Raw genomic sequence first — 72,089 nt, 5'->3', positions numbered from 1 at the left:
TCATAGTCTAGAAAAAGTCCAGTTTATCATAGAAACAAAAAATAACATTCTATTTATTCACCCGCATATTTAGTATAATATGTTCTTGATGAGCCACCCATTCTTTGACTAGCTCTCTTTGCTTTCTCTCATTACTTTCTGAGGGTGGCCACTGTGGCACCAATTCTTCCTTAATGGTATGAATACATATGCACCACCACTTAAGATGAAATTATATGGAATACATTCAACCAAGACTAGTTCAACTTGAGTTTTGAATGGAAAGAATGACCTAGATGAGAAAATTTTGAAGGGTCCTTGAAGAGAACCAAAAGCACGTTTAATAATTGTACAAGCCACTAAGTGGCAAAGGTAAAAAAGTTCTATAGGGTTTGTCGGTGTCTGTGAGCCAAACTCTTTAAGATGGTATCTAACATTCATAAAGGGCATATAAAACCAAGTCTTTTTGCATACTTAGCATCAACAAAGTAATACTTCTCTAAAAACCAAAAATGATAGTTAAGAAAATTAAAATGATTATGTTATTTTTGTGTACGACATTATATGTTAACAAACTAAACTATATGGATACCTTTAGGGACTAACAGGCTATTTGGTCTCTCAAGTGCATTACATAAGATTAGAGTATCATGTGTTGAACCTTAACATCCAACAAGAACATATGTAAAACATAAGTCAAAGTAAATAGAGAGCACATTTTATGTGGGGTATGGTTTTTGCCCACAAAATGCTACAACTTTAAATGCAGGAACACAAGCATGGGTATAAGTCCCATCTAGAGCTCCAATTCATGAACATATTCATCATGAAGTTTGTTATGAGACATTAAATTTAAACATAAGTTTGAAATTTCTCATTACCTTAAAATAAGGATATATAGTAGACCTTGAAGCTATATACGTTAGATTTTGTGTGCTAGGTGGGTGCACATATTCATCACGCAACTGGCTGATTACTTATAGAGCATTATTGAAGTACCTGCTAACGCTCTCACCAGATCTATGAAAAATATGTGCAATGGTTTGATTGTGTTATTTATGTCCTATAATGCTTAGAAACATCAGTAGTTGCTCTTCGATGGTGATATGCAACATACCTCTCATAATAACTTTTTATCTCATTATTGAGCAAAGATTAAAGAATGAAGATTTGTTCATATGCACAATGTTGATACTAGTAGTGGCATTTCCATCTACCAATATGGAAAAATACTGTTCCCTAATTTTTGACCATCCACAAGAAGGTTCTATACAAATTTTGTATCTCTTACAATATAAAAGTAATGTGATGACATAGGCCACAGCAAGGATTATAATCTTAGCGGCATAAAAATCATCCTTTATATCATGCTCAACCATCTACCAATTACAAAAAAATACAAAATAAAAAATTAATTTAAGATATAATATAATTGACACACTTAACCTAAATATTAATTGACAAAACAGAATGACCTAGATTAACAATAACTCATAATATGACTAATTAAACGAAATCTTAAGAGCAAGCAATCCCATGCTCAATTTTTTTTAAACTAAATTAACATAAAAACATTCAATTTTTTATTTAACTAATGATGTTCTAAGTAGATAACTAAAACTAATGATCTCTATTAAATTTAGGAATTAAGATAAATATGTTATGGTTTAGATAAAAATTTAATTGCATAATTAGTTTTATTGTTATCTTTTATAGCCTAGTAGAAAAGCATCTTATTTCTTTAAAAATGGCAAGGAACATGCAAATGGAGAAAAGATATAAATGATCCTTGATGCTAGAAGATTGACCGGTCTCTATTTTGGGCAAGCTAGAGAGCCTTATATATGTATGCAAATGTCTTGTGCTCCAATGAATTTCTAATCAGGAATGGATAAATATCAAGTGGTTTCAATAAAATCATAGGAATTGTTTAAAGCCTAAAATAAATATCGTACTGATCTAAGTAAGGCCAAGCAATATTCTTTATCAGTTAACAACTACACAATCACACTATTTGTAAGATGTTTTTGGTTGACATTGAGTACTGATAATCATACTAACAATTAAACAAATCCATACAAGCCGCTATAGTTTGGTTTTTTGCTTTTTTTATTTTTTATTTTTGTTTGATGATGAAATTAGGATATTTTTCAACATTAGATCATACGTATTGTAGCATATTACACTACAAGAAAATAACAAATTACCTATGAAAATTTACTCAGGGACTTGTTCTGTGGGTATATGCACAGGGAATACACACGGAATAACAAGAAATTGATAAAATAAAATATATCAATTTTACCTAGGGAATAGATACCAAATTACATAGGAATTATCCATCCTTAGGTAATCTATGGGTAAATAACCCTGGTTGTTCCCGCTGGGAAATTATCCATGATGTACCCAAGGAAAATTTGAGTTGGAGAACTTTTCATCAGTAATTTGTGGGTAAATAACCCTGGTTGTTCCCGCTGGGAAATTATCCATGATGTACCCAAGGAAAATTTGAGTTGGAGAACTTTTCATCAGTAATCTGTGGGTACATATAGTATTCCCACGGATTACCCAGCAAAGTTGTTTATGGGTGTTATAGTCGTTGGTATATTTATGTAATTTAAAAGGGAATGTAACTTTGCAACATCCCCCACAAATTATCCAAGCATGTTATCCGTGGGTAACATATTTGTGGGTAATCTCTGGTTAATCAAACATGTGAACTTTTTGCCTAAATTTTATCCAAGGATTATCTAGGGAAATGTTAATAGGAAAATAGACCGTGGGTAATCCTTGGGTAAAAAAAAGCAAAATGTATTTAATATTTACCCACGTTTACCCAAAATCCATTTTCATGGGGAATTAATTTGAAAATAATACTTCAAATCCTCTTAATATATTAAATTTAATTTTACTTAATTTTTGTATTTATGTTTAGTAGAGCATGACTAAATTATAATAATATTATCAAAATTAAATTTGGAATTTATATTAAGAATCATAATTAAATTAAAAAAAATTAAACATTATAAAAAGTATAAAAAAATAATGTCATAATAATTTATTCTATAAATTATAACTACATCCTGGAGAATAAGATGCAAATGAACATCAATCGGATATATAAATTAATCAATTAATTTACAAACTTGTAGAAATTACTAAACTAATTATTTAATAAATCAATTTGTAACATATAATTTTGTATTTGATTATTTAATTTAAGATAGTAATTATTAAAAATAAATATATATAGATTAACATTCACTACTACAACTAATAAAAAAGAAATATTTGATTTTGATTATTTTTAAAATTACTTTTAACATTGGATTATAATATATTCTATGTATCTATATTAAATGAACATGTATGTTATTAAAAGATAATATTCATTATATAAATTAATGAAATTATAAATATTTAATATAAAAAATAGAAAATTAATTATTACGTTAAATTATATTGGTTTATTGTTAGTTTTTTAATAGTTTAATTAAATAATAAAAAATAATTAATAGGAGTATTACTTGTACTTTTCTGCAAAATCTCATGGGAGATTTATAAAACTTGAAACTATGTAAAATATAAATAGTACATATATGGGAAAAAAAACCAAGATATTTAGAAATGAAAAAACCTAGAGTTACCCGTTGGGTCCTAAATAGATACTAATGAAAATAAATCAACTCAATATATTATATAAATCAATTTGTAACATATAATTTTTATGTGATTATATAATTTAAAATAAATATTTTTCATGTGATATATAATGTTGTATATAGAGTTACTGTTGTGACATATAATCAAAAATAATTTTTATATAATTATATATAACTCAATATTTACCCTAGATCCATTTTTCCCATCCACTTTTCTTCACGCCATTTATAGGCCGCCTTCATCGAGTGTACCGCCTTTTCACCACCATTGCTCACCTCTTCATCTCCGTTGTTTGCCATCCTCCGTTGCTCGCCATCGGCATGGGATTGTTTGCTTTTGCCGTCTCTTCATCCACCGATTGTTAAAAGGTAACACTAACCCATATTTTTTTTTTTATTTCTTTTGATCATGTTAGCTTGTTGCAAATAAAATCTTGATATTGATTTTAGGGAGCTTGTTTTGTTGCTGATTTCTTAATTGCAAGGTGTTTGCCTTGCCTTTGTTTATAGATCTCTTATTTAGGTTTGCTTTCTATCTTTCTTTTAATTCTTTCAATTAAATTTGAGCATCAATATGTATTTCTTGTTTTTTTTTATTTGGTGATGAATGGATCGGGTGGATTTTGTTGTTTTTAATTGATTTGTAGATTAATCAAGTAGTTATTGCAAGCGCAAGGAGTTGGGAAAAAATGAATCAACTGTCAAATATCCCAAAGCTTATTATAGCTTGGGCAAACAATAAAGGAAGGTTGTGTACGATTGGGTGACAAAAGTTAAGTTTCTTGATGGTATGTCTCTAATATAGCAAGGTGTGTGGACATGCAAAAGTAGAAATTTTTGGAATGAAAAGCCATGATTTTCATGTATTTATGCAGCGGTTAATTCCAATTGCTTTTTGTGAATTATCGCCAATGCCATTGTGGAAAGCATTAACTGAGTTGAGCTTGGTTTTTAAAGACCTTACATGCACCATGATTAGAGTGGAAGACATGATTAGACTTCAAGAAGACATTCTTGTAATTTTGTTCAAATTGGAGAGAGTGTTTCCACCTAGTTTTTTTTTATTCTATGGAGTATCTTCCTATTCACTTACCCTATGAAGCAAGAGTTGGAAGGCTGATTCAATATCAATGGATGTATCCTTTCAAAAGATATATGAAAGTTTTAATTTGCCATTTAAATTTAGAGTAATTTTAATTTATAAATTAACAAAGTTATTTGTTCATGACTTAGATTCTTGCGACAATTGAAATTGAAAGTAATTAACAAAGTAAGAGTTGAAGATTCAATTTATAATGCATACTTGGTTGAAGAAGCATCAATATTTTGTTCTCATTATTTTGAGCCTCATATTAACACAAAAACAAGAAAGATGCCTTGTAATGATGATGGAGGTGAAATGGAATCACGTGAAGGAAAACTTTCTATATTCACTTATCCTTGTCTTTCATATGAGCGGGCAAAATCAAGATGGCTGTCTGATGAAGAATACCATGCTACAAGAACTTATGTTTTATTAAATTGCGATGAGATTCAACATTATATCAAGTTTCTCATTATTAATCCAAAAAGCATATAATTAATTTACACTTATTCTTATTAATGAGCATTTCTTGTTTGAAAAATATTTGTGGAAGAGTTAATGGCAAATGTACTTAATATGATCAATAAGCAAGTAGACATTAAGCTTGAGATTGAATTTGCCAACTGGTTTATGTCCTATGTAAGTGTTATCAATCATATACGCTCTCTGTTATTTTTGCTTTGCTTTGATATTAATTTTGGGTTTATTGAATAGGCACATGATCCAAATAATAATGTCACCAGCCAAATCATGAAGGATGTTGCTTTAGGGCCTTTGAAAAATGTGATTACTTATCCGATGTATTTTGTAAATGGGTTTAAATTCCACACAAGTGAACACACTGGAGGAAGATCGACTATTAATAGTGGAGTGTGAATCAAAGGTTCTAATTACAGTGAGCTATCAAGTGATTATTATGGCACTTTAAAGGAAATTATCCAATTAGAATATCCAACACTGCCAATTAAAAAAGTTGTGCTTTTTAAGAGTTATTGGTTTGATCTAACTCCAAATTTTGGGATGAAAATTCATAAACACTACAATCTTGTCGATATCAACGACAAAAGAAGGTTTAACAAGTACAAGCCTTTCATTTTTGCGAAACAGCCATCACAAGTATACTATGCACCATATCCAAGAATGAAGCGTGACAAGGTTGATTAGTGGGCTATATGTAGAGTCAAACCTAGATCAATTATCGATGCTCCTACAATTAATTCACCATTCCAAGATGATGAAGTAGAGGAGAATTTAATTGATATTATTGATGATACAATAACACCATTAAATGATTCAAATGGTGTTTTTGTAGATATAGATGATGTCCATGATGATGTTAATTTAGAATATGTTGCTAAACCTAATTTCGAAGCAACAGATGCGGAAGATGTTGAAGATGAAAACCTATCTAATGATAGTGATTATTAGTGATTTTTTATTTTAATGTACTAAAAATAGTTTAATATTATGGAGCACTTTTAGTTTATGTTGTGTGTAATTATTATGCACTTTATATTGTTTTCTTTGGAATTATTTATTTAGTGTTATAATTTTAATGATTATAACCTTTGAAGATACTTGTATTTTATCAAGAATTTGGTATGAAATTTTAATAGAGATGCCTAGAGGTAAGGGAAGAATCAGGCTATATAAAGGAGGAAGCTTAAGTGGCAGACATACTAATTCCACCGATTAAGAGAACATAATGAATCCAGTCCAAAACATCAGTCAAATAAATTATATTGCAAATGAGGCCACTAATTATAGTGATGTATCTCATGATGTTGCAAATGAGATTCCAAATACTATTATTTCATCACCAGCACCTACTATATCTCAAGCTAATAATGACCCATAAGATCCTACTTGTAGTGGAGACATACATTACATCAATATTATGAATGGATTGTAAGTATTCATAAATAAATACATGATTATATATTATCATATATTATTTCATTTGCATATTTAAAATTTTAATAGGTTAATACTCTTTAGCAAATGTTCACTGGTGATAACAAAGGTGTTTAAGCAGAAGATAGATACTAAGGGCTACACATGGAAAACAATTTCACAAACTACAAAAGACTTTTATTTTGAGGAGTTTAGGGTATTATTATTTTGAATTTAAATTAATTGTTTTCATTTTTCTCATAATTAAATAGTGATAATTTTTTTTTTCCAGAAGCATTGTATGTGGGATTCTTCCATGGAGACACAAGTAAAGGTGGCATGGGCTATGAAAACTTCACAACTATATAGTGACTTTCTGAGAAACATAAGAAATTATGAAGAAAACCCAAAATTTATGTCAAAAGATGATTGGAGGCATTGGAAAGTTGCTTGTGAGGCTCCTAACTATAAAATGAAAAGAGAAAAAAATTCAAAAAAAAATCGACGAAGTGTTGCAGGGCCATCATCTCATTCTTGAGGATCAATATCCCATGTTGAACAACAGAAGAGGTTTGCCAGTATTAATAGAATTTATTTAAGTATTTGATGGGTTTGTGCTTTGATGAGTGTGTTTCATATATATATATATATATATATATATATATATATTCATACCCTTTTCATGTATTTATCTTGTCTTTAAGTGTTTATTTATTGTGATTTGGCGCTACTATAGGTATTATTGTGTATTTGTGCAGGAAAATAGGTTCCTGTGCAAAAGAGCAAAATTCGGCTAGTAATCTAGCAAAAGAATCAGGATTTTGCTAAGTTTTAAGACTGACACAGCATCACACGGCCGTGCACTGTCCCCCTGAATATCCTAGCCTAGGAGCAAATAGCTGTAGCTGAGTTACTAGCATTCACTGTAGCAAAATTAATGTAGCATTCACTGTAGCACGAGTTTGGAGAAGGCGCACAGTTTGTGTGCTCCTAGCACGATCATGCTAAGGACATATCATGGGCATGTCTGTGCCAGAATTCTGTGATTCAATTGTTTAGACAATCCAGTGATGATCAGTGGGAGTGGCACGGCCGTGCGCATGGCGTGTCGTGCCTGTAAGCTACTTTTTAAGTCAGATCTAGGGCATTCTTTGGGGCATATCTTCTCTTCATCTTTCCTTCTTTCTTCTTGGGGGAGGCTGCCAAGGTCTTCCCCTTCACTTTTTTGGGGCCGAAGTGGAGCTATGGTGTGAGATCGCGAGTGGAGCGGAGCTAAGCCGGCGGAACTTCATTGAAGCATTGTCAGAGTGGTTGAGAAGCAAAGAGGGGAGTCTTTCATGGCTTCATTACCTTTTGTTTTCTTTAGTATTTATGGATTTGTAAAACTATGAGGGGCTAGCCACTCTTTGGTGCCCCGGATATATGAATTTGGATGTTTATGTGTTATGTTGATTTACTTGCTTTTAATGTCTACTAAGTTCTATTGGTTTCTTGTGTTTAATCATGTGTTTGCATAACTTGATGTGTAGATTTGCACAGTTTCTTAGGTAAAACTTGATGTGTGGATTGCCATAGTTATAGTTGCCTTATGTGATTGCAAAACTCAATGTGTATGAAACCTACAGTTACCTTAGCAAAACTTGGTGTATTTGAAAACCATAGATTCAACATTGCTCTTGAGCACACGCAAGAACCTTAGGATGTACTTGGTAGGTATTAGGAGCAAGTCCATTGTATGTTTCTCCAGGGGATTAGTCCAGGGCATTGCTCTATCTCTGTATATCTCACCTAGTTCCATTCTAGCCCTTCCCTGTAATCTTTCTTCCCTTTAGGATCTAGTTGTAACCCTTTTACCAACCATCATTGATTGGTTAGACATTAGAAGATCAATTAGTACTTTGAGTCTAGTCCCTGTGGTTTGACAACCCTATCCCTCACAGGGTACCACTGTATTACTTGTGTGCGACCTGTGCACTTGCAAAGAACACATCATGCTTGTTTCAAAATAAATAGAATTTGTTTGCATTCTGAATGGTCTTGTAATTGTACCTTATACATATGATTTATTTACATGTTATACTGATTTGTGGTTGTTGTAGCATATGTATAATTTGTTTACATGCTTAATAGAGGTGTACATGTTGAATACATTAACTAATATATTTTGTTTAAATCTAATTTTTATGTCTTGTACCCCATATATTTTAATGATAATTAAATTGGTATAGCTAAAGTTTATATTTTGTTTTTCTTATATGCATCTTCATTGGGTCGAATGCCTACACCACATGAGTTACTTCTTTCTACTCATACGAAGAAGCATGATGGGCAAACCTTTATTGATGAAAGGTATAAATCACTTAATGTAAGTTTCAGAGTCTTTTTAATCAATATAATGTATTTATTTTATTTTTTAATGATTTATTCATAGTAATAAACAAATTTTTTTGGTTATAATTATAGTGGTGAGTTTGAGAGAGAAATCTCAAGCAAATTCTGGATCTGAAAATGATGCTTCTCAGCCAATAAATAAGTTGGTACTTTATTACCAGCAGATGGTGGTAAGAAGAAGAAAAGGGTGTATGGCCTTGGATCTCAATCGTCTTCTTATTATTGTAGCGAGAATACAAATGGAAACAAATCAACTACAAGCTCTTTGGGACAAAAATCAAGAACATCAAAATGAGTTAACAATGGTATACAAAAGGCTTAAGGCACAAGATTATTATCTTTATATATAATTGAATTTGTGATTGGATTTATAGGTTTAGTGAAATAGCCATGGATTTCCGAGGAATATTTTATTTTTAGTATTAAAATTACCCAGGGAATACCCATCAATTAGATATTATTAACAAGAGATTTACCCAGGGAATACCCATATATTGCATATTTTTAAGAAGAGATTTACCCAAGGATTACCTAGGAAGTGCTTATTTTTAATAGGAGATTTACCTAGAGCTTACCCGAGGATTGCATTTTTTTTTTAACAGGAGATTTACCCAAGGATTACACAGGTTTTTTTTAGAGAAATGCACTAAGGGATTGCCTAGCTAACATAACAATATTTGGCTAAGGATTACCCACACATGATTTACTTGTTAGATTTTTTAAAAATGTACCTAGCGATTTCCCAATACCTATATGCGGCTAATTCCTAGCTTTTATTGTTATCAAATCCCAAGAATTATTTACCAAGGGATATAAAACCTTTACCCATGGTGTATCTGTGGGTAATATATGGTCTTTTATTAACCCCACAAATTATTTACCCAGGGTTTCATATGTAATGTTACCAGAATGTACAACAAGAATTATATTATCAGTATGTAAGAACCATTTTATCATTTAAAATCGACAGGATATACTATAACATGCTATACTATTAACCAATGTTGTGATCTTTTTTTAATGACTTGTTTTCAAATGTATACTAAAATGCTAACATGCATATTATCCTTTGCTTCATTTTAGGGTCGAAAAGATGCTGACATGGACAGTAAGCAAATTACATATGATACTAGAGATATTAGGCTGTATATGGGGTTAATTTTTGATGAGGTCACTTAACTTTGCTCGTATTCACTGTAGCAGTGGTACCGTAGCACATGCACTGTAGCACATGGGAAGTTTTCAAGACAGGAATCGAATCATGGCATACGGCCTCAATGCTGCCCGGTATAGAGCCCGGGATGATCACTATGCCACAAAGGAGTTTGTTTGATTGAAGGCATTTGTGGAATTTTCTTACTCCGAACAGTGTTAATGAGGAGCTCAATGAAGTCCTCATTGAGCCGGTATACCACTCGGGATTGGGCCATTTTGGGGGGTATATTAGGGCATCTTTGGGGGAGACTTGGTAGACTTCTTCTTGGCCTCTTGGGCCGCCGCCACCACACACTCTTGAGGCCTTCCGGCCATCTTCCGGCGATGATCCTTGTGGGAAACGAGCACCCATCATCGCCAAGAGGGAGAGGAGCATAGGAGAAGGAGTTGGATTGAAGATCTAGACCACCATTGCATCACCATTCGAAGCTTCATCGATTCAAGGAGATCAAGATCGTAGAGGGAGTTTTCTTGCTTCTTTATTGTCTTTCTTTTCCTTGTATGTTGTATAAGTATCCCTTGTCATGAGGGATTAACTTATTGTTGTGTTTGGATTTGGATGAACCCTAGGGCTAATCTTGTGTATGAACTTGGAATGTTATTCTTAATTGAGTTTGATGGTTGTTTGAGATTTAATCTTTCATGCTTTCATGTCTAGAATTACATGTATGGAGAGATCCGTAATTCTACTATGAGTTGTATGCATAGATGTGACCTACTCACGTATACTAGATCTAGGAAAGATTGAAAGGGGATACTTGTACCTACACTCCGAGAAATCGGGTGTTGGTAGCCCTCCATTGCTAGGTTTAAGCCGAAGGATAGTAGGTTTACTCCTATTAGAGATTTCCTAGAACTTAATACGATCATAGGTTTGTTAATCCGGAAGAAATTCCGATTGACATTCGTATGGGATCAGGGGTTAGTCACCGAGAGATTGGGGCTAATCTACTCACGAGATCTCTAGGTCTCAATTATCATCAATGCATCTTTAACTCATCCTAGTTTGGGACTTAATGACAACCCTAGGTGGATTCCTTGTCCAAACACTACCTTCTCATGCTTGATACTCCCTTGTTTATTTACATCTGTGTGCTAGTTACCCGGCCATAGATTAGTTAGTTTATTTTATTTTATTTCATTTGTTCTTCATACCAAGAATTGTACGCTAGATAATAGATGAAGAGAGAGTAATAATACTTCCTTGGCCTCGTGGAATACTACGACCCCTGTGTCACTCACAGGGTATTACTTGGTGATCCCGTACACTTGCGGGCAATCAATCAAAAATCTCCTCCAAATGATTATGAAAATTAGACAACCTACAATAATTTATGTACATCCAACAAAAAATTTACCTTCATTTAAGTTAAAAAATTTATACATATAATTCAGTTACATCCAGCAATGTTGTAAATGATACCATACCAACATGTAGACATTTACATCCAAAAATGAGAGAGTGACACATTCATAACATTTATTTTGGGGGCGTTTGGTTCGCAGTAATGATATATTACCATGGTAATGAGATTACTGTGATAATGTAATCGGGAATGTTATATGCCCAGGAATGTTGTGGTAATGTGAGATTATCATGTTTGGTTGAGAATTTATATTACTGGTAATCTTTTATTACCATGTTTTGTTAGTCATGGTAATCACCTCAGTATTATGTCAAATTTACCAAAATACCCTTACATTTAAAATTTTGAAAAATAAAATTTTAAGTATTTAGATAAATAAATAATTAAATTATAAGATTAAAAATTATTTTTGTACAAAATTTTAAAATACTTTTGTATTTACCAAAATACCCCTAAATATAAAATTTTGAAAAATATAATTTTAAGTATTTAGATAAATAAATAATTAAATTATAATATCAAAAATTATTTTTTTCACAATTTTTTAAAATACTTTTGTATTTACCAAAATACCCCTATATATAAAATTTTGAGAATTTTAATTTAAAGAATTTAGATAAATAAATAATTAAATTATAATATCAAAAATTATTTTTTTCACAATTTTTTAAAATACCTTTGTATTTACCAAAATACCCCTATGTATAAAAATTTGAAAAACTTAATTTAAAGTATTTAGATGAATAAATAATTAGATTATAATATCGAAAATAATAAGGGAAAATAAAAACTAAGGTTTTGATAATGAGTGTAATAAGGAATTAGATTAAATGAGTGGGGCATAATTGGAAAAAATAAACATTACACATTACTACTAACTTGGTAATCTGGATGGACACCTATTTTGGTGGTAATCACATTACCACCTTATTTGGTAATATTTCACTATTGGTAATCTCACATTACCATCAACATTACCGCTGCTACAGTAACCAAAACATGGTAATCTGAACACATTACCACCAGATTCCCGGTAATATTTTCACATTACCATGAACCAAACGTTAATGTTTTTACTTATGCAATAGGTACAAAATGAACATTATAGATCCCTTAACAAAACTACAAACTCCAAAATGATCATGTGCAGCCTCATCTTGAATGTTTTTTGGTATGTCTTCCTTGTGTGCCATCACTAGTTGCTGGAGCCCCAATACCGGGTGGAAGCCAAGCTTTTTGGTAGCATCTCCCTCCTTGTGCTTCACATCTAGCTTTTTTCCTTGTCCTACAATTTTCATCACAGGCTGCCTCCAAGTTGTTCTTTTTTTTGCTCCTTGCGTGTTGGTGTAACTGGCCCCTCTTCTAATGCTCAGTTTCTTCCTCTTCACCATAGTCCTACATCAAGTAGGAAGAGTCTCTTCAGGTGTGAAAAGCACCAACAAATTTAGAAAATAATGGAAGCAGTTGTATGCTAGGCCCCTCTTCTAATTATTCGCATATTGAGTAATTTTACCTGTTATATTGTTTAATCTATGATCTTAACAGATACATCACCAGTTGCATGACCTTGTTCTTGAATACCCTGTAATGTGAGAAAAACAACAGAAATGGGAAGAGGTAGTTCCCAACACATTCAACAAGTACATAAAAAAAATTAAAAAGAAGCATTAAACCACTTATGAAAAATTAGTGGAACAAAAATGGTGAAACAAAGATAAATGCATAAACAACAAAGGTGAGAATAAATCTACAACAATCTACAAAGCTATTTCCATCACAAAATGGTGAAACAATAATCCACTCTTTGGTGAAACAAAAATGATGCACAATTTCCATCGCAAAAAAATATTGATGGAAATACACACAAAAGTCATTTCAACAAAGAATTAGAAAATCTATTTCAACAAAGCATCAAGATAGCTATAGATCATACCAAAGGGGAAAAAGGGAAATTAAAAATGGTAGAAAGATGGTGACAAAAGGATTTGTTTTCATCCTAATGAATAAACAAAAGTGTAGAAGTCAAAGGAAAAAAAATCATGAAGACAGCTATAGATCATACCAAATACCATTTAGAAAAATATCCAAATTTTCTTCACACAAGCAAACATTGCAGAACTAGAATGCCAAGAGAAATGAGACTTTTCTTTTTTTTTTTCGTGATAAGAAAATAGAAGAGGCTTAGAATTAAAAAATTCAAAGTCAAAAGAGAAAGGAATGAAAATCATGCACCAAGAACTCAAGATCATCATCTCTACCTTCATTTAAAGAAAAAAAAATTAGAAATTTCCCAAAGCAAACACCACAAAAAAAAGAGACTTCTTTTTCATAGAGCCTATAAGAAGAAAGGGAGTATAAAAAGCAAAGTTCTCTCACAAGTTCAAACTAAATCTTAAGCCAAAAAGCAAAGTTTTGTCACAAGTTCAAACTAAATCTTGAGACAAACACACCAAAAAAAAAACTCACAATATTCTGGGACTTTTCCTCCCTATGGTTGAACCTCCCAGTTGATCGACATCAATCATCGATCTCATGAGATCTCATTAGATCCTTGCCTTCCTCACTGGAAAAAGTAAGATGGAAAGTCATTGCTTTCAAAAGAGAATAAAAGGTTGGAGAAGGAGAGGATGGGGGAAGAAAAAGAATAATTGCTTGTGTACTAAGAATATGAAGTATTCTTTTCTTACGATGAGCATTACTTTTATCAGATTTTAGCGCTAATACATGTGATTTTGTGTTCTTTTGCGTATATAGGGTGGTGAAGTCAAATAAAGAAGATAGAAGCCAAAGTAAATCGTGAACGCATATTGTGGATGAAATCTTGGAATGGACAAATGAGAAGACACAAGTTAGGCTCAAAGATACGTGAATATGTGCCAACCTCAATGTGTTAAAACAATTACAATGGTTTGGAGGGGCACAAAGGCAGTCACATTTGCGTATCCCGACTTGTGCAATGATAGCAAGATCTTCACTAATGAGACCTTTTATTGAAGAAGGACGCGATCTACGGTATAAACGTGTGCCCATTTATGTTGTCTCGAGAAAAAGTGTGGATTCAGGAGTATTTTGGCAAAGTTCTGTAGCAGTTACTGTAGCTATTTACTATAGCAGTTACTGTTCATAGCACGGAGAAATTAGATTTCTAGAAATCCACATGGGCGTGTGGAAATTCCACACTCCCGTGTGGATGCCCAATTTTAACCCTTTATAAAGCTGCGACTTGTACTGATTTGGGGATCCATCTTTCATCTTTCTTTCCATTTTTTTCTCCATCTTTTGAGAGCCTTGCGGCTAGGGTTTAAAGAGGCTTTGGCAAGGCTTTTGGAGTAATTCTACGGCTTCGACACCGCGTTTCTCTTGGAAGATAGTTATTAGGGAGTTTTTGTCGTCACCGATCTGGCGAGGTGTGCCCTAGGCTTGACAAGGGGACCTTTGGAGAGGACGAGGCTACTTCACAAGACTATCGACACGAATATCGAGGGGGTTTTCCTATAGATTATATGTTTTTACTTTTGATTTCATTATTGATTGTATCTTGTTCTATGGAGAGTTAAACCCCCTAGTGGGTACTTGGATTTGTGAACCCTAGGATGTATTTGTTTCGTTAACCTTTTATTACGTTTTCCTTATTGATGTCTTTAATTGAGTTCCAATCTTGAATACTTGTTGAATGATTTCTCCCTTAGAGTGACACTAGGGTTGAGAGTCTACATTGGAAATCCTTGTGAGTGAGTGAGTGAGTGACACACCATGAGGGTTAGACAAAGTAAGATTAGAGAGGGTCGAGAGGGTGAGTCGAGAGGTAGCAGAGCGTCCCCTTTCCCCTCCGGAGTGATTTATCCTGCCTCCACATTCCAAGAGTTCTTTGCGGTCACAATAGAGTGAAGGGTTAAGGGATGAACTCCTCTGGGGCTTAGTTACGCGAGCAACAGAGTGAAGCGTTGAAGCGAATTTAACACTTGGGGCTTAATTGTGACTAGGGGTCTTTCGCCTAGACCAAAGGGTTAGATCTACATATAGGAATAGGGTTTATCACTTGGAATCCCTAGAGCTTATTGCAACTTTACACAGTGTGAGGTGTTGAGACTAGTTGATTTCTCCACTGGGGCATAGTGTGGAGTTAGTCATGGTTGACCTTAGGTTTGGGACCTTGTATTTAAGGATGTCCACGACTCATTAGGCATTAGTTAGGAAGCATAATAGTTGGTTTTGGACTTGAAGCAATAATCTTAGGAGGAACAATATCCGAGTACCCCACTTTTATCGATTGCCTTTCCTCTCATTCTATTATGCCTCTCTTTCTTATTTTCTTTAGTTAAGTAGAAATCTTGGTGTTTCTATTTCTTATTCCATGTGGACACGATACCCCACTCACATGAGATTTATTACTTCAACAAACCTGTGCACTTGCAGATCACATGCAAAGGGGTTTGTCAAAAAACAAAGAAAAGCCTTACCGGAGATGATCGTCCCACTCCTTATCACAATTATCCTCGATCGGCGTATAGGATGGTAGAAGAGAAGAAGAGATTGAGGAATTAGGATTCTCAAATGAAATTTAGAGAAAAGGGAGAGCAACCTAAATACGAAAATGAGAAGCTGACGTGGCGCTAGTTCGCTTGGGTGGCAAGATAGGCTGAGTTAAAGCCTTCAGGTAAGTTGGTGAGGTGTCAAGCATGGGCTGACTGTGATTTTTTGGCAACCACATTGGATAAAAGAATTGGATTACTCACGAGTGAGCTACCAGAGTACCAAGATCAAAGATGAGTAACCTTTTTTATGCAAATTCAAGGTCAGTAACTAAAATGAAATACGAGGAAAGTCAAGTGACCTCATAAAAACATTAACCGCTATATATGACTAGCATAATTCTGTTCCACTTATTAAGTTTTCAAGCAAATGGAAGAAAATAAAAGCAAGGATTTTTCTTTGGTTTGTATCTTTGTTAATATGCTTCTTTGCGTAGTCTTAGTATTCATGTCCCTCTGGCCATTAGTAAATAAGGTTAATTAATATACTACTATTTCTTGTACATGGTTCAATGTTATTAATTTATATTTTTCTCTTAATGAATGCTTAGTGTTCTACATAATTTTATACTAAATGGTATGCCTTCATAGGTTGAAACCATTGTACTCTAAGAAACAAGCAATAATAATATATCAAAAATGAATATGTTCATAAGCAAATTAGCGTGATGAATATGCTACTATTTTGTATGTATGTTTTATAGTTCTACATTATTGCAATCTTGATATTTATGCTTTCATATAATGAAATTAGCAAGCAAAACATCAGTGCATGAACAACAAAAATTTGTGAAACTTTCATCAAACATTAGTAATCACTATACAAACACAAATACAACAAAAATAGCATTGATCAGATGGCTATAAAACCTAAACATGAACCTAAAAGTGGGGTAACGCTTAAGACAAAGCACAGAGTTCCAACACTCACAACATGTTCATGATTATCATCATGGAACAGATGAAAAACTTAGATAGTAACAAAGTAATGATCAAAATACGTGAAGCCACTAGTCCAATAAAAGATCTTTCTATATTAGCATAGAGACAATACTCTATGTTAATTCCTCCCTAAGCATATTCATAGAAAAACATATGTATAGAGATCTATGAGTGACCATTCAAAGATAGAATTAGACCATTAAAAGGATCAAAAGATTCATGAATCAGTAAAAGCAAGTAATAAGTACTTGCATATTTAATTCAATTAAAAGAAAATGACCAGTAATTTAATTAAAAAAATAAATAAATAGGTAGCTGAATGAATATGTAAACAAGTAGATACTTACTATTTAATAAGTAGCTACTTTATTAGATGAATAAATAACTAAATAAGCATTTAAATTAATAATTTCTTAAATCCCGAAAATTTTATGATTTAAGTTATAGGTGGATTTACTTACCTCACTAATACCTAAAATGATTTCTAAATTCAATTCAAACACCAAAATCAACCTTTCATAGAAGATCTTATAAACATGAAAAACAACAATCTCAACTACCAAACTGGATTTATGCTAAGTGCTTGAGTATAAGTAATAAGAAGTATTCTTTTCTTACATTGAGCATTACTTTTCTCAGATTTTATCGCTTATTCATGTGTATAAGTGTTCTTTTGTGCATAGTGGAAAGAAGAAACCAAAAGAAGATCGTGGATGCAATTTGTTGATGAAGTCTTGGAGTGAACAAACGTGAAGACACAAGTTGTGCTCAAAGACATTTGGGTGTGTGCCAACCTCCATTATACTTAAGAGAATACACAAATTGGAGGGGCACAAAGGCAGTCACACTCATGTATTCTGACTTGTGCAATACTAGCAAGATCTTCGTCAATGTGATTTCATTGAAGATGCAACATGATCTACCACATGGATGTGTACCCATTCATGTGGCCTCGACAAAAAAGTGTGGATTCGGAAGTATTTTGGTGAAGTATTGTAGCAAAATCATTGTAGCAGTTACTGCTTACAGCTCGCAGGAAATCAACTTCTGGAAATTCACACGGGCATGTGGAAATTCCACACGCCTGTGTAGATGCCCGATTCTAGCCCCTATAAATACTGTGATTTCAGACGTTTTGGAGGATCTTTTTCCTATCTTTTCCCCATCTTTGGAGGCACTCGTGGCTAGGGTTTGGAGAGACTTTGGCTAGGTATTTGGAGTAGTTCTACGGCCTTCGACACTGTGTTCCTTCGGAAGATAGTTATTGAGGGAGCTTTCATTAGCATCAATTCGGAGAGGTGTGTCCTAGGCTTGACGAGGGAACTCTTGGAGAAGATGAGGCAACTCCACAAGACCATCGATACGGACTACGAGGGGGTTTTACTTATGAATTGCATGTTTTTACATTTGATTTAATTGTTGATTGTATATTGCTCTATGGAGAGCTAAACCCCTAGTGGGTGCTTAGACTTGTAAACCCTAGGATGATTTTGTGTCATTGATCTTTTATTATGTTTCTTTAATTGATGTTTTAATTGAGTTCCAACCTTGAATGATTGTTGATTTGATTTTCCTTTAGAGTGACACTAGGGTTGAGAATCTATATTGGTAATCCTTGTGAATGAGTGACACTTCATTAGGATTAGACAAAGCTAGGTTGGAGAGGGTCGAAAGGGTGAGTCAAGAGGTAGCTGAACGTCCCCTTTTCCCTTCTAGTGTGATTCATCCTACCTCCACGTTTCAAGAGTTCTTTGCGGCCACAATAGAGTAAAGTTCTAAGAGACAAACTCCACTGGAGCTTAGTTGCGTGAGCAATAGAGTGAAGTGTTGAAGTAATCTTTAGTGTTGGACTTAATTGTGACTAGAGGTCTTTCGCCTAGACCAAAGGGTTAGATCTATATTAGGGAATAGGGTTTATCACTTGGAGTCCCTAGAGATTTAATCAACCTTGCACAGTGTGAGGCGTCGAGAGTATTCCTTTCCGCAGGAGCATGGTGTAGGGTTAGTCACGGTTGACCTTAGGTTTGGGACCGTGTGTTTTAGGATTTCCACGACTCATTAAACATCAGTTAGGAGACATAATGATTAGTCTTGCACTTGAAACAATAGTCCTAGAGTGAGCAATGTCCAGGTGCCCCATTTTCTATCGATTACTTCTCCTTATATTCTTTTGCATCTTTTTCTTCTTTACTTTCTTCTTACTTGTATTGATATTGTTCACACCACTCTTGAATCGTCTTCACCATAGTTAAATAGCAATTCTAGTATTTCTGAGTACTATTCCCTATGGATATGACTACCCACTCACCAGGGTACTTTATTACTTCGACAACCTGTGTGCTTGCGGTACACACACGCAAGGGGTGTGTCAATTTAGTATATATGGAATTCTAATAGACGTGCACTAAAAGAAAGAAAGAAAGGACTCTGATGCATGCAAACCAAGCGAATGGCTTAATGTGTGTGACCCAGCAAGTATACGGGTCATCAAGTAATACCCCGTGGGTGAGCACGATTGTGATATTCTTCAGGGAATGGCGAGAGGCTCATATTACTTCCTTTTATCTTAATCAATAGCTTAACGTCTATGGTGATTCTTCTAGTAAAATAATTCTACTTTTACAATTTAACCACTAAAGTACAATCAAGAATCTTGAGGTGTAATTAGAAGGAGTGGGTACCCGTATGGGGATTCCTTTAGCAATTACTTGTGATATGAAGTAGAATATGACAATGTTATCTAGTAATAGACTGGGAAAATTCAGAGGCCTACTGGTCCCAATCTCTTAGCATCCAGGTCTGAAACACTAGGAACTTAAGATAAAATCTCTACCACCCCAACCTCTATGTCCTCCTTAAGATCAAGAACTCTACTAAAAGGATAATCAAATCTTCATCAGAAATCAAACTATACCTAATCTCTTAGAGCATGCATAGATCTAACAAAGCAAGGATGTTCTAATGAGTGGGAATCTCTTCCTCACAACATCAACTCATTAATCAATAAGCAAACATGCAATGAATCACAATCAAGTAGAAAGAAAATATATTACCAATGAAAGTTAATATTCACAAATAAAAGCCTAGGCACATCGACATACAATTCCCCTCAAATTGGGTCCTCTTATGGGTAAACAATAATGATTAAAGAATAGAGAATCCATAAGAAAAGTATTAAGAATCCTAAAACTAACTCCCTACAATAGATCTCCGATGGTTAAGGCTGAGAAGATCCCAAGGAAGTCAAAATGGTGACGAATCTCTTTGCGCACCCTCCGCTATCGATATGCGTTGACTTCTTCTTGAGAAATTCACCGGAATCCACTGAAATTAGGTTGTACCTCATCTCCAGCCATGTTGCACTCCAAAAATCAGCCTGCCTCTAAATAAATTCAGCAAAAAAAATCCTCCTCAAATAATAAATCCTAGGGTTATTTATAGCCTGATTCCGCCACAGGGTCACAACAGCTATTGTTCGGACCGTTGTGATAAAAGTTAGTTTCTTGGGCCATAAGTCATATCATGCCATTGTTTGTCTCTGAGCGTTGTGTGCATTCACCACGGGCATTATATATATATAATGATTGTTGTGGCTCTTGTGATGTCTTCCTATGGATTTGCACACTGACACGATCAGACCATGGGCATAATGAGGCCATGGTGATGTTTTGGAAATTATATTTGGTCCGATCTGCCTCAATTTTCCTCCATATTGGCTTTTTTCGTCCTGAAATGCAATTAAATCCCATTGTGAACAAAAGAATGCAATTCTATACTAGTTTGGTGCTATACATACGAAATTTCATGCTAGATGTAGTGTAAATGATAAATAAAATATACATGTTCAATCAGTTATCAGACTCTTTAACTAATTTGCATATCCCACTATCTATTCATGGTTTTGACACCCAAGGATGTTAAGGAAACAAACCATGAGAAACATACCTCACTAAATTTCAAATCATTAAATAAAGGGTCTACTAAGACCAATGATGGATGTCCATAAACTAATAACATATGATATAAAGGACTGATAACGTCAACATGAGGCCCTTGATAAACATGATTAGTAAAGAAGTAGTATAAGAATGGCATCATACCAAATGATAAGGAAACTTAGCTCACCTATCAATGGTAAGAATTGAAATGATAAAGAAAAGAAAATTTAATTTTTGAGTTTATATTGTGGCAGCAACAAACTAGACACTATCAAGTAATGCCCCCTAACAATGAAAATAATCAAAGTTGTGATTATTGCAAATGTAAGACATATTTCCATAAGAAATTTCTTATAATTTACCACTCCAACTATCAGATTAGTAAGCAACTGAGAATCTAGAAGGATATACTAAATTACTAAAAATAGGAGTTGAGAAAGGTAACTAACATCAAAGTGTTGACAGGAAGAGATTATATATTAAGGAGATATCAATGCTAAAATCATACCAACCTCTAACAAGCATTCTCCAAGCTATATATTTACATGTCTACAGGGGACTAAGCTTCACACCCAACACCGAGCCTCAACACTAAGCAAAAAGAGGCTTGAAACTTGATGCTATAGAGAGGGACAAAAGCTCCTTTTTATAGAACATTCAAAGTGGGTAGTTGAGGAGAAAATTTCTTCAGCAGCCCACGTTTACCATATTTGGCCATCCCCAAATGTCATGCTTTACAACCCATGTTGAGAAGAAGAAGAAGAAGAAGAAGAAGAAGAAGAAGAAGGAGAAGAAGAAGCAATGGCAGTCACATGTTTAAACTTTAGGTGGGGCCACAAACTAATAACATCAAATCATAGTGATTATATGTCACTGCCCGACCTAAAGCCAGGCACATGGCAACCGCCATGATATCCTGAAATAGGTGGTGAACAAATTCACCACTCCAAGATATTGTTGGGCTATTGATATCCTGTGAACAGGTTTTTGTAAAACTATAGAAAATGCACAACATAGGGATTTTCTCAAACCATCTGGCCAACAAAAGTTTACACATGAAATAATTTCAGGTACATAAGTTACATAAGTTCACACGATCAAAATAAAAATACAAATCTCTAATTTACCCTTGTAGGTCACCTACTACAATACCAAATAAAAGTCAACCTACAATGTAGGCAAATCGGGACATTGAAGAACTTAACACAATTGCATAATAAGCTCAGAAGGCAAGTCTAAAAAATATCATAAGGAGATATTATACGTAACAAAGTTACTCAGTGAGTGGATAAGCAAGTACCAAAACAAACAATATCATATAAACAAGGAAAACTAGAAAAACATATTTTGGATCCCAAATATTGTAAAGAGATAGGAACAACAAACAAAAGTCATAAACAAATGCTGAGGATTTGCCAAAAATTTAGCCTGAACATAGCCGTCGTCACAGCTAAGTCCAGGTCCACTAGGACTGCTACCCTTGGTATTGGCCACTAAGACCACACATGGTGAATTATGGTATCTTAGTTTTATTGGGAGTACCCACCAATATTCCCCATTAGGTTTTCTTAACACCTCTTAAATTTGTTTAAATATACTAGTCACCCACGCCACCTCTCGATAAGCTGGATAGTGAGGACCCCAACTACAGTAGGTGGAGCTTTAGGCTCCCTGTCATTAATGAAATCATCATGCAATCACAAGTATATTATACTTACAAAAGAAATAATTTGAAACATAATCTTGGTTCCACACCCACAAACACACACACATTCCCATTTCCATATTGAAACTATATCATCAAGTAATCATCATAATTTTATATAAAAAAAAAACCCAAGAGAGAACAAAATAAGTAAACACTTGCTAAATTAATAATGTTCAAGGAAGCATATTCAAATTTCCATAATGTACTCATTTGAACCGAAAAAGCATTTTAAGCATACTTGGAAAAAGAACTCACACACATATAGGTGTATATATATAATAAAGTCACAACCAACCAAAATTTGCAAGTACAATAAAATAAAACAAAATCCACTCATAAGCATTTGGCTAGGAAAATAGAAGAAATCTTCTATTCCACCACATGCGCCTTGCCTTTGCTAGAGGTCTCGCCAGCTACAAGAAAATAAATGAGAGACTTATTGATTTATCTTGAAAAGCAAGTATAACATGCATCTTGGCTCTAAATGCAATGCATGAAGGGATATGAACTTATAGTTAGCTGAAACTTATCTTAAAATATTCAACCAACCAATAGTCTTCAATAACCCTAGCTAAGTAGCTCAACTACAACCCACTAAAGGTAAACGAGCTCAAGTTGGACTAAGATTGCTTAAGTCAATCTCAAGTAGTTTAAACTAGGTCAAAACAACACTTACAAAATTTTGGTACTTCAACTGGAAGCTATAGTCTCTACCTCGAACCCAGCATATAATCATATTAGGCTTCCAACCACTACAACTCAGTCCATACTTATGACCATTTCATCTTCACCTCCAAATCAATTTTATTAAGCATCACCGATATGGAAATAACTTCAAGAACAACTCAATTTTAATTCATCTAGCTTCTATGAAAAACATGCAAGTGAAATACTATAATAACTCCTCCACTTTGCCTTCACATTAAGTACTCTATAAATTGATAGAGTGAAGCATTGCATGGGATCCTAAAATTTCAAAGTAGTCATGATCAATCTCAATCTTCCTTACTAGCATTTGAGTTCATCTCATTTTACAAAGTGAAAATTAATAATCTCATCAATAAATTCCAAAGTCCATCTTATCAATCTATGATTTCACACCACTTCACAAACATTAAGTAATCACATATCATCAATCATTTACATCTCATACAATTTACCAAATTATAGATTTAGTCTCTTCTATCACCATAGATTCCATCTAAATCCCATGAATGTAATAAAACAATTACAAGCTACCATTTTAGCATTTCTATATAACAATTTTTCATTAATTCTAGAATATTCAATCAAAAAGCTTGGAAAATGCAGCATAATACTAGAAAATTCTCCTTAAAACAATTTAACCATGAATCACAAATAAAACAAATAAATCCAACCTACTCATGCTAAGCTTTTTCATTGGATCAACATTTAGGATGCAAGCTTGCCTTTAACTCCTTAATAGCTCTCGTCTAGCTTGTCCTTCCACTCCTATGATCCAATGAAAATAAAGAAATTTCAAGATCATCAATAATAAGCATGAGATCAAAGTCTCCAATTAAGACTAGCTTTAAGATATCAACCCCTTAATCGAAATAAGGAAAAGAAAATTCAAGTTTCTCACCTTAAATCTTGAAGAAATGAAAATAAGAATGATGGGGAAGAGAGTTTTAAGCCTACCCTCGGGTTGAGAAGAAGATAAATGAAAGGAGAATAAAAACTAATGAAATGCTTAAGGAACCCATGATGCTACAACACATGTCAGGGTCTTAAAATTTCAAGGGGTCCATAAGTGGTTTGCTGAGTTCAAGGCTAAGTGGCTGATCATGCCATGGGTGATGCAAAGCAAGGCATTAACATCCACAAGAATTTCGTCTTTTTGAATATTCATATAAAGACATCTCCAGAGTATACTTCAAAGCTACTATTTGATGCATTGTTCCTAGATTCTATACAAGCCTAGGTTATTGTGATGCCTCGTATCAGTGAATAGTGACGTCCCAGTAGCTATGCCTTGACCATTTCTCCCAGATTATCACTTACGCACTCGTTTTTTAGCTTGAAATCTTTTTAAGTGCACTACTTTGACTCTTATGTAAATGGTCCTTTACTAATGGACTCCACCTTCCTTTCAACCAAATTTCTGAAGTGATGTAGATTGCTTTTATGTTTGCGGGTGTATTTTTCTATCAGACTGACTTTAGAAAACTTTTTTAGTCTAGAGTCTTCATTCATCTGATCCAATCTTTCCAACCGTCGTAGTTAAGCATAGTGATTGCTTTCTTAGGTATTTGTGTAGGAGACTTTTCACCTCATTAAGATGTTCTACCTATTTTCATTTAGTTTTTGACATGAATTATTTTCTAGTTGAGCACTATTAGACACATATCCCCTTCGTGCGTCTTACCACTGATATCATCATCTGTCATTCATAACATTATATGATTCATTAATCAAAATTTATCACAATCTCAAAATTGGTAATGTACATAAACCACAAACTTTAACTAATGTTGTGAACAGGGGTTGATCACTCACCTTCGCAAGAGAAATAGTTATCATCTTTATAATATAAAGGTCATAATATACATGATTTCAATAATAATCTTTAAATTTTCCAATAACAGATATTGGATTTGCAATTTTGCATTAGCACCATTTCCACTAATGAAAAAAAGAAAAAAAAAAAAAGGGAAAAAGAAAATCACTTGGTTTTCCCTCCACCAGAACCAGAAACAGAAACCAAGAATCACATGAAGGAGCCAACCACTCTTTCCCAATGCTGCTGTTCCATTTCTTTCTTCCCGCTTCTCCTGCAACCCATTACCTCTCTCCTTTCCCTTCTCCACCTCCCTCTCCTGCTCTTCTTCGTCTCCCTTATCCCCATCCCTTCTCCTCTCTCCATCGATCTCCTCCCTTGCGTTCTTCTACCTCCCTGCTGAAGTGCCTCTGCTTTCAATCGCTTTCTTCTTGTTTTGATGAGGAGCTGGATCGCCTCCTGGTGCTCCTCCCGGACGAGATGCGCCGGAAGGTTGACGACCACCCGGAACTCAGCCTCCTTATCGAGATTGTCATGGACCTTGGACGTAGGCCACTCGCTCGCTTCCCTTCTGGAGATTTCATCCTCTCCGATCGCCCCATCACTCCCCAAGATCTTCACCATGCTACCTCCCAGGTTGGTGACTTCTCCAAGGACAATCGTGCGGGAATCAGCCGGACCTTGCATCGGATTAGTGCTATTAGGAATCGGAAGGGTGTAATTATTGGTCTCACTTGCCGGGTTGGCCGGGCGGTGACTGGAAGTGCCAATTTGCTTAGAGATTTGGTTAAGGATGGTGGCTCACTGTTGCTCATTGGTCCTCCAGGAGTAGGAAAGACGACGATTATTAGGTTTGTATGTTCTCTATTGGTACTTATTTCTCAGATTTTCAACCTTAGTTTTATTGATTTGGATGAAATAGCGCAAATGTTGATTTTGAGATGGTAGTGTGATGTTTTCTTTTTTTCTTTGAATGAGAAAAAAGGAAGCTTTGGAGAAATTATGAGTGTGGTTGTTTAGGGATTTTGGAAGTACAAGGAAATTCTGCTGTATTGGTTATGTGAATTTGATATTCATGCTATCTAATAATTTTAGGAATCAGTTTTCTTCTTTGCTTAAATAGTGCAAATATTCTCCTTGCCAACTAATATTGGATATCTTAGTTTGTTAATCATTTTGCAACCATATGGAGATAAGATCAAGTGCCTTATTCTTTCTGGTTATGGATGGGTTTTCTCTAGCCATATAGTGCATAATAGTGCTCATTAATGGTTGGTGTGTGTATGAGGCAATGCATGCCTATGCCTTGATCTTGATGGCTCTAAGTGCTCACTTGCAACTGCTAGAATTAGTTCATAACTATTAATTAGACAATATAGGTTGCTTTTCAGATATACATGAAGTTGTTTGTGCAAGATAATGCCGTCATTCTAGTGCTGCATATTAAGGACGTAGTTCCTCAATAGCTCAAAAAATGTACTCTTTGCCCCCTCAATCCAGGTTTAGTATAACTTTAGGGGGCTTTCTTTGGTTCAATGTCCTGAAAGTGCAGGATCTAAGATACTGGCCCTGTAATCTCTGATTGTGCTTCATGAAGGATTATCTCTTTTTAGATTATTGTTGGAGCATGTGAACTGATTGAAAAACTAATGGTATCCTGTGTTAGGCTTGTGTTATAATTTCGGCTACTTAGTGATACATCTGCAGTATTTGTGGGTGTGTTAACCTGTAGCTTTAGACACCTATTACTGATAAAAACTTTCTGATTTTACAGAGAGATAGCCCGGATGCTAGCAGATGATTATAGAAAGCGTGTTCTGATTGTTGATACCTCAAATGAGATAGGTGGAGATGGTGATATTCCTCACTCTGGAATAGGCAATGCTCGAAGATTGCAAGTACCCAATTCTGACATGCAGCATATGGTTAGTTGGGAAAAATTATACATATACAAATTATATTATTTCTCAAGAAACTGTCAACTATATCAATATTATTAATAATTGCGCACAGCTGTTCAGATATCATGCAGTTTTGTTTATAAATTAGATACAATAATTCAACATGTTTTTCCATGACTTATTATCTAGCTGAGTTTTGCATCTTAATTAGACTAGCTGTTGCACCTTACTAAACTCATAGTTGCACCAGGTGATTATAATTGATTATAATATTATGACCCAGTATGGATAGAATTTTTTTTATACTTATCATTGAGTTAAAGCAATTAAGGATGTTTATCGATCATGTATGTAAAATTAACTAACATATGTTTATACTTAATCTAATGCTAAACACAATACAAACACACACACACACAAACACACACGTCACCTATCACATGCATGTATATACTCCTAGATCCAGGAAAATAAAACTATGAGCCTTTTAGTCTAATATGCAATGCTGATGATCTTCATCTTATGTCTGTAATTTCTAATCCTTTATACTGATGTCCATGAGACAACTAACTGCTTTTCCATGGCAATGTAACTTCTCCTACAGAATACCATTAGTTTAATTCATTTCATTTTGGCAAGGGTATTAATAAATGCAAATCAGTCTGCACCAGTTTGCTTGTAATTGAGCCTAAAAGTTATGTACAGATCAGTAAGAAGCTTTTGCAATTATGATAAAACACCATGATAAGGCATTGGCATATGATCCTCTTTATCCTCAAGAACAAAATGTCTATGTTTTCAAGAAAGAAAGCTCTGTGCTTGTTAGCTTTTGTTGTATTTACTATTTTCTGACTAAATGCTTTCTGTTGCTATATTTGCCTTTTAAATTTTGAAGTTGGGTTACTTAAGAGTTAACCCACAGATATTATTACATGCCCTTTAAGAGTTAAGTCATATAAAATCTCTCTATCCCGGTCCTGAGATTCGTCTGCCACTACCTCCTTACCTATTTGACTCGAAATCGATGATTGAAATTGATATTTGCGTCAGATCGGGTTCTGTCTTCTTAAAGTTTTGTTTGTGAAGAAATTATTACTGTGAAAGAGGAATATGGAAATAAATAACTAAAATGCTTTTAAAACATTTAATCTAGCTGTGGTTGTGTAGGGTTGTAGGAGTGGCAACAGATCGAACTTGTGCCAAGCCTTGCTCAAGCTTGGCTTGGATTTTTTCTCTTGTAGCCAGCTTGAGCTCGGCTTGAGATTGAATCAAGCCTGAACTTTCTTTGTAGAGCTTGGCTCCTTCTAACTCAAGCCAAGCATAAGCAACTAAATTTTGTCTTGAACCAGCTGGACACATTTAAAAATAAATTCAGAAAAAAAAAATGAGCCAAGACGGATCCTGTTTAAAATAAGTGAAAAACAACCCTAGCTGGATTCGGTTAAAAATAAACAAGAAATGAGCCAAGCATGATTCAGCTGAAGATAAATAAAAGTACAGGTAAATAGTGTGTGTGTGTGTGTGAGAGAGAGAGAGAGAGAGAGAGAGAGTATAATATTAATTTTGACCTTCAATTGTAGCAATAAAAGGCCTTAAGATAGACACTGTACCATAAAAACAGCTCAGATTTATGTTATATATGTAGGTAGTATTATGTTTATGTCATATATATATATATATGTATATTCTTATAATAGTCAAGTTTTCATTGATGTAATATGAGTATCAACTAATAGTTGGCCATTCTGAATTATGACTTGAGGATGATTTTGTGTTATGGAATTTGGATAGTGAAATAACCAATATATTTAGTTAGTGTTCTTAAATTTTTCATACTTATCTGTGGAGTTTTAGATGATAGTGGCTTCGAATAAGCACTTGTACAACCATGAATATGTGTGATGTGTAGTTTGTAGTTTATTCTTAAATTTTTATTTCATAACAAAGTGTAAATCTAACACTTCTTTATTTTTTTCAAGGACGTGGGAAGTAATACTCTAGGAAGTGGTTACATGGCTTGGTTTTTATTTGCTAATAGATAAAGTCTATTATTCAATGCTTAGATGTTTATTTTATAACACCAAGTTTGTATTAAGAGATATGATTCGTGTAGTAATCTTTCAACTTGGAAATGAAGAGATTGAGGAAGAGAAATTTATTATTGTTAGAGGTGGTTGTGCAGGCAGTTTTGAGTATACATCAGCCTATTAACATTGAAGCACTAATCAACCTATCGGATGGTGATTAATTGATTATTGCCTGCCAAATATTTTAGGCTGGTGGTTAGTTCAATAGCTCAATTTAATCTTTTTTTCAGCATGATTGAACTCAATATAACCCAATCAAAACTAATTATGTGACAATAGCCCAAACAAAATCCTTTGTATATTTATCAAGAATTACAAAATTTCAACCCAAACACTTTTAGGACACAAAAGGAATCTTTGTTATTGGAGCCCACTAGGTTTAATGTTTAAATAGAAGAACTGATCATACATATATGTCAATAGGTGATTCACTACTTTTGAATTTTTGTATTGTGTTTTGCCATCTATGGTATTTGATAGTTTTTACTTTTTATAGATAATTATTTTTAACATTTTTCAGGAACTCATATGTAATATTTTTACTGTTTTTCTTTTCTGTTGTAAAATCACGGCCAGCTAGATTATAGTGTGGTTTCCACTGGAAAGCATGCTAGAGAGTATAAAAAGGTCCGGAAAATTGTTTGAATGTTTTGTATTGTTATTATGATATGGTGCCACCTATACGTACCTACTTTAGATGAAAATCTAGTTGTTAGATTTTATATTTTGGTATTAGTGGGCCCTATATGGGCTCTATATGGGCTTAGGGGTTTTACACCAAAAAGTCTCAAGACTTAGTGGCTTAACCCCTATACCTATATATAAACCCATTACACTTCTATCACACAACCGATGCAATACTATATTTCCAACACTAGTGTCAATCAATATTCTGCTAAAGACCAAGTCAAAGTCCTTCAATTAGTTGGAAGAAATTATGGATGAAAATTGAGTTGCACGAGAAACTAGAGCATTAGATGATGGAGAACGTATTTCTCATGTTACCCGGTTGGATGCTATTGGGTCGCCCTATAGAAGTCCAATTTGGTCCTATAGACCCACGGGTTGTTTGGGCTTTAGTTTCATGTTCCAAGGCCAAGCTCATAGCCTTATACATACTTTTGGGCTTGTGAATTCTAACATCAGTTTTCAGCTCCTCCTTCAATCCATTCAAAAAAACCCTCAAAAGGCAATGTTCAGGCCAATTCTTCACTCGAGCAGCTCTTTTAGCGAATTCTTGGCGATACTCTTGGATAGTATTAATCTACTTAACATTGCAAAGATACTCATCTGGATTTTAAAATTCCGTTGGTCCATAATTCTCTTGTAGTGCCTTAACTAATTCATCCCAATACAAGAGAATGCGTTCACTATTGATCCAAGCAAATAAATTAAGAGTCATGAAGATATGAAGAAAGAATAATCATCTATATCATGTATTACATTGTTTACAAGTATATATATACACTTGAGTAATGAATAGCAATGGGCTTTATATGGCTTTATATGTTTGACACCCTTCTTCAAACTCAACGTGGATGAGGAGGATCTAAGACACAGAGTTTGAGAAGATGGAATCGATGTTGTTCTCGAGTTTGGGCCTTGGTGAAAAAGTCGGCGACTTGAGACTCAGACGACAACACATACTGAAAAGCATTAACGGTCGACTGCTAACAATGTGAATGTGTGAAAGACACATCCACACCAATATGCTTGGTCAATTCATGCTTCACGGGGTCATTGGCAATCTGTATAGCATAGGTGTTGTAACAAAGAAGAGGTAGTATCACATGAGACACCAAATTCAGCTAACAACCAACGAAGCCAAACAATTTCAGATGTGGTAGTAGCAAGAGCCCGAAGTTCCGCCTCAGTGCTAGAACGTGACACTGCAATCTTTTTCTTGGACTTCCATGCAAGAAGAAAAGTGCCAAGAAATATGCAATAATCAGTGATGGACTGGCGGTCAATAGGGTCACTCGCCCAGGTGGAATCCAAGTAAGTGTGAAGCTGAAGTGGATTGGAATGGACATAGAGCAAACATTGAGATGCTGCCCCTTCAGATAACTCAACACACGAAGTAAATGGCTGTAGTGAACTGAAGTAGGAGTACTAATGAACTGGCTTAACACATGAACAACATGAGCAATATCAGGCTTGGTGATTGTAAGATAGGCAAGATTGCCCACAATATGACGATAGCGAGAAGGATCCTCTAGTGGTGTGCCACCTATGAGACGAAGTTGAACATGAAGCTCCATAGGTGTAGCGGCAGTCCGTGAATTAGTAAGGCTGGAGCGTACAATAAGATCCTGAATATATCGATGATGAAAAAGTTAGTAATCATCATTTATGGAAGTCACCTTAATTCCCAGAAAATAACTAAGAGGTCCTAAATCAGACATCATAAACTGCTACCTGAGACGTTGCTTCACGAAAGCAATATACTCCATATTGTCACCAGTAACCAACATATCGTCCACATAGAGTAGAAGCAAAGTGCGACCACGCTGAGAGATATGGATGAATAATGTAGGATCATGATCGCTAGGCGAAAAACCAGTTGCACGCACCACAAAGCTAAACCGCTTAAACCAAGCACATGGAGCTTGCTTGAGACCATAGAGAGCACGGCGAAGGCGATAAACATAGCCTTTGGATGTCTCAATTCCAGGGGTGGATGCATATATACCTCATGTAAATCACCGTGAAGAAAAGCATTCTTCACATCCATATGAGAGATAGTCCAAAAACGAACAGCAGCCACAACAATCAGAGTGAACTGTAGTCAAAAGAGCATAGGAGCAAAAGTCTTATCATAATCACGACCATATGCCTGCTAAAAACCACGAGCCATAAGACGAGCCTTATAGCGCTCCAATGAACCATCAGGTTTTGTCTTGACCTTATACACCCACTTGCATATAATAGGAATGGCCTGAACAGGTAGAGGAACAAGATCCCAAGTACCTGTCTTCTCCAAAGCTGAAAGCTCCACAGATATAGCCAATTGCCACCCAAAGATACTAGCTACCTCATAATAAGTGTGAGGCTTATATACAACGCCAGCAGTAGAAAAACTATATTTGTCAGGTGCATAAATAGTAGTACGATTACGAAGGTCATATCGAGATGTCGAGGCAAGTAATAGACCATCAGACGCTGCTTCAGTGGTACTGGCTGGAGAGCATTGGAAGGAACATGAATGGAGAATTGGTGATCATGAGGAACTTTAGGCCAACGACGATAGTGCAAAGAATAAGTGTCAGAAGCTGAGTATGGAGGGATAACGGAAGATGAAGCTAGAGGTGAAGTAGGAGGTGAAAATGGAGAAGAAGGAACAGCGGAAGACTCTATAGTAGGAAGCAACTCCAAAGGAGGAATAGGAGGAAGACGAAGAAACAAAATAGACTCTGTGGAAGAAGGGGAGGAAAAAAGAGGTTGAGTAGTAGGAGAATAGAAATAAGGACGACTCTCATCAAAAGTGACATCATGAGATATGCGAATGCGATACGCAGAAGGGTCATAGCAACGATAGACTTGTGCTCAAGACTATACCCAAGAAAGACACACTCATTCGACTGAGCTGTTAACTTGGTACGTTCATAAGGTGCAAGTAAGACATAACAGACACAGACAAAGACTCAAAGATGATCATAACGAGGAGAACCGAACAAGATTTCTCCAGGACATTTACCCTGAAGAGAAGGGGATGGCTGCATGTTGATGAGATAAACTGTGGAGGAAACTGCCTCAGCCCAGAAATGAGCAGGTACAAAAGACGAAATTAAAAGAGTCCGAGCAGTCTAAATCAGAAGAGGATGCTTACGTTCAGGGATCCCATTTTGCTGATGAGCACCAGGACAAGAAAGTTGAGGAAGAATACCCTCAGATGAGAGAAATTGATGAAAAACAGTGGATTGATACTCATGCTAGCAAACGACTGATAAATAGATAGATAACAACTGAGATCGATGTTTTATGAAATCAACCCATGTATGTCTAGAATAATCATCAATGAAAATGACATAATACTTGTGACTACCCTTGGAAGTAAAAGGCGTAGGACCCTAAACATTAGAATGAACTAAATAAAAAATACGACTAGACTTAGAAATGCTAGAAGAATATGAGAATTGTAGCTGCTTGCCAAGCTTACAACTCGAACAATGAAAACCAGCATCAATAGACACACGACCCAAAACAACTTAATGAACTAAAGAAGACAAACGTGAGCCACATAGATGAACCAGGTGATGATGCCATTGTGAAAAAGTAGCAGAAGCAGGAAAAGTAGATCCTTGAACATGGAGCGTAGAAATAGGAACAATGGAGGACATGGCGTAGTAGAAGGAAAAGGAAGATAAAGACGGTCTAGAACGTAGAGTCTGTGAGAACCACTACGACAATGGCCAGTACCAATCATAGCTTTAGTCCGACGGTTCTGCACATAGCAAGAAGAATCATCAAACCCAACAAAACAGTGAATATCGGTGAATTGACCAATAGACATAAGATTTATAGACAGATGAGGAACGAGGGACACATCAGGAACAGTAAATCGAGAAGTTCTATCGGCGGTCTGAATATACGTATCATCAGGAGCAGGTCTGCTGGATGAGAACTGAGAACCATCGGAGGACATATGGAATAAAGTCCCTGAGTCTAAGACCCAAGAGGAAGCAGTAGTACCTGATGCAGACATTGCGGCACCGGATCCAGATGTACGGACAAGAGGATCAGAACAAAAATAAGTGCCAGTAGCAACTCCACGACGAGATCCAGAGGAGCACTTGACCCGAATCTCAGCAAGCTGGTCTGGATGTAACTTGAAGCAGTTCTGAGCACGATGACCTGTTTTCTTGCAGTAAGTGCAGACGATAACGTCTACAGAAGGAGCCCTGATCACTCTAATCTGATGAGGAGCTGCCAAAATAGTATGTGAGATCACTAAAGTAGTAGCAAGAGCACAAAGACGTGTTTCTTCAGTAATCAAAGCTGCAAGTGCTTCAACAAAGGTAGGAAGGGGAGTATGTCCAAGAAGCTGAATGCGTACTGGCTCAAACTCAGAGCGGAGACGCATCACAAACTAGAACATGAGAATCTGTTGCTCGTGCTTCTCTTTTGTCGCATAGTTCTTACAACCGAAGCTTCCCTTCGGCACCATAGCATCTAATTGACTATATACATGAATGAAGACCGTGTAAAATTCCTCTATTGATAGATGCTGTTGTTAAAGACCGTGTAGAATTCCTCATTGGTGCGTAGATAGTGCTGTTGAAGATAGTCTTAAATTTTCTTGGCTGATAAATCATCGACAAAGCTCATCTTGATGGAAACATCAATACTCATACATAAGATACCCATGACACGATCATTGGCAACCCGCCAAGCCTTGACAACTACTGCAGCAATCGTCGCCTCAACAAGTGGACCGTTAATGAGATGAAAGGCGAGACCAATCAATCGCAAAAGCATGTGTACCGAAAATGCCCACTCATGATAAATGACCATTAAATCTAATATTTGTGTGAAGAAGAACACCATTGCGAAGAACCATATGAGAGGGCTGAATTGGATTCACCATTTTTTTCTAGTGCGCCATCACTATGCACCATCATTGTTGGCCATCACTGTTAGGATTGTGCAGAACTGTGGACATGGATAAATATATATATTTAAATTACAGTTACTGTTCACCAAAAGAGCAAATCTTGGGACTAGAATTGCACGGAAGTATGTATGTGCCAAAAGAGAAATTTAGACTTGAATTTCCATGTAATGTTGAGCTGATGGTGGTCTGGAATTTTTTTTTAATCTCTGTCACTGTCAGAGAGTTTAATAATAATAATGTGAAAAGGTGTTGAGGATATTGCTGATGTAGTCGTATGAAGGAAAAGAAAAATAAAATATTGTGGTGATGAGACTGGCGATAGAGTTGACGATGCCGGAGCTTGTCCAACGAGCTGATGATGGGTGGAGATGACTGGAGACAACCTGATGCTGACAAGGCCGACGGGCAGACGAGGCTAACGAGGCCGATGATGGTTGGAGATGACCGAAAAATGACCGGAGAAGATCTGATGGCTGAAAAGTTGTCCGAATGAAGATTTGACTAGCCAAAGATAGCTGAAGAAGATCTGGCCAGAGATTGAGAGATGGTCGGAGAAGATCACTGGCGGTGGCGACTTGAATTAGGGTTTCTCAACCCTCTCTGATACCATGTTAGAATGAAGATATGAAGAAAGAATAATCATTTATATCATGTATCCCATTGTTTACAATTATATATATACACTAGAGTAGTGAATAGTTATTGGATTTATATGGCTTTATATGTTTAACAGCAGCAATGTCTACTTTTAGTTCATCAGGAGTTTATTATAGTGAAAATATTTTTCGGCTTTTAAAATCCATCCTCATGGATCCCTTCTTTCAAATTTAGGAAACTCCATCTTAGTGTATGGTCAGTGAGGGGCATTTTTCAGCCACCTTGGACCGTCCACATCATCATCTTCATCATATTGCTGATAGGGACGCAAATGTACATGCTGATCGCGTAATAAAGTGTGTGTAAATGCAGAGTGTCGGTCCACAGGGATGAAAATGAGTACTAGTAATAACTCTAGATCCTAAAAATAGGTTGAATAGTGGAGTGTTTTGTGTGTGGACAAGAGCAAATGAAAATAAAAAAGTACGAGAAATAACAGGAGAGAAATCAAGGAAAAAAGCGATGTCCAGGCATAGCATCCTGAAAACTGAAACAAAATAGAGTCAAGAAGATTGTTTTCTTGGTTTCTCAAAAACCATAATGAACACAAGTTACAAGGCTTCTGTTTATAGGGATGTACATTCCTAATTTACCTGCCTAGTTTGGGAAGTAATACAAATGAAAACAACTATACAAATCAATGATATGGAAATCAACCAATGACAATTACACAAATCAATCAATGATAGCTAATCAATTATCTAAATCTTTCCGTATTTTCTACACCCCCTTAAGTTGGTGCATAAATGTTGATCATGCCCAACTTGTCGATGAAGATTCACACTTCGGTCTGAAATGGCCTTTGGTAAGAACATCAGTTATTTGTTGTTCAGAAGTAACAAACGACATACAAATAACTCCATTCTCTAGCTTTTCTTTAATGAAATGCCTATCAATCTCAATATGCTTCGTACGATCATGTTGAACTGGGTTGTTTGCAATGCTTATACCTGATTTATCACAAAATAGTCTCATAAGTGCTTCAACATCAAATCTCAGTTCCTTGAGAATTCTTTTAATCCATAATACTTCGCAAACTCCATTTGCCATGGCCCTGTACTCCGCTTCGGTAGTGCTTCTAGCAACAACACTTTGCTTTTTACTTCGCCAAGTAACCAGATTTCCTCATAAGAATGTACAGTAACCAGAGGTTGATCTTCTATCTAAAACTGAGCCTGCCCAATCTACATCAGTGAAGACTTCTACACTTTTTTTATCACTTTTCTTAAAGAACAACCCTTTTCCAGGAGTACTTTTCAGATACTTGAGAATCTTATATATTGCCTCCAAATGTTCTTTATAAGGTGAGTGCATGTATTGACTCACAACACTAACAGCAAAGGCGATATCAGATCTTGTGTGAGACAAATAAATAAGTTTTCCTACAAGACGTTAATACATGCCTTTATCAATGGGAACTCCATTAGAAACTTATCCCAACTTTTGATTAGGATCCATGGGTGTATAACTTGGTCTATAACCACTCATTCTTGTCTCTTTAAGCAAGTCAAGAACATACTTCCTTTATGACACAGAAATTCCCATTTTTGATCTTGCAATCTCCATAAATAGCATGTAGGCCCCAAGTCCTTAATTTCAAATTTGGAAGCCAGATGTTTCCTCAACCTGTTGATCTCATCACCATCATTCCCAATAAGTATTATATCATCCACATACACAATCAGGATAGCCATCTTTCCATCAATCGTGTGTTTAACAAACATTGTATGATCAGATTGTCCTTGACTATGCCCTTTTTTCTTCACAAATTGGGTAAATCTGTTGTACCATGCACAAGGAGATTGCTTTAGTCCATAGATTGATTTCTTCACTTGCAAACTTTCCCTCTAAACTTCTCTTCAAATTCAGGTGGCTCATCTATATAGACTTCCTCTACTAGTTCTCCATTGAGAAATGCATTTTTAACATCAAGTATGAACAATAGCAATTCCAAATTCACAACCATAGAGAATAATACTCGAACAGTATTTAGTTTGGCGACGGGAGCAAACGTCTCTTGAAAGTCAACTCCATAGGTTTGCGTAAATCCCTTTGCAACTAGCCTTGCTTTATAGCGTTCCAACAATCCATCAGAGTGAAATTTCAGAGTGAAAACGCACTTACAACCAACAATCAATTTCCCCTCAAGCAATTGAGTCATCTCCCATGTGCCATATTTTCTCCAAAGCTTCCATTTCTTCATGAACAGCCTTCTTCCATTCAGGAACCTTTAACGCTTCCTATATAGACTTAGGAATATCCACACTTGACAAATGTGAGATAAAAGAACGGTATGATGATGATAGGTTCTCATAAGACACGTAATTTGAGAAAGGATGTTAAGTACATGATCTAGTTCCTTTCCTAAGAGCAATAGGATGGTCTAGAGGATTAGAAGGCATTGATTGAATTGAGACAGACTCAGACACTATGGACTCAGATGTTGTACCTGAATTTTCAAATTCTAGTGTTAGATCAGACTCTTGGCATTGAGAAGGTATGGCAGCATCTTTCTCACTTTGAATCCATTTTCCTCTAGTGTAAATTTTCCTGAACAATCTTTCATCGTTGAAGCGTGCTTTGTTTATAGTCATAGTGTCTGGTTTATGTTCAGACACTAAAGTAGGCCGTATGTTGTCCTTATTCGAAGAGTCAAGATTGAAAGTTGTTTTAATATTGGTGTTACCATAAGAATTATCAATCTCAAACACTGAGTCTTCATGTCCTTTTTCCTCTTGAAGAGGAGAACTGAAAAAACTTTTAGACTCAAAGAAAGTAACATCCATTGTGACAAAAAAATGTTTTTTGTTAGGATCAAAACATTTATACCCTTTCTGTGTCGGAGAATATCCTAGAAAAACACATTTTATTGCCTTTGGATCTAACTTATCTCGATTATGGTTGTGTATATGAACAAAGGTAACACATCCAAAGGCTCTTAAAGGTAAATCTGAAGTTAACCTAGACATTGGAAAGAAGTTTTTGAAAACTGTCAGAGGAGACTGAAATTTAAGAACCCCTGATGGCATCCTATTGATAAGATAAGTAGCAGTAAAAATTGCATCGCCCCACAAATATTTAGGAACTTTTGTGGTAAACATCAAGGACTTAGCTACTTCTAGAAGGTGCTTATTTTTCTCTCTGCTACTCCATTTTGTTGAGAAGTGTTATTGCAAGAATTGTGATGAACAATTCCTTTTTCCAAGAAGAATGTCCCCAAAATTTGATTGAAATATTCCTTTCCATTGTCACTTCGAAACACTTGAATTTTTGTTTGAAATTGGGTTTCGATCATATTATAAAAGTTTTTAAAAACATTTTCATTCATATTTTTCTTTGAGTCAATAGACCCAACTTAGGCGAGTATGATCATCAATAAATGTCATAAACCATTTTTTTCCAAAATTGCTTAATGTCCTAGAAGGACCCCAGACATCACTATGAACAAGAGAAAAAGGCTTAGATGGTCTATATGGTTGAGTGGGAAAAGATGCACGATGGTGTTTTGCTAATTGACAAGTGTCACACTGAAATGATGACAAACTTTTGTTACGAAACATTTTTGGAAAGTGATATTTTAAATATTGAAATCTAGGATGACCTTACCTACAATGTTCTAACATTATTTCATCATCAATAGTATTAAAGCATGCACTAAGATTTGAGGATTGCGGTTGCTGACACGAAGAGTTTCCATCATCAAAGTAATATAGACCTCAATACTCTCTAGCACTGCCAATCATCATCCTTGTATTCAGTTCCTGAAATTCACAGCAATTTGGAAGAAATTTAGCACAACCCTTCAAGTTATGGGTTGACAGACAAAAGGTTACAAGAAAGATTTGGAACATGAAGAACATCATGAAGAATAAAAGTGTTAGAGATGACAATTGACCCTTTTCCCAGCAATTGCTAAGAGAGAACCATCAACAATCTTAATTTTTGGATTGACTGCACAAGGGATATAGGAAGTGTTGGAAATATAGTACCACATCGGTTGTGTAATAGAAGTGTAATGAGTTTATATATAGGTATAGAGATTGAGCCACTAAGTCTTGAGACTTTTTGGTGTAAGACTTCTAAGCCCATAGAGAGCCCATATAGGGCCCACTAGTATCAAAAATATAAAAATCTTAACATGGTATCAGAGAAATATAATGGAGCCACCGATGTGGTACAAGTCCATGTGTGTATGACCTCCATGTGTGTATGACCTCTGAGACACAAGTAGTGTACAAGTCCATGTAAACAGACCTCTGGTGTACAAGTCTGTGCAAGTTCAACCGAGTTGAACTTGAGGAAGGGTGTTGGAAATATAGTACCACATCGGTTGTGTAATAGAAGTGTAATGGGTTTATATATAGGTATAGAGGTTGAGCCACTAAGTCTTGAGACTTTTTGGTGTAAGACCGCTAAGCCCATATAGAGCCCATATAGGGCCCACTAGTACCAAAAATTTAAAATCTAACAGGAAGAAAACAATTTAGAAATACCTGTCTTATGATCAGTGGCACCCAAATCTATTATTCATGAACATTGAGGTATAGTTGACACATTAAAGACAACAGATTGAAGCTAGTTACCTTTCTGGGCTAAGGAATAGAAAGAGGAAGCAGGATTAGAGAATTGTGTGGATTTAAAAAGTCTATACAGTTGTTCTAACTGTTCCTTATTGAATGAAGGTGTCCTAAGAGCAGTTTCGGTGCTTTTATTCTCCTCTATGATTGAGTGAAAAGCCTTTGGATCACGATTGGGTTGCATGGGAGTTTGTAGCTTCCAAGTAGGAGGTTTCCTGTGTAAATCCCAACAAGTCTCCCTAGTGTGCCGCGGTTTGTGGCAGTGATCACACCACACTTATTCACCTTTCTTTTAGCCCGTGCTGGAAATGGAGAATTACTATGATTGTTTCTGCTTATTAGGGTTGAATCTTCTATAGCATATGAGTTTTTTTACATAACATCACCCTATGTCGACCTTCTTATTGCCGCACCTCTACAAACACTTCTCGAATTGATGGTAAAGGGGTTTGCCAAGGATCCGGCCCCTGACTTCATCAAGATTCTTTTTTAATCCTGCCTAGAATTCAGACACACGGTTATTTTCAATTCTTTTCAAATAACGAACACTACATGTGGTACAAGCCCAATTATCTTCATGGCATAGATCAAGCTCTTGCCATAACGCCTTCATCTCGTTATAATATCCAGTAACCTCATGATCTCCTTACTTCGTTTGCCAAAGTCTCATCTTTAACTCAAAAGTCTGTGAAGAATTTTCGAGATCTGAGTATGTCTCTCAAACCGCATCTCACACATCCTTTGCGGTCGAAAGAAACAAATATATTTTGCCGATTGAAGCCTCCATAGAATTGATCAACCAAGCTGTGACGAGAGATTTTTGGCTTTCAAGTCGGCCATGTCGGATTTTCTTGTTCGGGCTTCTTTGCCTCGCCAGTGAGATTGCCGAGTTTGTTCTTGCCGTCGACCACCAACTTAATAGATTGCGCCCACCACAAATAATTTTTACCATTCAACTTGTGAACAATTAACTGGATTGAAAAACTCTCGACTCTGTTGGGGTTTACGGACCCTGACTGGAGCGCCCCTATGCTTACTCCAGAAGATGTTGCAGTAGAGCCAGACATCGCTGTTTGCGCCATTATAACAAAAAAAAAATGGAGAAAAAATCTGGCTGCTTAACCTCACTTTGATACCATAAAAACTAAAACAAAATGGAGACAAGAAGATTGTTTTCTTGGTTTCTCAAAACCATAGTGAACACAAGGTATAAGGCTTCTGTTTATAGGGTTGTATATTTCTAATTTACCTACCTAGTTTTGGAAGTAATACAAATTAAAACAACTATACAAATCAATTAATGATATGGAAATCAATCAATAACAATTACACAAATCAATCAATGATAGCTAATTAATTATCTAAATCTTTCTATATTGTCTACACATCCCTCTAGGGTTATAAAGTACAGGACAATGGTTGTCTAAACATGCAATGCTATTTGAACGGAAAGGTTTCCAGAAATATATAAAAACCCGATTTCTCAGGCGAAATGTAACTGAATAGGTGCAGAGCTGATACAGACATCAACACTATCGCATTAACACTCTATGAAACCTTATTGTATAGTAATGATAATCTCTTAAATAGATAATCTCCCCTTGAAGAGAGATTATCCCTAATCTGAATATAGAGCAGAAATGCGATTTCTCCTAAAATCCACTCCACATGATTGCAAAGAGCTCGGAAATTAACATCAATCCCACTCGGAAGGATTATGGGAAACAAAGTCTCCTAGATATCCTAATCAGAGGTGTGCTCACTATCTTCTCGAATTGCGGTAAGCCTATGCTAGGTAGGAATTTCTTCTCGTCATGTAGCAATACAAGGTATGATAACTAGGGTTTTTGCCTCGTTAGCAATCAAGCATTCATTCACACAATTAGACTCGAATAGATATGATTGCAAATAAGGAATCAATTAAAGCATCAAAGATCCAACAACCAAAGTCAAGAAAATAAACCCTAGAGTTCAACTACGCCCAAACATCTACAAATTGGCCCTCCATTAATGGACAGCAAGCATTCAAGATTCAAAGAATAGAGGAAAACATGAGATCCATGAAAACCACCTTTTCAATCCCTAGGATGAAGAGTCGCTGAAGAAGCTTCTACACACACCGTCAAGATGAGCTCGACGGCTATGATCTTCAACCCCCTTGAATGTAGGACCAAATCCCTCTCCAAATCGCTCTTAAAATGCTGGAGATTCAGCCCTTTTCTTCCTCAACCTCGCCTTCAAGAATCGCCCAAAAAGAATAGAAAGTAGAATAGAGAATGCCTTAGAAATCCTCATAAGTTCTATTTATACCCGACTGCTTACAGGCGTAAGGGATAGGCTGTAGGGTGCTAGAGAAGATTGTCATGAGCCTTACTGGATGACTTACTGCCGTAGGCCCTATTCGTAAGGTCTTCTTTTTGTGTTGCGGTCCAGCTTACCACTGTAAGTGTTGGATCGTAAACTACACTGTTGTACTTGCGACCGCCTTTACGGGCGTACACTGTGGTTGTAAGCTCCTCTGGATGGTCCTTACGGGCATTCTTACAGGCGTAAGCCTTGCCCGTAAAGCTCTCTGAATTGGCTCTGAATTTTTCTTATGGGCATAAGCATGCCTGCAAGGTCCTTTGAATTTGAATTACGGCCGTAAGGTTGACCGTAAGTTGTCCGTAAGCCACCCAGTTGGCCTTGTCCTTAATACAATGATGCCGAGAGAACTCCAAACTCATCGTTTTGGGTCTAGAATGTTTTCTTTGGCTCTCACTCGTCTTTAAGCACTGCTCTAGCCTGTTTAATACAAAACACACTGTATTTAGCATCGAATTCCACAATATGATTCTAATACATGCCAATTCAGTATACAAATTGATATGAAATACATGCACATTATACACTCATCAACTGCTCTTTCCCTTTTTCATAGCCCCTTTGTAGTTTCTACAGGATGAGAATTAGTTGATTGTGTTTTAAGTTCAGCCACTTCAGTAGCGAGAACGTCAATGGTATTCAATTTGGAAGCAATAGCAGATAATTGTTGAGCAGTGGGATCGGTACTGGGTGTTGTGATAGGAATGGTTGGGTCATTTGTCGAAGCAGTGGAGAGGGTTTGAACCATGGCACTGATACCAAATGGTAGAAGGTGTAATTTGAGAAGAAAGGTGATAAAAAAGAATGTAGTGAGGAGAGTTATTGGCTGAACAAGCGCAAGGATTTTAAACACAATAATTCTCCAATAAGGGTGTCCATGTGGAGAGGACAATTCTTCTAATCATTAGTACAAATGCTTAAGTGTCTCCCCTCCAAATAATCTTAGGTGGTGTTTGGTTAGATGTAGTTATAAATGCAGTAGATTTTTAATTACGATGTTGTTATAAATCCTTGTATTTAAAGATACATGGGAGTCAAATCTAATGTTTAGTTAGATGTATTTTGAGTAGTGGATTACAAAATTTTGTGTTTGGTTGGAGGGATTTGTAAATCTGGATTTAAAAAACTTATGTTTGGTTTAGTTTATTTAAAAGTTATAGATACATTTGGTGAGGTTACCCTCACTATAGATAATTATTAAGTTTTGTAAGTATAAAATACCGCATTAGATTATGTTAATTATAAAAAATGATTAGGTATATATTTAATTAATTTATATGATTATGTTTTTTGTTTTATTAAAATTTTACAAATGTCTAATAAATAATTATATTAAATATTCACTTAATATTGCGTTTGTAAATCAAGTATTTGTATATATGTTAATCAATTAATAATTAATTAATATTTTATGAAGTCTGTAACCTCCCAATCTAAACCTCACGTGACATCACATGCTTTGAATTTTAACTCCCGGAAATGAACTACGGCCAATTTTGGGTGTAGTTCCAAAATCCAATCAAATACTACTTTAAACTACTCAAATCTAGTTAAACAAACATCAGATTTTGAACGACATGTAATTCCAATTACATACATTTTTAAATCTGTCTAAACAAACACACCAGTAGAGGAATTTAAACAACCCATATTGCTCATAACTGAAAGCTTAAAATAAGCAAACGGGATAACCAATTTTGAGGTTGGATACAGGCAGTTTCTTTCAAGGATAAGTTTCCTCCACTTGATCAATAACTCCTTCCCACTCTGCATAACTTCTGCCCACTAATTGAAGGAGTTTGATTTGTTCTTTAGCAGAATATTGATTGACACTAGATTTCCTTCTAAAGCAGGTATGTACAGGTTGCACCATTTCATTTTACAAGTGAATTACTTGCTTAGAAATGATAACAAGATATAGTCAGTCAACAGCAATCACAAATTTTTTATCAAACATAAAAAAAAACCCATCCTGATGATGATACATCCCTTATCAATGTTGCTTGTTGAGCAATTAACTGTATAATTCCAACATTTGATTTATCATTCTTTATTTACAATATCTGTGCCTTGATATCATGCCAGTCTCCTGCTGCCTTTGGTTATCACACTATCTATCCGATTGTATCTGATTTTTTATTTAGAAGTTGGAATTATGGCTCTCTATTTCCATGCAAATAACTAGCCTTTGAATCAGTGTTCTATAGTTGCCACCTTTGCCATCCTCACATGTTCATTATATCACAGTACTCATTGCAAGTCTGTGTTTCTGTTTGTCCAGGTACTGATTGAAGCAGTAGAAAATCACATGCCACAAGTAATTGTAATCGATGAAATTGGTACAAGACTTGAGGCAATGGCTGCTAGTACTATTGCCCAACGTGGTCTCCAGCTTGTTGCAACTGCTCATGGAGTAACTATTGAGAATTTGATCATGAATCCTTCTTTAGAGATGCTTGTTGGTGGTATACAGGTAGGTTACTGTTAATGCGAAATTATTTATATCTTCAGTACACATTAACCGAAGATATATTTAGAGTGTAGTGGGTTTGACATTCTGCTGCAAATGTGTCCCATATTTATGTTTAAATGCTTGCAAATTTCAAAACACTAAATTTATTAAATATTCAAAACTCATGTTTTCACCTAACATAGCTTATTTAGTTTGTATAACACTAAAATCTAATAGAGGAAGTAGATTGGTGATAGCATACCATATTTTGAGATACAGTGGTGTCACTTTGGTTCTTGCTCATAGAAATGAGAAACACGAGCTTTTAAACTTGCTATTATGATATATATTTTTTAAATCAGTGAAGGTGATTTAATTGTGTCCGACAGAAGACAAGTTTTGGCCTTAAATCATTATAGGATGGTTATGTTGAGCCATCCTTGATAGATAAAATTAAATGGAAAACTTGTTACTGAGAAATTCTGTTAGCTGTTACTCATGACAAGACTTGTTCCTAGGAATAGCTCTGTTGGATGGTTAAAATTACATCAGAAGTTTGCTTTAGAGAATTAATTCCATAAGTAATTTCTCATAATTTTTCTTTGAGATCTCCAAGGAAGTTGGATTTAACTAGGATGAGTTTGAAAGCAATGGGGATCAATTGGAGAAGCATTATTAGTTTGTCAATCTTCTGTGTTGATCAAGCCGATTGGAAATCCATAACATGTCCTTGAGGAGCTAAATCAGTGATCTATTAAAAGAAGCTAAATTGTATCCTTAAGTCTTACCAACTGTTTAAAACAGTTACTTTTTTATATGCCTTTTAACTAAATCCATTTGTAATGGCCAATTTTTATAATTTCCTTCACAATTTTTAGTAGAACTCCAGCTTAATGCAAATATAGAATTTTTCAGCACATGCACAGGTTACCATCTTACTATTTCTGAACCTATTCAATAACGAGTGTTTTAGCTGCAAGTTTCAACATCTAACACCACTTGGATACATGTATTGAAGAGTGTTACTCTTGGAGATGAAGAGGCTAGTAGGAGGGGTGTTCAGAAGACTATCCTAGAGCGCAAAGGTCCTTCAACATTTACTTGTGGTGCAGAGATAATTTCTAAGACTGAAATACGAGTTCATCGTAGTTTGGAGTCCACAGTGGATGCTCTGCTTGCAGGTTTTAGTTATCTATGTTACTTTCAAATCAGTAATGATTTTATTTTATTTATTTATTTATTTATTTATTCAGCCTTTTGTGTTCTATTTTCTAATTGATTCAGGCAGATCCCCTAATTTTGAAGTACGAAAAATAAACCCAGATGGGTCTAAACAGGAAATGCTTGCCAATCAAATTGAGAGTGATAATACCCCTCAAAAGGAAACTAAAATTTCAGTTGATAATATGTTGAAATATAGTGAAGAAAAGAACAGTGACGGTGTATTGGAGTCAAAACCGGAAGAAGCGGAGGGATCTCATCCTACTGGCATGGATATTTGCCTGTATATCTATGGGGTAAGACTTCATATCAACTGATCATTTTTGAAAACATTTACAAATGGTACAAGGGCCTTGCCTTCTTGTATGGCAGTTTGTTCTACATATTTCCAAACCTGAAATTCAGCCAATTAAGCTCATGTTAGTGGTGGACTACTTCGCTTATTACCTTGTTGTGCCCACCAATTTTGTACATTATTTACAATTATTTCACTTACTTGTTCTTAAACCAACATCTATACATTAAGTTCTTTACTGACTCTTCATCTGCTTATACCTTGTTGACATATTGATAGTCATATTGTGTTTATTGTACCATCTACATGCACTTCCATGCACTCAACCAAATTTCCTTTGACATTGTCATGATAAATTAATGAATTGAGCACTCATTTTTTACTTTGGCATTCTGCTGGAAAAGTTCTTTGTTGGGGGAAATATTTGGAACTAATGTCTGTTTGCTGAAAACAAAATTTAAGCGCACAAGATTTGCCATACATATGAACCAAGGTATCTCATTTATGGTTATCCTTATTTTCATGCGTATTCTGCAGGCAAAAAAAAAAAAAAATTTTGAAAAATTTCAGCTATGGAGGGCCATTTTAAAATTCATATTGTTATGTCACTCTCTTGTGGTGAAGCACCATCTAGCCTACAATAACCTGGTTGATCTTGTCATGGGCATCTCCCACTTTTCAAGGATCTGGTATCTAGCTTGTGATGCTATTCATATCACAGGATTCACTTGCCATGTTAAGATAGCCATAGAACAAGCCTTTGTGTGTGTACTAGTAGATAACTAGCTGACAGATCTTTCATTATTACGGATTCAAAAACATTTATTTCATCAATGTTTTTTCTTTGTTTAAACCTTGCAATTAGTCCTTGGTTCCAATGCATAGTCCAAGCATGCTGGCACACTGACTTAACACTACTTCCAAGTATTTGCTTAAAATTGTTTAGTTGAAGCTTATACGATGAGCAGTTATTTTAGATATCGGAGACGATCGTTTTGCAAGCTATCAATCAGCTGGGAATGGATGAAATGATTCAACTAACTGATAACATAAGTGAAGCTGATGCTTTTCTTGCTCTGCATGCTAAGATGAAGAAGAATTCTCAACTTCAAGCAGCTGCCAAATCTCATGGCATTCCAATCTACGTGACAAAGGTAACATTGCAATTACTTTAAGGTTTCAATTATCTGATGATCTTTCTTATTTCTCATTATTACAAATGAGAAGTTTTTTTCCCTCTCCTAGATGAGTTCCTTGGTACAAGTCACAAAAGCCATCAGTGCTCTGACAAGTGAACTTACCAGTGGACAGAAAGATCTTAAAGCCGAAGAAAACATGAGTTCATCAGAGAAGGCTGATGCTTTAGAGGTAAAATTAATCAATTATTTAACACTTGTCTAGATTTCTCAGTCCTCCGATTTCTTGAACACTTTGTCCACTCTTGTACAATAAAGGAGGTTAGGTGGGCTGTTGAACATGTTGTTATTCCAAGAGGTGAGAGTGTCCAGTTACTACCAAGGCCCTCCCAGATCATTTCTGTTCAGATAGATCTTATTGAGAATTACAAGCTTAAGTGGGAGAAGGTAGGCGAAGAATCAAACATGCATCTTCGTGTCCTTCCCTTCCATTTTAACACAGACAAAACAAAGCCTGAACTTAAGGAATTAAGCATTACTGATGATGTTAATAATATGACAAATGGTGTAGTCCGGCTACCTCTACTACCTGACTACCCATGATGCATCAACTGCAGCGTAAGTGTAACACATAACACAAATTTTAACAAATAGACATGCATGACTCCATACATGATCTTTACACTCAGTTTTTGTTCTTTCTGAAATAATAGGACAAGTTTTCCTTTGCTGCCTCCCATTTTTAGCCAATGTCAAGAATGAAACATGGTGTTTGAAGCATCATCCTTGTCCACAAGAGAGGGGGGAGAATTTCCTGCAGCTTTCTTAATCTAGGAATCCAGAGAGGCTGACAGGTCAGTCACTCTCTTTATTGCATTTGGATTAAGTCTTTACACGTATAGTTGAATGTTTCTTTCAACTTGATTGGGCGGTTCTAAAAGAACAACTTGAATACATTTAGATCATATTAAGTATTTGAGTTTACATTCATATCATCATCATCAGAAATTAGAAGAAGAAAACCCATTTGCTATAAGGTTGGATAATCCAACATACCAAAAGACGTCCCCTCATTAGTTCTAAAGGTTTCTCTTATTTGGTGTTTTTTTGATCTTATATGTTTGTTAGTTGGTTGTTAGTGGGATCCATTTCATACAGGTATAAAAGGGTTATACGTTTGGGATTTAAAAATGGCGGCAAACAAATTAGGGTTGAATTGAGTGGGAAGCATCAGAAACCATGACTGGTTTCCATGCCTTGGCAGGAGGCAGCCGAAATTACAGGTTAGTTACGTAGAGAACTGGCCAACCTAATATTGTCCACTATCTAAGATAATACCAGTAAAAGAATTAATAAATAAAAGGGACAAACTTAGTTCATTTTGATAATGTATGCTCAAATCATCAATATTTGTCAAGTCAACAATGGAATGGATGTTTGGGAAAAGTTTATTTTATTTCACCTTTTTTTAATGTGCCTACAAAATCTTGGCTGGGTTCACAAGGAGATGGGAGCAAAAATACTTTGAAAAAAAAAATGATTTAATGATGTTATAGACATTTAGATATTATTGGTAGTTGATGAATATAAAAAATATTTTTGGCCGTTCTGTTTTTATTCTAGTGCTCATCTTGTTAGACTACAACCACAAATATATAACTATTTTTGCTTTTGGGGGGTTTTTTTATTGGGCCCAATTGATAGGAAGCTAAAATTGATGCGAGTTGCAACATATATTAATTGATTAGATTATATTGAAAATTTAGAAAATACATGAACAAAAATTGAAATGGATATAAAATACAAAAACTAAAACTGGTTGCAGATAATGTTTATGAGATTATACATGTTGGGTTCCTCACTTTTAGAGGTATTTATATTCAAAACATTGGCAAGTGTTACATATATATATATATATATATATATATCTGTGTGTGTGTGTGTGTGTGTGTGTGTGTGTGTTTTTGTGGAGCGGATAAACCACAATTTGGCAAGTGTTATAGAGGTTAACAGATGGTTAAACGATAGCTTCACTCACTTAATATAGTGACACTTTGTTTTATATATATTATAGTTATGGAGTTGTGTAATATATAAATAAGAAAAGTTGAAAGATTTCATTGGAGTTTGACAAATGTATCCAACAAGGACTCAATATGAGCTTATCCTAACCGGAACAATTTGAATAAAATCAATTTCAGTTGTTAAGTAACATTTGAATATACTAATCTGTATAACTTAAGCCGGTAAATTTATATATATCTTAGATGGATTGGCTGTTGGGGCCACAATTGTCTAATTTTGGAGTTAATTAATATATTTATCTAATACAGACCCAAACCATTTCCTACCTCTACAATTTAAATTCAGAAGCCAAAGGACTTTTGGTTCGGTGGCATCTACCCGTTATAAAAGATGTGATTTGCAGGATGCTAATGTCTGGGTTCAAAATATATTGGACATAGTAGTACCATGGGTTTTTGGTTGTGAGAATGAATTTACAGTCTAATTTCTGTATTAGCCAGGTGTGCACTAGTGGAATTTTGATGTCACTCATGCACACCTATGAGTATTTGTGTTTATGGCATTTCTAAGAATAAATAAATAAATAAATAAATAAAATCAGAGTATTTAACAGTTTTTTGAAATAATTGACATTGATGTAAAATAAAATTAATTGACAGAGGTCTGGGTTGAATAGAGGTGGGCACGGGCCGTCCAGCAACCCGGCCCGGCCCGGAACCGGCCCGCCGGGTCAATGAACCGGCGGGCCGGTTCATTGACCCGTAACCGGCCCGTATTCTAGACGGGCCGGTTACGGGTTGGGCTTCTCTCAACCCGCCGGGCCAACCCCATGTAAGAACCGGCGGGCCAACCCGCCGGGCCAAGCCCATGTAAGAAATAAACACTGTGCAACATGGTTTATTATTACTATTTAGTAAATGCATGTTGGTCATGGGATTTGAACCCATGACCTTAAACTTGGACAACAAAAACAAACCACTTGAGCTTTTGATCTTTTATTTTTTTGACATCTATTAGAAAATTATATATAGATAGATGTAGGATATGGATCAAAAATATTTTTACATATATATTTAATTTATAAAAAAATTAAGAGACCATATAATAAATTAAAAAAACTATATAAATCAATATGTAAAAAAATATCAAAGTATCAAAAAAATAAATTTTTTTATAAATATTTTTTTCTTTAAAAAAATAATTATTTTGTTAATCGTCTTTTTGACTCATAAGCACTAATTCCTCACATGCACTACTCTTAAATTCTCTTAAATAGGAGCTCTTATTTATCACATATATATTAGATTATTTTTGTTTCAATTTATAAAAATAAAAAAATTAAATTACAAAAAAATTATTTTTTTAAATTATGTATATTAATTTATAAAAAAATATATTAGTAAAAAAAGGAACATCTTTTGAATAATAGTTAACACCATATTATTTTTGATTAAGTAACTTTTTTTCAATGACAACATGATGAAAGACAATAATAATCCTATAGTTAAAGACCAAATTGAAATCTAGAGGCAACCTAAACTATAATAAATAAATAAGTTGATAACTTTAATTTAAAATAAGAATACTACTTAATATGTAATTTTTGTTGAACTTAAAAAGGTGTGCTAATAATTTAATTTGATAGATAAACAAATAAAAATGTAACTTATTTTATCCTTTTTGAAATTATTTTGATATTTCTTAAAAAAATTTTAGTTATTATAAATTATTTTAATTTTTTTGTTGTTTGGAATTAAATTTTTTTTAAAAAATTTGCAACTTCTTTATATTTATTATTGTTTATATTTAAACATGAAAGATGTGTAGATCAATTGGTTAATGGGATAATTCCTATGGTGATGGTCCTCGGTTCAAATCTCATCTTTGGCCTTATTTTTGAAAGTTTATTCATTTCATTTGTAAATAAAATATTATAATTTAATAATAAAATATTATTTAATATAATAAAATAATAAAACGGGTCGGGTCCGGTTCATTCTTTGAGTGAACCGGACCCGGCGGTTCTGCCGGGTCAACCCGGCCCGGCGGGTCTTTACTGTAGCACGGGCCGGTTCCGGGTCCGGTTTTCACCGAACCGGACCCGGCGGGTCGGGCCCGGTTAACCGGCCCGTGCCCACCTCTAGGGTTGACAAATGATCGAAAAATTAAGTAATAAAATTCATAATTTTTCAGTTGTCAGAAATTTTGAAAATCTAAAGTGGATTTTGTATCAAGTTTCTTTATCCTTTGTTATATATATATATATATATATATATATATATATATATAATAGATAAAGACAAGATTCTATTTGATCAAGCTTACCTAATCAAATTTAGTTTAACATTATCATTAGATTGCTTGCTGTAAACTGCTGAACAATTCTTTCAGCCGTCAAACTGAAGGTGACCACATCTGTTCCACCTTGTCTAATTAAATACATTCTCATATTCTGTTATTTTAGCTCAAATGTTGCTCATCTCTTTTGATTGAATCACTTTGGATGAGGGGGAAAAATGTGTTCAATACCATAAGATTATTTCAAATAATGTAGAAGTTAATGCATGTAAGATTATTGTGCTTTTTTTTTCTAAATATGATGGGTGTTTTATTATTTTTTTTTAAAAAAAATTAGTTAATAAGTTTTATTTAATTAATTTGTTGTTTTGGGGGAAAAATCCTAATCTACTCTTTTATTCAAATCAGATTTTATATGATTTTTTTAATTATTTTGAATTATTTTGCAATTTTTTAATAGAGAATAATTAATTCTAAAATAAAAATTTTGGTAGTCATTGTGGTTTATACATTTCGTTAAAAAAAATTGGTACCCAATATTGCAATGGGGTGTATATGTGGTTATTTATTCACATTGTCAAAATTTAAAAAAAAAAAAATTAGTGTGTTTTGATAATATATATTACATTATCATTTTAAATTTTATTTTGAAATTAAAAATATTATGAACCAATTTTATGTTTCACCTCGAATCCTATTAATTATATATATATATATATATATATATATCCAAAGCCATCTAGATGGTTAGTAGCACTAAACCGAGTCTTTTGAAGGAGGGAAAAGGGGACACAAATTCAAAACCCTTATAAAAATAAAAACTTTATGAAATTTTGGACTCTCAGGACCCCAATAACCCAAGATGAAGGCACATAACATAAAGGAGAGAGAACAAAAAAAAATAATAACTAAAAAATGTCAAGGTTAGTAACCAATGAAAAAAATAAAATCTTGGGAACCCAAAATGAAATCATAAAATGTAAATTCCAATCATTGAAAAAAATCGGTTGATAACGATTAAAATTTAGTTGTTTTAATTAATGGCATATATTTTTATATTACTATTAAGTTATTTCAGCAACAGGGAAGGAGCCCAAGAGTTTACCCCATAGTTAATCTTAGTTAAAGATTTCTTTTTATTTTTAGCCAATTTTTAATTTGAACAAAAGAAAATAAATAAATAAAGGGTTCCATCACCGATTCACCCCTGCTTTTACATTTAGTATAATTAATTTCGTAGTGTAACATAATTTTTAAAATCTAATTTTGTAAAGATGATCATAACTTGTTTAAAGGTCCCGTTGGATGTGCTTTTTTTTCTTAAGATGATGATTTTTATTATTATTATTATTATTATTATTATTATTATTATTATTATTATTATGTGGATAAATCAATATACACGTTTACTCTTTAACCATATATTAAAAAAGAGTCAAATTTTTAACCTCTCGTATTGGAATTAAATATCTTACTCTCAACTGTTACGACGGTGGCAAAGCACACAAATGTGTACATTCTTTCTAAAAATATTTATTTTATAATTTATATATATACAACAAAAAAAAAATTATTTCAAGGCACTTCATTAAAAATAATTTTGAAAAACATAAACCAAATGGTTAGTTTGATAATTCTCTTTCAAAATGCATTAATGTTAAGTGTTTGACTTGTCCCATTCGTAATTTTACCGAGTAGTGGTATGCACTCCTAATTATTTCCTCTCTTATACTTCATGAAAAAATATAGAAATAACCTAAAATCTTAAACCTATAACAAAACATAAGTGGATAGTAATCGCAATCAATTAAACAATCAAGAAAAAAATCAAGACATATATCAAAATTTCAAAAGGGTGATTGGTTCAACTACAAAACACATTAGTATAGAAATTTTATTTGTAAAAACGAGTTTATAGCCTAAAAAATTGGTTTCAACTACAAAACACATTGGTTTCAAACCTTACTGGACACGATACTAGTAACAGATTCTATTTGTAAAAACGAGTTTATAGCCTAAACCTGTATCATCGAGTGAATATATATATATATATATATATATATATATATATATATATATATATATATATATATATATATATTTTCAAAAAGCTCAAGCCACTCTCAAACAAAAAATTTAACATATAAAACAACTTTAACTTCATTGCAGGCTCAAATGATTTATTGAATAGAACAAAAAAATACTGCTTAATCTTGATCTCTAACTTCAAAATGAATTTTCAAATAAAACATATTCGCATTTAAAAAAAAAATCTTTATTTTTGTTTTTCTTCTCCTTATTTAGAATTTTCTTTTATTTATTTATTTATTTATTGGTGTTTTCACCCTCTCATAATCTATGCCTAAAACATAGGCATAATAATATAATTAAAGCAACTCTATATGACTTGGGCCTTTTTTAAAGTTGAATCCAAGTTAGTTTCCCAAGTAAGAATTCAGTGATACCCTTGAGAGTGACACTAGTTTCTTTTTCTCCATTTTGTTTTTTGTTTTTCATAGGCTTGCAAAAATTGTCCTCCCTCTCAAACTCTTTATAAGCCCCATTCTCTTGTACTCAATGATCCTAAAAAGAGAGAGAGAGCGAGAGCGAGAGAGAGAGAGAGAGAGAGAGAGAAATGGAGAGGTTGAGCTTAGGGGTTTGCTTATTTGTTCTTTTGTTGCTGATAAGCTTCACTACTCAAAGAGCGCAAGCCTTTGTTTATGATGGGAAGGAATTGGAAAACATGGTGAATAATGGTGAGTTCTCAAAGAATGAAAACTTTGTGTTTGTTAAAGGACCAAGAAGAGCACTGATGGTGGATAGTAGAACTAGACCAGACAAATCCAAAAGGTTGAGCCCTTGCATGAAAGGCTTGTGCATACTACAAGGAGCAAGAAGAGCACTGATGGGAGGTAACAAACCATACAAGCCCCAAAGGTTGAGCCCTGGTGGACCTGACCCTCAGCACCACTCCAAGAATCATTCTTAGCATCAAACTTCTCTTGAGGTTTGTTGATCACCTTCTCCTAAATCCTAATGATCTTCTGCTTCAGTTCCTTTCTAGTTTCATGAGGTTCTTCTTTCTTAAGCTTTTTTTTTCCCCATAATTTGTTCTCAGTTGGATGGAGTTGGACTTTGTTGAAGAGCCATGGGCATGCTAATGGAAACTAGCATCACTTCACCTCCAAGGATCCTTTTGTACTATTGAGCACCATGCAATTAAAAGGATACTTGGAGATGGAGAGATGGAGCCTTTTTCAATGTCTTTTCATGTTAGGTATATAAACCATCAAGCTCCTTTTTTGATGTCTATGTAAGTTAGTATGAGTTAATTTGATACTTCTTCAGAGTATCGTTATGTGTTGTTGCTTTTTTTCTTCTTAAAGTTAATTTTGTTGTCAATGGTCAAACCAATGGTCCAAATAATATCAGCATCATCATTTTGGTTTATTAGTTATTACTATTTAATTATATTATATTTTTCTTTTGTGAAAAGTGATTAAATCGAAAGGAGAGTAAGATAAAGTCCATTATCATTAAAATAATTACGTACTTTTGGTGTTTACGTTGGAATTTTGTACGGATAAAATTATCTCCTATATAAAAATGTATATTTGAGAGGATGAAACAGTGAAATGATCTCTTATGATATAAGAAAGTGGATCTATCATCAACATTCGTTCACTTTGAATTGATAAAAGCAATATTATTTACTTGTCTTTAACTTTTCTTATATTTTATTTTATTTTTTTAATTTATACGGAGATTCTAGTACACAGGCACATATGTTCGCCTCACAAATATCCATTATAAAAACTCAAAATAATGCACTTGAGTTTTTCCTTTTTAAAAATGTAAATATATATATATATATATATATATATTCGTTTTTTGGATAATTATATATATATATATTCTATCAAATGTTCATCCCATCTATATTTCATTTTGTGATCTTGTATCCTATAAATTTTTCTTTCTAGAATATATACAAAAGCAGCTCCAACCTAATCAATCTTAACTGGTCCCAGCGCACTAATTGACATAACCTATAGTTCCTAGGCTCAAATGAAACACTATATAGCTTATCTAACGGGCTATCTTCGGGTAATTTTTTTGGTTGAGCACTAACCTTTGGTCATATTTCAATTTGAGCACTAACATTCAAAACGTATCAAAATGAGCACTAATATTTAATTTGGTTACACCGGTGAGGTTATTTTGGTTTTCTGGTGAGAATTCAGTTTCGTGGACACCGGACTCTACCTCATCTTCACTCGTGAATACTCCCACATCAACAAGTGGGGTCGAAAAAGGGAAAAAGATGATCAGAACAGAGGATGAAGAGGCTGATGTGGCAGCTGATATGGAGGAGAAGTATAGATCTGGAGAAATTACTGATGTGGCAGCCTCCGAGGGTGAAGATGATGTGGAGTCCAACGTCCATGTCACTGAATTCTTGCTGGAAAACCCCAATAGTCTCACCAATGTAACCAAATTAAATGTTAATGCTCACTTTAATACGTTTTGAATGTTGGTGCTCAAATTGAAATATGACCAAAGGTTAGTGCTCAACCAAGATAATTACCCTGCTATCTTCCCTCTACCTAACATGTTAACCAAGAATGATCCAAGACGCATGTATGTTGAAACATAGAAGATCAAAGAGAGTAGTGGATTTCTCTACCGGAAGTTTTTATTTTTAACTTTTTTGATAAATGTGTATAAACTGTGAGATTAAACCCTCAACCTTGGAATTCAAAAAGAAATCAAATACTAACTTTCTTATTAATTATTATAAGGGTAGTACTTTCTCTATCAAATACAATTTAAATTTGAATAATTAGTTGCGGCAATATTTTAAAAATGCGTTTTTTTACTTATTCATACCTTTAACAAAGAACAAAAGGAATTTTTTGAAGTGTTTGCTGATATCTCCATAAGGATCTAATCGGGACAATTTGCTACCTAACATCATATCATAAGAACCCTTATGAGAATTAGAAGTGGGTCTGGTTTATGGCCAAATGAATGAATCACCAGGACATCATATGAAATTAGTTTGACTGTCATAACCATAACTGAATATTTTTAAGATTTTAAGAAATATAATAAGATGTGTTTCTATACATCAACAATATTTTTCAATTAATGAAAGTAGGCTTAAAAGTACCTGCCTTATTGGAAATATACAAGACAACTTTGATTGTAACAATTAATTATCTAACCCAAAACTTCATTATTAAGAAAATGGTCAAAATTATTGGCGTTCTACCGTAATTCATGATTTTTTATTGTTTCTGCTGCCAAAAATAAATGAATATTGGACAATATCAGCAAAATGATTAATGTTTTCTATGAATTATGATGCTAATCAATCGTCCATACAGGACCCCAACACCTTCACTCTTAGTTTCAATCCCCACTAAGTGTACAATAAAAGATACTATGATGATTATGGGATCTTTGATAGGCTAGGATCCATATATACATAGAGGAATGTTCTATCACATGAGTTGGGATTTTATTGGGATGTCCCTTGTTACAATTATTTTTTTTAAAAAAATATTTTCAGAGAAATGTTTGCTTATCTGCATACTATGACAATAATTTGATTCTTTTAATTCAAATATCAAATCATCTATAATTGATTACAAACATATTTTGATTTACAACTTTAACTAAAAAAATTCATTATAAAATCTTTGCCAATAGATTGAGAGTATATGTAAATTTTTAGTAGATCACTAAACAATAATCCATTTTTACTTTGATGATCGAATTTCAATCTGAATCAAAGTGGTTACTTATTTTTAATTTTATTTCACTAGGAGGTTACCTGACGTTTTTCCGTCCTCCCCCTCCCATTTGCTTATGTGACCATTGGAAAAGCTAAGTCAACATCCTTAGGACACATCATTAAGCCCATTAATTGAATGTGTATATGTCACCCTAAAGATGCCATATCATTCAAAACCCTGCCACGTTAACTATAAATCTCCATGTCAACTTCATCTTTTTCCTCCTTCATTCCTGAGAGACAACAACACCAGGGGAGCCTTAAGGAAAGACCTCAGCCAGAAAGAGCACCCTAGCGAGAGAAGATTTTCGGGTGTCATGCTGGTGCAAAAGAATATATTAATCCCCTTTTGAAGCTCTTACCATACCCAAACAAACTCTTCATGCATTATGCAAGTAAATGAAGTTTAGTTTTGAATAGCTTCAAGTCATTATAAACCCTAGTTGTGGATCACAACAAAGGAAGATCAAATTTAAACATCTAGTCTACAAATTTTCATTTGCTTTTGTACATGTATGCCCTGCTATGAGAAAACAAAGTAAAGAAAGAATTGTTTAATTAGTGACCTACATCGTGTGTTCTAATGGAAATTGTGAAAGATAGGCTTTTGAATGTCCCAAACCATACATCTCATTGAGGTGTATAACCCAATCGAGTGGAATTTAATATTGATAGAGAAACAGGAAGAATTTTTTTTTTTTATCCTTTTCATTTGTTTGTTTAGATAGTGCTTCCCTCAATCCAAATACTATGTTAGCCTTATAAACCCCTTATGTCACCAATTACACCCCAATTCTAGTCCTAGCATAACACACAATCGCAATCCATGTTAAAACCCTAGCTCAAAATCAGTCTTGATTTCTTACACCATTTCATTAAAATACCATAAAATCACATTCAAAAAAGCGATGAGCAACATCCATGACAGAGTATGACAGATTAACATTTGCAAGAAGTTATACATAAATCCATTTCACTATGATATTATTAAATCCTATACAAAGTTTTTTATGAAATCAAAAGACATTTGATGGGGACACAAGTATACGTGTTGATCTTGTAATAAAGTATGCTAAAGAGAAAGGTATCGATCCTCAAGAAAAATAGAGTCTACTAATACTAATCATTGATCCAAAAACTAGCCTACTCAAAGTTGTGTGGTGTGATAACAAAATAAAAGAAAACAGAAATAAAAAATCACTAAAATGAATATGGCTAAGCCATCAAGAGGAACGGGGTGCTCTAGCATAGACTCTCTCTAGGGTTTTGTAAATTTAGGACAAAGGTTGTAAGTTAGCAATCCTATTTGAATAGAGAAATTCGATCCTAAAGTATACTATCCCCTTTCTCAATATCTATAGTAACTGATTCTATAAAATCTTAACAAGAATAGACAAGCATTCTAAGTGTAGACAACCCTTCTCTTGAAGTGATTGTCCATAATCTTATACAAAGTAGAAATGAGATCTCTATCTAGATCTACTCCCTATAATTACAAAGGGTATAGAATTGCTTGTTAATTCACTCGAGAAGATTGTAGAAGAAGAACTCTTAACTTCAAAGTACCCCATCTATAGTCTTACTCACAAATCCTCTTCAGCATGACTTGCCTATGCTAAATGGGTCGCTCGACTCATCACATAAGCACATCATACAAGAAACTATGACTTTCACCTCAATAGCATTCAAGACAATAAGAACACTCTATTGAATTCAAAAATTAAGGATTACAATTAATAATCAAAGTAAAACATGAAAGATCCACAACCAATGTCAATCAAATCTAACCCTAGAGTTGATTTATGCCCAAATACCTACAAAATTAGTTCTCCTTCAAAGGAGAACAATCATACAATTCACAAGAGAGAACAAGAATCATTGAAACCATTAACTAAAGTGCTCCTTAACAGCTACAATCTCTTTCCTCTAAGGTGGGTAAGCCTCTTCTCCCTGTTGATTCACCCTAAAAGGTCTAGAGAAAACTCTCTCTTCTTTTCCAAATCTTGGCCATCCAAAAATTACATTCAAAACCCTCATCAGAATCTTTTAACCAAGCAACTTACGGGATGCTTACGGGTGTAAGAACTATGCCATAAGGAGCTAGAGATAATGGGTTTCATGTCTTACTGGACACCTTACGGTCGTAAGTCCCATCCATAAGGTCTCTGTCTTGATGTTACGGCCTGGCTTACGACTGTAAGTGCTGGGTCATATTCTTTATTGGATGACTCTTGCGACTACCCTTACAGGCGTAAGTGCTCCCTATAAGCTCCTCTAGATAGTCCTTACGGTCCGACTTATGGGCATAAGTCATACCCGTAAGTTCCTCAGTTTGATCCTTATACTCACTCTTAAGGGCATAAAAATTCCCGTAAGGTTCTCAGCTGCCTGAGACTTATGGCTGTAAGTATAACTGTAAGGTGCCCGTAAGTGGTTCTGACTGGGCCGTTCTTCAGTTGTTCATGCCGAGAGAGTTCCATCTTCCTCGTTGTGGCTCTTTCTTGTTTCTTTTGGCTCTCTCTCATCCTTTAGCACTGCTCGTTACATAAGAATACAATTTTCCCTATATTTAGCATTATCTTCCATAACAATACTCTAATACACGCCAAATAAGTGCTTTTTTATAAGTTAAGCACTTCTAAGTTTAAAAAACCATGTTTGTTTAGGCTTTTGGGCAGAAGCAAAAGCTGTGAAAAAAAGCTGAAATTCAGTTTTTTTTTTTCAGAAGCTGCCCCAGAGGTGCTTCTCAGAAAAGCACTTCTGAGAAGCTGTTTTAGGGGTTGTCAAATTACTAAAGTAACCATCACAAACAATCAATTTTCCTCAATTGTTCTCTACAATCCCTGATTTCCAGAAACGAAGAAAACATCAAACCTTCGAACAAGAGCAAGATCAAACACGAAGGAAAGGACTTTTCAGGGCTGAATCGAAGGAAATCATCAAGTGCACTTCTATTTTTTTTTGAAATTTTTTTGGGAAAATTTTGATTTTTAGCGGTTGATTTTGGTGATCTTCGTCGTATTAGTATTTCTGCAGGTAAGAAGCTTGTAGCTTATTGAGTTTCTAAGAGCAAGAGAAAGAGAGAAGAGGAGTCTCATCCGAGTCTCTCGCTGTGGACACATCTCCGCAGGTATCGCCTCCAGATTTCTCATTAAATTTGTATGTTTTTTGTTCAATTTTATTGTGAATAATCACATCCAGTTCCATTGGACATTTTTGCTAGATCTTTAGTTCTTGTTAATTTGACAGATCTTTGGTACTAGAGTTTGATCTATGAACCTGTGACTTGTGTTTCGTATTTTATCTTTTTTAATAGATCAATGTGAGAATTTTTAGCTTTTATTATATTTGATTGTGTAGACCTTAGTTTTTGTTATCTAAAAATTTTACTTGTGTTTGGTACGATCTTATCATTGAAGATGTGTTTGATAGAGGATTCTCATTGGACTAAAGTTGATAGGAAACCCTTGAAATCTCACTAAATACAAAAAACAGGGAAAAGTCTGAAATTGTTCAAAGATCAAACATGAGTAAATTCTCTCATTGTATTCTATTTTTATTTCCTACGTTATGCTTGTATGTTTGTGATTTTGTGAGCAATATATTATTTGCACAGATTCTGATTCCATAGTTTTACAGAGAAGTCAAATTGAGAACAATAACTCACTATTTAATCACATGATACAAAGCCTGAAGTTTTTTTTGCCTTAAATGATATGATATGATTCACAAAGAATTATGACAATTGTTTCTTTTCATGAGGATGGCACATATAGTCCGTTTTATGAAAGTTGAAGTACATGTTGGTAATGCTGCTGGAATGTTGCTGGAAAACAATAAAGAACAACATTATTAATGAATTATTGAACTTAATGGAAGGAAGTGATGGTACTACTTACTTTTTATTCTCTGATGTCTGATTAATGCCTTCAAAGAAATTTAGGAGCTTAACAAACAGTGACATGAATTTGTTGTTTAGTTGTTGGTGGGTGGGTGAGTTTGATTTGCTACTTTGTCATGTGATGAAGAGGATAATGTGGTTACTAATTTTTTTTTTTATAAATTTTTTTTAGATCTGGTATGCATTTTAATCCAATTATTGGGAGATAGGTGAGGATTGATTAATCATTCTCTCTATAGTGAACATGTTAAATATGAAGTGGAAGTCGTTTGTTATTTGAGACTATTTGATTGTAATATTTGTTCACTAAATTTTTGTAGTTTCTCTCTCTCTCTCTATGCAATGGATGCCATTTCTCATTATTTTAAATTTAATATGAGTCTTTTTGTTTTAATGTAATGGGATTGCTGAAATTTAATTAGTAGATCATTTATAATTGTTCCTTTCACTCTTCTATATTATTGTTGTTGTTTTTTTTTTTCTGATTTAATTACCCAAAATCACTTCAGTTATGTGGTTGCAAGTTTTGCCTGCTAGTTTATGACAGTGTGTAAAGCTTCGATTCAACATGAAATTCATGAGTTTTTTGCTTCTCGAAATTTGCTGTAGTTCATGTTTTTTGTTTATTTATTTATTTATTTGTATGTATTATGAAGGATTATTCTCGATTATGGCCTCAAAACTATCTCCCAGAAGAATTGTACAAGAGACAAATGTGGGTGATGTGAATGTGGTTCCAAGTGAAAATAATACTAAAGCTAGATGGGATGACACAAACACTGAATTGTTCTTAAGATATGTGTCGAGGAGGTCCAGATTGGTAATAGGCCACACTCACACTTTACAAAAGAAGCTTTAAAAAATGGGTTATCAAAGTTTGCGACGAGAACAAGGTTTAGTTACAATCACAAGCAACTAAAAAACATATGGGACTCTCTCAAGAACGAGTTTGGTATATGGGCAAAGTTAGTAGAGCAACAAACAAGGCTTGGTTGGGACCATGTTAAAAGGACAATTCTAGCAAGTGATGATTGGTGGGAGAGAAAAGGACAAGTAAGGCTATCAATTTTTTTTATATAATAATGTAGCCATTTATTTATTTTGTAAGTTTTTATTTCACAAAATTATTAACACATTGTCTTCCTTTTTTTATTTAATTGGAACAGAAAATCCCAGAATATCTAAAATGGAGAAATAAGGGTCCAAAGTTCTTAGACATGATGGAGATATGCTTCAAAGATATAGTGGCGACATGCTATATGGCATTAGTACCATATGAAGAACCATCATTAGAGAATGAGTTTTTTTAATGAAAATACTAATGCTTAAATGAATGACGTAGACGTGGAGGTAAATAACTTTGATGATGATGGTGAGAGTCCTCAACAATACAATGATACTCCACGGGAGCTAGAAAGCGACAAAAAACATCATAAAGAGAAAAGAAGAAAAGTGCAAAAGAGAAATTACAAGAATCATTTGATTGCCTACTCTCTGGGATGGATAACATGTCACATGCAAGTAATGAAAGAGTTGAGAATGATAGTCTTTGTAGTATAACCAAATGTGTGGATTTATTGGACATAGTGCCTAGGATGGAATGAGGAAGTCCACAATACTTTCTCATGGTGAGGTTATTTGACAAAAAATGACATAGGGAGACTTTTGTGGTATTAGTGGAAAAAGATCCAACTCTTGTTACTGATTGGTGTCACAGTTTCAACATGGACGACCATACCCGACTTTGACTTCGCCGGATGCTCATTTTTCTAAGGGATGATTGGATAACTTTGTTGTGTTTTTTTCCTTATGCCATCAGCTTGTTTTTTATGTTTGAATATTATATTGAACTATTGTCATGCCTTTATTTTATTCTAAACTTATGTATGGTATTTGATTTTGTTTATTCATGCATTTGTATGTTGAGAATTTTTTGTCATGTGGTAATGGAGCATTAAACATTTGTTATGGTCTATTTAGGGTGCAAAATCAAATTAAATTTCTTGTCCGATCCAGATATAGAATTGAAAGAATCAATGTTTGATTTAAAAGAAGAAGCTAGAAATTTGGACATGCATGCAGATGACTACATTGGAAGGATGTATGCATGTGTTGTGGCTGCACAATACCAGTATATGAAGTCAATGTTGAAGGAAGAGAAGAGGGCATCTTCATTAGCAGGTCATAGGTGGGCTTATGAAATAATGAACATATTAGATACTCATTTCTTTGAGCAAGTCCGAATGAATAAGACAGTATTTAGAAGATTGGTGATTAAACTTACTCAAAAGTATGGTTTACAACATACAAAAAATGTTACTATAGAAGAATCAGTGGTAAAGTTTCTATATATACTCAGACAAGGAGCTACTTATAAGAATGTGGAAGAAAGATTTTAACGTTATGGAGAAATAGTGCACAGGCAGTTTCATCGAGTGTTAAAAGCTGTCCGCAAACTTGGAAATGATATTATCAAACTGGTAGATGAAATTTTAGAGACGTGGATGATTACATACTTGGTGATGTTCGATATTGGCCTCACTTTAAAGATTGTATTAGCGCAATAGATGGAACACATGTGGTCATTCTTGTCCCGACTGATAGCCAAGTTCCATTCATGAATATGAAAGGGTACACATCAACAAATATTCTAGCTGCATGTGACTTCAATATGTGCTTCACATTTGCGCTTATTAATTGGGAGGGATCCGCACATGACACACGTATATTGGATGAAATTAATTTTAATATCTATGTTTACTTTTCATTCCTTATGGTATTATACTTTTGTAGGGAAATACTGCCTTGTAGATTTTGGTTATTCTATAATGAAAGGATTTTTGGGGCCATACAAGAGTGCAAGATATCACATTCCACAATTTATGATGTCTCATGCCTTTAGGTCTCCGAATGAAGTAGTCAATTATTATCACTCGAGTTTAAGAAGTGTTATAGAAAGAACATTTGGAGTTTGCAAAGCAAGATGGGGGATCCTACAAAATATGACTATGTATACATTGAAGGTTGAATTCCAAATTATATAGTCATGTTTTGTGCTCCATAATTTTATTCGTAGAATGGGTGGTAATGATTTGGATGTTCTTGAGAGCCTTGAAGATATCAACCAAATTCAAGAAGGAGAATGTGGCTTTAAGGGTGATGACAGTTGAAGTTCATTTTTTTGGCTATAACCTACCAATGAGGAAACTCAATAAATGATTACACTTAGGAACAATATTTGGGAAGAACTCTCCAATTGATATTTGACTTAATGTTGCAATATTTATAACTTATAGCTATGGTTGATGTGGTGTCCCAAAAAAAAAAAATGTTGGTTGTAATTTAATGTTGTAAGCATGACAATGTTGTAGTATTATAACTTAATGTTGTAATTTTGTTTTTACAATTGACTTCATAAATCTGATGCTCTTATTTAATAAACTGATTGTTATGGATACAAAAATTTATCTTGATTTTTAAGATTTGAACATAACACATGAGAAGGGCATAGCTAGAAGGACTGTCTATTGCAGTAACATTGACAGGATGGTAAATGGTTTATTCTTGCTTTTTTTATTGATCTTCAAAAGAATGAATGTTTAAAATGGTGTATGACTTAGTTGTGGTGAACTGTTATAGCCTTTATTGAATTTTCTTGTGTAAAATTATGTAAAACTTGAATTTGATGGATAACACAAATGTTGCTCTGCAGGTTACCGGATCCTATATCGAATGAAACAACAATGAATCTATACTCCTTCAAATCTGCAATGGATTGTGTATACCTATGTTCATTTTATTGAAAACTCAGTAGAAATTACCAGCACTGCATTGCATATAATTGTGTTGGTTCGACAGAAAACTAGTGTAAATTTTCAGCAATGCAAAGCATATAACTGTGTTATTTTCTTGGAAAACTAGTGTAAATTTTCATTAATATATTGTATATAATTGTATTAGTTTTATAGAATACTCAAGTGGTTGGTTTGGTAACGTGTTTATTTCTGTAGAGCTGGTGCTATTCTAATTTCCCTTTTTCCCCAATCTAATTTGATAATGGTTTCCATGATGAAAATAATTCATCATCCTAATTTAAAGTGTAGACATTGGAGAAAATCCATGTGAATGTTAATATATATATTCATATAGGTAGAGTGGCTTAACCCTATATTCAGGTTGATGACAATGATAATAATAATTATTATATAATTATTATTATCATTGTAATTATATTTATTATTATATAATTAATATTATAACTATAATTATAATTGTAATTATAATTATAATACATTAAGTTGTTATTATTATCATAACAGTAGTCATTATCATTATTAATATCAATATATAATAGTAATTGAATGAAAAGTTAATGAATGCTCATTTTAGTAATTTGTCATCTCCAAAAGTGCTTTTACAAATCCACATTCAAACAAATTCACACATATAAAAGCACTTCTGCATTAACCTGTGCAAACATAAAATACAGAGAAGCACTTAACTTACTCTTAAAAGCATTTTTTTTAAAAGTACTTCTACAGAACTTAAAAAAAGCACTTATGTTAAAAGCCAATCCAAACAAGGCCTTTGTAGCCTTTGTAGTTGTGCCTTTACCTTCTTTCACATTTATTTTCTACCTCCTCATCCTAGTCTCATCTGCAGGATGTGTATTCATGAATTAAGTTTACTTAGTTGCATTAGTTACTTAGAACGTTAACATAAAAAATAAAATACATTTAGTTCCCATGAATGTGTTGGTGGGTTCTTTAGTGGTTTGTGTATGTGATGTGCCTAACTCATGTTGGTTGCCTCTATTAAAAGAATCAACCTTTCGATTTCAACAGGACATAAGTGAGTCTTGCATCATTGACTTAAATAAAATGTTCATGGCCTTTTAAAAGATTAAACTAGAAACATACCATTTTGAAATGTTCTTCCATAACTTGAGAGTCAATTTAATCCATAGGATTGTCCTTGTTTACTTCACTTGGGTGTCCATGCTACTGCCTAGTTGCATTTCCCTTGTTTTCCTGATATACACACACGTAATTTAATTAAATAACACAACACAAAACACAACACAAACAACTTAAACATAAATAGGATGGAGTACTACATATGTATGCACAACCCACCATGGTATCTCTTGTTATGTCTTGTAGTACCACATATGTTACATGTCATTATAACTCTTTCTTACTCACTTTTTCATTGGTGAAGCCTCTATTTTCCTGACCCAACTCCCTTTTCCTAAGCAACGTCTTCCTGCCTCTCTCTTATTAACTGGTTTAGGTGGGATCATATGCCCATGATTACTCTTCAGCCAAGAGTCCTTGTCATGAGTGGCATATATAGTGTGCCTATATATCTCTAAGTCGGTGATTACCTTATAGCAATCATGTAGGTAATATTTAGGCTTGTCTTTGTTATTTTAAATAATTGAGATGGCATGGCTGCATGAAACCCAAATTAATTCCCATCTCCTATTTGAGTAATTACCCCCATCTTTGTCAACCACAAACTGACCATGATTCCCTAAAACTTGATACCGGTCCCCTCCTGACCATGTTGTAGTATAAAGGAAACTCAATTGCTTGAACTTTTTTAGCTTTTTAACTATTTTAGGCAGTGCATGGTTCTACATCTTTTCATTGCATCCCTTCTTTTTTGTATTCTAATCATTAATTGAGTTCTAATCAATCTCATTCATTGTCATTATCCCCTTTCTTCTTAGCTTCAAGGATGTAACTATTGAAGCATTCACACATGTTTTAAAAGTATGCCACATTGGAATTTTATTTGAAAATGTGACATGTTCCAATGTGGAGATCTATGTTTTTCATGTACTCATATTCACCTAGGGACATCCCATTCAAAATTTCCATGACTTTCTCAAATGAAGGGAAGCATGTTGCTATGGTACAGGACTAAAGTTGGTCCTTAAGTGTTTTTCCTCTGAAAGTTTTTCTTAAATTTGTGTGGATGTGCCTAACATCATACCTATGCTCACTATTGGGAAATAATTCTTCTAAAGCAAGCATCAATCCTTAATTTGGGCATTCAATTGATGCACCATCACCCATAAACAAATTGAATAGAAAAAGGAAAAAAAATAAAAGACAATATGAAACAAACAAACAAAAAGAAAAAAAAAATCAACAAACATTTTTATAACCCACAATAAACCAGAACAAGCTAGGATGTAAGCACTCACCTTCTGCCTGTCACTCATGAAGGCCCATTGATGACTGTTGTGGATTTGTAGGCCCTTCGTCAAAAGTTCTACGAACCACTTCCAATTTTTTTTTGTTATCCTTGCCCACAGTTACCCATGTAATAGAGTAGATTCAGTAATTTGCATTTATCGCCAATACTGTCAGCAACTGTCCCCCATATAACTTTAAAAGCACCCATTAATAGAAACTATCTATCTACATCCTACCAGAAATCACTCACTGAGTGGTGCTAGACAAACATACATTGCCTAGAAAACAGTCCTACATCACATCTAAACTTTGTTGTTGAGCCAAAATGAGTCTTCGTGAGCATTAATCTATAATCATACCATTTTACCATCTGTGTCTCATTATCACCATCTATGAGCCTTCTTTATGTATAAAATGGCATAGACAGAAGCAAAATAAACAAACAATCACAAGTCTATTACACATTAAAACCTAATAAATGTATACCTATGAGATAAAGTGTTGAAATCACCTTAGGCAATGCACTTGGTCCTATATGCCTTCAGTATACTTATGTTAACTTCTTAGTTAGTATTGATAGCTTGACTAATACCAACTATCTTCCACGCAGGGTTTGTCCTAAACTATTCCAAATACGCTTTTTCTATTCATCCTGCATTTACATGTCTATTGTTATGATCCCTTGCCCACTCATCTTTCACCATAGGAGAAGCCCAAGCATATATAAAAAGGCACCACTCTTACAAAATGCTTTGCATCTTTTTTTTTTTTTTAAGTTGGGCTTAAAGTTCATCACATATCTATTTCTAATCCCATAATTTTTTACAATCTCCTTAAATTGTTTTAAGTCCTAAACTTCATCCCAATCTTAAATTGAGGGTTATTCATGTCACACTCATTAAATTCTAAGCACTGGCAATCCTAATACACAGATATGCCTCTTTCTTAAAATCCACATATATAGCCATAGTCAAAGCATCCAAGTTATTCTATATTTCTCTTAGACCGTTATTCTCACCACTTACATCCAACTGCCAAATACTACAACCCTCAACCTCTAATTTGAACTCTCTAGCCATAGTTATCAATTGAAGTTTTGAAATCTGATCTGCACAACAATAATCCACATACTTTACAAATTCTTCTATACCACCACTAGTATAATACATTCTTATTGTGAACAATTCAGCATTTGCTACTCAAATGAAATTCAATTTTAGGTTGTTTACTTGGCTAGGTGTCAACCACAACCATCTAAGGTAAAAAACAAAATCAAGAAAGAACACATTCCTTTACAATTATTATCCAAGTTCCTCTAAGTGAAACCCTTAATAATCATAATAATCATAAGTATTTCTAACCATCTCTATTTAAAGAAACAAAGAAAATCAAGGAAGAACAAAAGCTGATTAGCTCAACAAGTCAAAGAAAACTAAATAAATAAAATAGCTTCTAATAGGCTTGAAAAAAAATGATCATAATATAAGCAATGGTTCATAGATATTTAGCAAGTTCCTTTAAGTGAAACCCTAAATGATCACAATTATATGCAAATACAACCATCTAAAGTAACCAAGAAAATAAAAAAGAACACATTCATTTATAGTTTTTTTCCAAGTTTCCTCTAAGTGAAACCCTTACACATTCATTTACAATTATTTTTAACTACAACTACCTAAAGAAACAAACAAAATCAGGAAAGAACAAAAGTTGATTGGCCTAATAGAATAAAGAAAATTAAATAAATGAATAAATAAAATAGCTTCTAATAGGCTTCAAAAAACTAAACATAATGGATACATTGTTGTTTGGAGAAGGCACTATAAACATAAGCAAGTTTTCTGTAGGAAAAGCTATATGTTGATTGGCTCAACATAATAAAGAAACTGAATAAATCATGCATCAAGAGAACTAAGTCAGGTTTTCTATGTGAGATCCATATGTCATTGCATCTTTTATTCTTCTATCTTTACAAAGAAATTGAATAAATCAAGCAAATCACAAAAAAAAAAACACCTATGTATCAAGATTTTACCATAAAATTAAATCAACTATCTAAAGTAACAACCATTAAAAAAAATAATAATTAAAAAATAAAACCAAAACCAAGTATCAAGATTTCTCTATATAATCAAAATCAACTATTTAAAGTAACAAATAATAAAAACATGAAAAACAAAATCAAGAATTCTCTATGTAGAGTCATATGTCATTGCATCTTTTTGGCTTTTTACTTTTCCAAGCAAAATGAATCAAGAATGCAAAACATTATGTTGATTACCACCATATGTTGTGACAACAAAAGTCAACATCTAACAAAAGAGAAAGCAAGGTAACAAAAAAACTTATCATTAAAATCAACTGTGTAAAGTAACAAACAATCAATAATAATAATAATAATAATAATAATAATAATAATTAAAAACATATATCAAGATCTCTCCATATAATCAAAATCAATAATTGATAAGTGCTTGTGTACTAAGAATACAAGGTATTCTTTTCTTACGATGAGCATTACTTTTATCAGGTTTTATCGTTAATACGTGTGTTTTTATGTTCTTTTGCGCATATAGGGTTGTGGAGCTAAATAGAAAAGAAATGAGCCAAAGTAGATTGCGAATGCATAATGTTGATGGAATCTTGGATGGACACACGAGAAGACGCAAGTTGTGCTCGAAGACATATGAGTGTGTGCCAACCTCTATTATGCTTGATGGAATATGTAAATTGGAGGGGCACAAAGGCAGTCACACTCATGCGTTCCGACTTGTGCAAGGCTTTCAAGATTCCAGTCAAATGTGCTTTTACTTGAAGATGCAACGCGATCTACAGCATAGACGTGTGCCCGTTTTTGTTGCCTTGAAGAAAAGTGTGGATTTGGGAGTATTTTGGTGGAGTACTGCAGCAATAATGTGGCAATTTACTGTAGCAGTGTTCACAGACCACCGAAAACATATTTCCTGCAGATTCACACGAGAGTGTGGAAATTCCACACGCCCATGTGGATTCCCAATTCCAGCCCTTTATAAAGCCGCAACTTGTACCGATTTGGGGATCCTCTTTTCTCCATCTTTTACCCAACTTTGGAGAGGCTTGCGGCTAGGGTTTAGAGAGGCTTTGGCAAGGTTTTTGAAGTGGTTCTACGGCCTTCGACACCGCGTTTCGTCGGAAGATAATAATTGGGGGAGCTTTCATCGGCATCGATTCGGGGAGGTGTGCCCTAGGCTTGACGAGGGAAATTTGACGAGACCGAGGCTACTCCACATGACCATAAACACGAATACAAAGGCAGTTTTATTCATGGATTGCATCTCTTTACTTTTGACTTCATTGTTGATTGTATTTTGCTCCATGGAGAGCAAATTCCTTAGTGGGTGCTTGGACTTGTAAACCTTAGGATGATATTGTTTCTTTAACCTCTTATTATGTTTTCCTTAATTGATGTTTTTAATTGAGTTCCAATCTTGAATGCATGTTGTGTTGATTTTCCCTTAGAGTGACACTAGGGTTGAGAATTCATCTTGGTAATCCTTGTGGATGAGTGACACACCATGAGTGTTAGATAATGCTAGATTGGAGAGGGTTGAGAGGGTGAGTCGAGAGGTAGCGGAGCGTCTCTTTTCCCTTCCGATGTGATTTACTCTACCTCCACGTTCTAAGAACTCTTTGCGGTCACAATAGAGTAAAGTGCTAAGAGATGAACTCCACTGGGGCTTAGCTGAGCGAGCAACAAAGTGAAGCATTGAAGTAATCCTTAGTATCTGGGGCTTAATTATGATTAGGGATTTTTCGCCTAGACCAAAGGGTTAGATCTTTATTAGGGAATAGGGTTTATCACTTGCAATCCCTAGAGCCTAAAAAAACCTAGCATAGTGTGAGGTGTCAAGACTGAGAGTTTCTCCACCGGGGCATAGTGTAGGGTTAGTCACGGTTGACCTTAAGTTTTGGGACTGTGTGTTTAATGATCTCCACGACTCATTAGACATCAGTTAGGAGGTATAATGATTGGTATTGCACTTGGAACAATAGTCCTAGGGGGAGCAATGCCCGAGTGCCACACTTTCTATTGATTGTCTTTCCTCTCATTTTATTGCGCCTCTCTTTCTTATTTTCTTTAGTTCTTTTCATATTGATTTTGTTCATACCACTATTGATTCATCTTTACTTTAGTTAAATAGCAATCTTTGTGTTTCTGATCACTATTTTCTATGGATTCGACTACCCACTCATCGGGGTATTATTACTTCGACAAACCCGTACACTTGCGGGTCACACGCAACGGGTGTGTCAATGATCTAACATAAAAATAAATCAAAAGAA

At 34.4% G+C, this 72,089-nt stretch overlaps 1 protein-coding gene and 1 long non-coding RNA gene across 7 annotated transcripts; one reads left to right on the top strand and one right to left on the bottom strand.

Moving 5' to 3' along the window:
• Positions 1-22,912: 22,912 nt before the first annotated feature.
• Positions 22,913-24,434, bottom strand: LOC120280037. Its single transcript, XR_005542241.1, has 3 exons — positions 24,318-24,434; positions 24,091-24,184; positions 22,913-23,124 (listed from the first exon to the last, which is right to left on the bottom strand). It is a non-coding gene; the product is annotated as an uncharacterized LOC120280037 (long non-coding RNA).
• Positions 24,435-25,338: 904 nt separating this feature from the next.
• On the top strand, positions 25,339-50,123 carry LOC120280624 (protein SEEDLING PLASTID DEVELOPMENT 1-like). Of its 6 annotated transcripts, XR_005542370.1 has the most exons (12): positions 25,340-26,083; positions 27,007-27,157; positions 44,714-44,905; positions 45,903-46,065; positions 46,169-46,401; positions 47,378-47,554; positions 47,646-47,768; positions 47,855-47,983; positions 48,108-48,154; positions 48,250-48,390; positions 48,695-48,819; positions 49,870-50,123. XR_005542370.1 is itself a non-coding variant. In XM_039287504.1 (10 exons), the coding sequence occupies exons 1-10, from the start codon at positions 25,473-25,475 to the stop codon at positions 48,296-48,298; spliced, it is 1,875 nt and encodes a 624-aa protein (XP_039143438.1). In that variant the 5' UTR covers positions 25,340-25,472; the 3' UTR covers positions 48,299-48,572. The 6 variants fall into 6 exon arrangements, 3 of the variants coding, with proteins under 3 accessions (XP_039143439.1, XP_039143438.1, XP_039143437.1); XR_005542369.1 differs by lacking the exon at positions 49,870-50,123 and having other exon boundaries at positions 48,695-49,174; XM_039287504.1 differs by lacking the exons at positions 48,695-48,819; positions 49,870-50,123 and having other exon boundaries at positions 48,250-48,572.
• The last annotated feature ends 21,966 nt before the right edge of the window (positions 50,124-72,089 follow it).

This window comes from Dioscorea cayenensis, chromosome 17 (assembly GCF_009730915.1).
Source record: "Dioscorea cayenensis subsp. rotundata cultivar TDr96_F1 chromosome 17, TDr96_F1_v2_PseudoChromosome.rev07_lg8_w22 25.fasta, whole genome shotgun sequence".
Classification (NCBI taxonomy): domain Eukaryota; kingdom Viridiplantae; phylum Streptophyta; class Magnoliopsida; order Dioscoreales; family Dioscoreaceae; genus Dioscorea; species Dioscorea cayenensis.
The sequence above is the reverse complement of the archived record's forward strand: the minus strand, read 5'-3'. Positions and strand labels throughout refer to the sequence as shown.

Excerpts from the sequence above, each read along its gene's own strand:
- LOC120280624 (XM_039287503.1), top strand. The coding sequence starts at position 25,473 with ATGCTGCTGTTCCATTTCTTTCTTCCCGCTTCTCCTGCAACCCATTAC. Across the intron at positions 27,158-44,713 it reads ATTCTGACATGCAGCATATG|GTACTGATTGAAGCAGTAGA; the intron begins GTTAGTTGGGAA and ends CTGTTTGTCCAG. Across the intron at positions 46,402-47,377 it reads TTTGCCTGTATATCTATGGG|ATATCGGAGACGATCGTTTT; the intron begins GTAAGACTTCAT and ends CAGTTATTTTAG.